General features: G+C 35.3%; 1 protein-coding gene and 1 non-coding gene across 13 annotated transcripts; both read right to left on the bottom strand.

The window, feature by feature from the left end:
* Positions 1-21,788: 21,788 nt before the first annotated feature.
* On the bottom strand, positions 21,789-21,895 carry LOC112534018. Its single transcript, XR_003078348.1, has one exon. It is a non-coding gene; the product is annotated as a small nucleolar RNA R71 (small nucleolar RNA).
* A 12,335-nt stretch (positions 21,896-34,230) lies between these two features.
* Positions 34,231-54,729, bottom strand: LOC8285404 (ubiquitin C-terminal hydrolase 12). Of its 12 annotated transcripts, none has more exons than XM_015716403.3 (32): positions 54,487-54,729; positions 54,138-54,204; positions 53,572-53,719; positions 53,338-53,495; positions 51,058-51,323; positions 50,763-50,981; positions 50,573-50,681; positions 50,376-50,491; positions 49,950-50,048; positions 47,839-47,948; positions 46,894-46,968; positions 46,384-46,462; positions 46,158-46,307; positions 45,983-46,063; positions 45,629-45,748; positions 43,002-43,124; positions 39,980-40,057; positions 39,779-39,867; positions 39,594-39,702; positions 39,415-39,483; positions 39,198-39,308; positions 38,766-38,821; positions 38,490-38,667; positions 38,298-38,399; positions 38,130-38,201; positions 37,832-37,897; positions 36,576-36,641; positions 36,097-36,180; positions 35,538-35,654; positions 35,328-35,402; positions 35,142-35,228; positions 34,231-34,953 (listed from the first exon to the last, which is right to left on the bottom strand). In XM_015716403.3, the coding sequence occupies exons 1-32, from the start codon at positions 54,514-54,516 to the stop codon at positions 34,912-34,914; spliced, it is 3,351 nt and encodes a 1,116-aa protein (XP_015571889.1). In that variant the 5' UTR covers positions 54,517-54,729; the 3' UTR covers positions 34,231-34,911. The 12 variants fall into 12 exon arrangements, with proteins under 12 accessions (XP_015571889.1, XP_015571891.1, XP_015571893.1 ...); XM_015716405.3 differs by having other exon boundaries at positions 35,538-35,651; positions 54,487-54,683; XM_015716407.3 differs by having other exon boundaries at positions 53,572-53,716; positions 54,487-54,683.
* Positions 54,730-72,089: the final 17,360 nt, after the last annotated feature.

The following is a 72,089-nucleotide window of genomic DNA, read 5'->3' as shown; positions in this document are numbered from 1 at the left end:
GACATGGCCAAGCTTAAAGATGGACTTGATGGAGAGGACAACAAGAAAATCAAAGATAAAGCTAAGGATCCATTGAGCATGCTACAAGGCCCAATTACAAGGTCAAGGTCCAAGAAGCTACAAGAAGCCTTAATTGGCTATATAAAAGATTGGGCTAGTCAAGGAAGCCCAATTGGTCATGCTAGGATAGGCCCAAGTAAAGACACATCTGAATGGGCTTTATTTAATGTTTTGCAAGTCCAAATACATGAAGACTAATGTGGGCTAATATTTGGGCTGAAATCTCTTCTTTAAGTTCGAACAATGTTATTGCCTATTTTTCTTATGTGGCGTGCCTAGGGTTAATAGTTTTACTAGGGTTTATTATGTTAGGTGGCTATAAAAACGCCCCTTAAGTTGTGTTTTAAAAATTCAAATTTTGATAAAATTATAGTAGTTGTTTCCTTTGCATATTTGCTTGAATTCTTGAATTCTTGTTGAATGCATAAACCACTTATCAAGGAATTGATCTATCCTTGTGGCGTGTTAAGGGTTAGGGTTTAAAGAACTTAGTTTTCTTTAGGTTCCGATCTTGATCAACCATACCTTGCAATCCCGATTTAAGCGGTTCTTGGGTTTTGAAACTCAATTTGTTCTTGGGTTTCTAAGATAGTAATTCACGGGTTCATAATCATTAGGGTTCGTGGTTCTAATCCTTGGAGGTTCTTAACATTTGGTATCGGAGCTTTGGCTCTTAAATCAGTTATTTATCCCTTTTCTTTAAGTTATTGTTTGTTTTCCTTGAGTTCTTGATATTGTTCTTGAAGTATTCTTGGTATTCTTGAGATCTACATTGTTTAGTTCTTGATTCTTGTAGTTTTTGATTCCGATTCAAAAAAAAAAAAAACGAAACAAGAAAAGAAAAATATCGGATCCGAATTAGCAAAAAAAAAAAAAAAGGAATAGGTCCGATTGGTTTGATTGTCTTTGTTAGTGGAAAAAAAACGTATTTGGTGTTGGAAATCATTGTTCTTGGGGTGATTACATAGATATTAGGGTTGTTAAAAGGTTTAGGGAGATTTTCACAATCCTACATAAATAAGGATTTGGTGGGCTGTTTGGGAAGATTCAAAGGGACATTAAATTCCAATGACTGAGCCCTATACATACCATCTTATTTGAATTGATTCAGCTCTAAATTCGTTTTTGTCCTTCATTTATTCTCCTCTTTGTGTGTCTTTTGAGTTTGGGCAGATTTGACACATTTAAAGCATAAAGAGGTAACCTTCTTTCTTGATCAACCTTCTTTGTGATTTTTGCTTCCTAAATCCGTTCCTTCTTTTCCTATTTCAAGATTTGACGCATCTTTCTTGTTTCTTACATCTAGATTGTTTCTTCATATGTCATTTGCATCCGTTTGAAGTTTTCGCTTGTTTGTAGTCCTAATTTTATTAAAAGCGTGACTAATTGTTTAATTTTCTTGACTTTTGCGTTTTGCCTCAACTAAGCTTTTTAGATCATAATTCTTGGTGCATTGCAAGCATAGTAAAATAACTTGATGTGTGGTTATTGATTCACATAAGAATCCTTGAAAACAAGCTGAGTGGTGTGAGTTTTCAGCCTTATGTGATCATTCTTGATTGTGCGAAACATGAGTGACCATCCCCATTAATTGAGAGTAAACACGTGAGGGAGTGTTGGTGAGGTCCTTAATTTCCTTCGATTTTTTTTTTCTTTATTGCATACTAACTCTTATTGCAGCATGTCAAGTGGTTCTAGTGGAGGTAATAATGTGCCAACTAATGCATACCCACAAAGCACAAATGCATGAAAATGAGAGGGTGCAACGAAGCATAAGAAATATGAATGAGCAAATGGAGAGGTTGCAACTTGACATGGCAGCCCAACGAAGGGAAATGACAACCAATCAACAAGCCATTATGGACCAAATTAATGCACTTGCCCGAGGTCTAGGAAATAGGCTTAATGAAGGGGGGAATGTGCAAGGTGATCATGGGCAGCCAATTGGGGTGAATGAGGATGATTTTGATGAGGGTTTTGAGAAGTATGATAATGCAGCCTATGGTGGGGTTGGTAGAGGCATGGGTAGAGGAGCTAGGAGATACCAAAATCTTAGTAGAGTTAGAGGACACTTTGGTGGTGAGTTTGGTGGTTATGGGAACTATGATGATGTTGATAGGAACTTGGGTAGTATCAAACTTAGTATTCCTACCTTCTTGGGGAAAACTGATCCGGAGGCATATTTGGAGTGGGAAAAGCGAGTTGACCTTATCTTTGATTGCCATAACTTTTCAGAGGAGAAAAAGGTGAAATTGGTGGTTACCCAATTTAGTGATTATGCTATAGTTTGGTGGGATCAGTTGGTGGTTAGTAGGAGGAGGAACATGGAAGAGCCTATTGGTAGTTGGATTGCACTCAAAACTATCATGAGAAGGCGTTTTATACCCAGACATTACCATAGGGAGTTACATCAAAGACTCCAATCTTTGAGGCAAGGTACAAGGAGTGTTGAGGATTTTTATAAGGAGATGGAAATGCTCATGACTAGGGCTGATTTGGATGAGGATAGAGAAGCTACCATGGCACGATTCATTGGTGGGCTTAATAAGGAGATTGCTGATAGGGTAGAGTTGCAACATTATGTGGAGCTTGAGGAGTTAGTTCACCTCGCAATTAAGGTGGAAAAGCAACTAAAACCTAGAGGGACAACAAGGTTTGAATATAAGGGCACTTCGAGTGGGAGGCCACATTGGTCTAATTCTTGGAAAGGAGGTAAGAAAGGTGATGATAAGGTTATTCCCAATGACAACAAAGGGAAAAGCATTTCAGGCAACAAAGACACATCTAAACCAGAAATTAACATAGAAAAGAATAGAGACATCAAGTGTTTCAAATGCTTAGGGCGTGGCCATATTGCTTCACAATGTCCAAACAAGCAGGCAATGGTGGCTAGAGACCATGGGGAGATTGAAACAACAAGTGAAGAGAGTGATAATGATGATGAGATACCACAATTGGAAGACGGCAGCGATGATTGCATTGAGGGTCCTATGGGAGGTGAGCTCTTGGTGGCTAGGCGCACACTAAGTGTTCAAATGAAGGAAGATGATACCTTGGAGCAGCAAAGAGACAACATTTTCCACACAAGATGCCATGTACAAGGTAAGACTTGTCTTGTTATTATTGATGGTGGTAGTTGTACAAACGTTGCTAGCACTTTAATGGTTGAAAAATTGGGTTTAAATCTAATTCCACATCCTAGACCTTATAAATTGTTATGGTTAAATAATTGTGGTGAGATCAAAGTGAATAAGCAAGTTGTTGTACCTTTCACAATTGGTAGATATTCAGATGAGGTGCTATGTGATGTAGTGCCAATACATGCTAGCCATATCTTGTTAGGTAGGCCATGGGAATTTGATACGAGGGCCTTCTATGATGGCTTTCTAAATAGGTACTCATTTGTGAAGGATGGGAGAAAAGTTACTTTGACACCTCTTTCTCCTAAGGAAGTGTATGATGACCAATGTAAGTTGGAAAGAGAGAGGCGTGAGGCTGAAAATAACAAAAAGGAACATGAAAACCCAAAGGGTGAGATTCAGCCTAAAGAGAAAACAAAGGCAAAGGGTAGTTTTTTGGCTAGGGAAAGTGAAGTTAGGCATGCATTTTATTCAAGTCGGATGTTATTTGTTGTTACTTATAAAGATGTATATTTGAACACTACTGAACTTGATCTTTCCTGCCGAGTGTGTTTGCTAATCTTTTGCAGGAATTTGCTGATGTCTTTCCCAAGGAAATGCCAAGTCGATTACCTCCACAAAGAGGGATAGAACATCAAATAGACTTCATACCCGGGGCTTCCATACCAAATAGACCAGCCTATAGAAGTAATCCAGAGGAGACAAAGGAGCTTCAAAGGCAAGTGGAAGAACTGATGTCAAAGGGGTATGTGCGTGAGAGCTTAAGTCCTTGTGCGGTTCCAGTGATTTTGGTTCCAAAGAATGATGGCACATGGAGAATGTGTGTGGACTGTCGTGCAATCAATAAAATAACGGTAAAGTATCGTCATCCCATTCCTAGGTTAGATGATATGCTTGATGAGTTGCATGGTGCATGTTTGTTTACTAAGATTGATTTGCGTTCAGTTATTATCAAATTTGCATGAAAACCGGTGATGAGTGGAAAACGGCTTTTAAGACTAAATACGGTCTATATGAGTGGTTAGTTATGCCGTTTGGGCTTACAAATGCACCTAGTACTTTTATGAGATTGATGAACCATGTCTTGCGTAAGTGTCTTGGTAAATTTGTGGTTGTGTATTTTGATGATATCTTAGTTTATTCCAAGTCCATTAATGATCATGTCATGCGTATGCGTAGGGTTCTAGACATTCTTAGGGTAGAAAAATTGTATGCCAATTTGAAAAAGTGTGCTTTTGCATGGATAAAGTTAATTTCCTTGGTTTCGTTGTTAGTTCAAAGGGGCTCCGAGGTTGATGTGGAGAAAGTGAAAGCAATTAGGGAGTGGCCAACACCTAAAAACATTAGCCAAGTTAGGAGTTTTCATGGCTTGGCTAGTTTCTATAGGAGGTTCATTAAGGACTTTAGTAGTATAGCTCGCACCTTTGAATGAAATTGTCAAGAAAAACGTTGGGTTTACTTGGGGTGATGCACAAGAACATGCTTTTAATATGCTTAAAGATAAGTTGTGTCGCTCCTTTGTTGGTTTTACCTAACTTTGACAAAACCTTTGAGATTGAGTGTGATGCTAGTGGCATTGGGATTGGTGCTTGTTTTGATGCAAGAAGGCGGACCTATATGCTATTTTAGTGAAAAACTAAATGGAGCGGCCCACCAACCTATGACAAAGAACTCTATGCTTTGGTTCGGGCCTTGCAAACATGGCAACACTATTTATGGCCCAAAGAATTTGTCATCCACATGGATCATGAGAGTTTGGAAGCATCTCAAGGGCAAGACAAACTGAACCGAAGACATGCTAAGTGGATGGAGTTCATTGAGACATTCCCATATGTAATCAAATACAAGAAAGGTAAGGAGAATGTGGTTGCTTTGATGCACTATCTCGAAGGTATGCTTTACTTACTACTCTTGATTCTAAATTCTTTGGGCTTCCGAGTTCATAAAAGAGTTGTATGTGAGTGATAATGATTTCAGCGGCATGTTTACAACTTGTGCTAATGGGAAATTTCTGCTGATTTTTATGTGTTTGAGGGATTTCTTTTCAAGAAAAATCGCCTTTGTATTCCTAATTGTTCTTTACTGTATTGGTTAGGGAAGCACATGGGGGCGGTTTATCGGGTCATTTTGGGGTGCAAAAGACTTATGATATTCTGATTGAGCATTTTTATTGGCCATGCATGAAACATGATGTGCATAAAATTTGTGGTCAATGCATTGTGTGTTTGAAAGCTAAGTCCAAACTGCAACCCCATGGGTTATATACACCTTTACCTATTCCTGATGTTCCTTGGACAGATTTGTCTATGGACTTTGTGCTTGGTTTGCCGAGATCTAGGAAAGGTAGAGATAGTATATTTGTTGTTGTGGATAGGTTTAGTAAAATGGCTCACTTTATCCCTTGCCATAAAAGTGATGATGCTGTCCATATTGCTGATTTGTTTCTTAGAGAAGTTGTGCGTTTGCATGGAGTACCTAAGACCACTGTTAGTGATAGAGATGTTAAATTTCTAAGTCACTTTTAGCGTGTGCTATGGGGTAAGTTAGGAACTAAATTGCTTTATTCTACTACTTGCCATCCACAGACAGATGGACAAACTGAAGTTGTGAATAGGACTTTGATTCAATTGCTTCGTGCTTTGATTTCTAGGAATTTAAAATCTTGGGAGGATTTGTTGCCATATGTTGAATTTGCATATAATAGAGTTGTTCATAGCACTACACACACTTCACCATTTGAAATTGTATATGGTTTTAATCCTTTAACTCCTATTGATTTGATTCCTTTACCTCTTAACAAGCTTGTTAGTGTTGAAGGTTCTTCAAGGCGATTTGGTTAAAAAGCTACACAAAAAAGTTAAAGAGAGAATTGAGAAGCAAAATGCAAAAGTGGCCGAGAGGGTTAATAAAGGACGAATTCCAATGGTATTCCAACCTGGAGATTGGGTTTGGGTGCATTTTCACAAAGAAAGGTTCCCAAATCAAAGAAAGTCTAAACTAAGTCCGAGGGGTGATGGTCCATTTCAAGTCCTTGAGAGGATCAATGACAATGCCTACAAGATTGATTTGAAAGGTGAGTATAATGTGAGTGGTACATTTAATGTAGCTGATTTGAGTCCTTTTGATGTAGGTGATGAACTTGATTCGAGGACGAATCATCCTAAAGAAGGAGGGAATGATATGGACATGGCCAAGCTTAAAGATGGACTTGATGGAGAGGACAACAAGAAAATCAAAGATAAAGCTAAGGATCCATTGAGCATGCTACAAGGCCCAATTACAAGGTCAAGGTCCAAGAAGCTACAAGAAGCCTTAATTGGCTATATGCAAGATTGGGCTAGTCAAGGAAGCCCAATTGGTCATGCTAGGATAGGCCCAAGTAAAGACACATCTGAATGGGCTTTATTTAATGTTTTGCAAGTCTAAATACATAAAGACTAATGTGGGCTAATATTTGAATAAATCTCTTCTTTAAGTTCGAACAATGTTATTGCCTATTTTTCTTATGTGGCGGTAGGGTTAATAGTTTTACTAGGGTTTATTATGTTAGGTGGCTATAAAAACGCCCCTTAAGTTGTGTTTTAAAAATTCGAATTTTGATAAAATTATAGTAGTTGTTTCCTTTGCATATTTGCTTGAATTCTTGAATTCTTGTTGAATGCATAAACCACTTATCAAGGAATTGATCTATCCTTGTGGCGTGTTAAGGGTTAGGGTTTAAAGAACTTAGTTTTCTTTAGGTTCTGATCTTGATCAACCATACCTTGCAATCTGATTTAAGCGGTTCTTGGGTTTTGAAACTCAATTTGTTCTTGGGTTTCTAAGATAGTAATTCACGGGTTCATAATCATTAGGGTTCGTGGTTCTAATCCTTGGAGGTTCTTAACACTTTATGTCTTCTCTTCCTCTCTATCTCCCCTTGTCTTTCCCTTCCCATTGCCCCTCACCATTCCCCAGCGTCGTCGCGGCTGCCGCTGCCATCGTCCAAGTATGACCGGTTTCTTTTTTTTTTTTCTATGTGTTTATTTTTTTAAAATTTTGGCATCCGCCGCTACTGCCATTGTACTCCCTCCAGCATCTTCTCCCCTCTATCCCCGATGACAAGTATGGTTTTACTTATGTTTATTAAATTTTTATATTTTTTATTATTTTAATTATGTAATTTAGTTTATATATTAATTATTTAATTATATATAATTTCTATTTTTATATTTACTGTAAAGTTAAAAAAGAAATATAAAAATTTATATTTAATTTCTATATAATTTAATTTAAATTAAAAATTTAAATATTAGGTGAAAAAATATTAGGTAAAAACTAGTAGGTAAAAAGTTCCTATTATATTGTACAATATTAGGTGAAAAAAATTAAGTATTGAAAATTAGGTAAAATTTGATAATTAAAATTTATGTCATATTGAATTTAATTAAATTTTGTTAAGTTATATTTTAAAAAATTAGGTTAAGAAATTAAGCAAAAAAAAATTAGGTTAAATTTATTAAATAAACTTTTTTTATATTTGCTTTAATTTAAATATATTTGATTAAGTTACATTCTACAAATTATGTTAAAAATTAACTAGGTAACAAAAGTAGGTTAAAAAATTAAGAACATTATAAAATTTATATTATATTTTATTAAAACTTAAAGAAAAAATTATGTTATTTTATTTTATATTGTGTAATTTAATTTATATTTAAAAATATGTAATATTTCGGTTGCTGTAGTAATGATAATTTCTGTTAATTATGTATTATTAGTTTAATTATTTAATTATAATTTTTAATTTTTCCTTTTTATTTAAAAAAAATGCATACATGGATTAGCAAATGGTAATGTATAATTTTTTTTAATTTATAGAATAAGTTAATAAATATATTATTAAGCAACATGAATTTAATAATTATTTATGTGACTATGTAGTTTTTAGGTGGCATGTTGAATAAAATAGTATTTTTAGATGACATTGTTAAATAACACTATATATTTAGGTGGCATGTTAAATAAGACTGTGTTTGATGTACATGATATGTGTTGTGGATGTAGATGATCTTGGTAACTAGGTTTGTGTATATATATTTGAAATTATATTTTCTTGTAAATAGTTTCATCTGTATAAAATAATTTAGATGGCAGATAGACGTCCTCGTAAGGACTGTCACAGACAGCCTACTCCACCACTCTTACATCCTATAATAGAGACATCCCAAACACATTCTTCTACACCTACCTCTACACCCTCATTAAGGCCACTGTTGCATTTACCACCCTCCACTGCATCTACCTTGAGACCTTCTACTATTATTTCACCACCCGCCACCAATTCAACACCCACTACTGCTCCACCTCCCACTACACCCATGCCAACATCTGAAAGGACTTCACTTATCGAATCATCATCGGAGAGTTTGAAGCTCCATATATGGATTGAGAATGATAGATAAAAAAATTTATTATTTTTTTATATTGATAATTATTGTAACTACATTCAAATTTCTGTCTAAACTAACTGCACTAAATTCCTTGTAAACAGGTCGGTACCCTCTCATCTCTACTCGGCAAGGGCCATAAAGATCTTCAAGAACGCTATAGAGCGAGAGGGGTATGCATGGTGATTCATACCTTAGGAGATGAAGAACTCGTACTTCACGGAGTGGAAGGTAATAAGTATTATGATTATTCAATATTTTTTTTTATTTACGAGTAATATTAATATTTTTGTTTTGTTTGTTTTTGCAGAATTTTTACCTGGGACCTGAGGTACAAGGACCAGCTCCGACCTGCATGGGATAGGCATAGAATCGAGAGATATCGCGACATGGTATCCGGTTGGAAGAGGAGCGGAAAACGGCCTCGATGTGTCGCAGAGGACACTTGGGCCCACTAGACAGACCACTAGAAGAGGGCTGAGGTGAAGGTAGCCGCTGAGACACACAGTAAGAACCGTCTCGGCGAGGTTGTCGGTTGGAGTACAGGCCATGCTCGTCACACTACTGGATCGAGGTCAGCCATTGACCACTGGCGGGCACTGATAAGAATGAAAATTATATACTTTACAAGAATTAATTAAATTTATAATAGATAATAATAATCTTTAACCTAATCATCTTCTTTTGTTCAGGCCAGGGAGTTGGGTCGCGAGCTTACCTCCTTTAAGCTGTTCCACCGGTTGCACAGCAAGAGTGACGATTAGTTCATCGACAGCAAGTCCTAGCATATCATTGTAAGTTACTTATAACGTATTAAAAAATTTCAATTAATATTCCTACTGTTTCAATTTAATATGATAATTAATTTTAATTTCTGTCTATTACAGGATACTATTGAGGCACGGGCAGCTGCTGCATCTCAGCCGGCGAGGATTCTTTTAATCCTCCACCGGTTGACATGTCGCAACTGTTCATTCGATATCGTCGGCCGGTAGAAGAAGGAGCATATATACGAACTGGACTTAGAGGCTCCCACCTTTACCCAGCTTCGGCAGTTCCGGCAGCTCCAATAGCACTGCCTCTGATCGCTCGCTGGAAGAGCTCAGAAGTGAGATATGAGTAGAGCTGGATCAGGAGTACGGCGACCGCATAACAAATCTCGAGCGGACGATACAACACATGCTTCGTATGTTTAGTGCTGGCTTCATTTCATCACCTACGCCTTGATAAGCATCATACTACACATGTTTTCATGCCCGATTGTTTACATTTTTATGCATGATTATCCCGTTTTATGCTAGAATCACCTGTCTTTTGTTTCCTTTCTCGTTTCAGGTCATTTTCGAAGGACACCATCAATAATCGAGGGAAATACGTGTGATTACGGACCAAAATCCATCAAATTGGGTGAGAACTAGCACCTCGAGGGTTGAGCACGGCCTGGACTCCGGCCGTGCTGAATTACCAAGAGGATATCCCCAATTGTGCCATTTCGACGACTTGGTAGCCACCACGGCCTCCGTACGGCCTGTGGTGGCTCAAAGACCGGCTTAGGCGGCTTAGAAGGAGTCAAGGACTCCGCAGTTCAGCCTTGCTGGACTCGGCCGTCTTGAATCATCACAACTGGACTCGGCCATGCTGAATCAACTATATAGGCAATTTTGAGTTCTTTTGGAGGGGGACGAATTTTGGACTCAATTCCAAGACACACATTTAATCAATTGTTTTCCTATACCTCAATTGTAGACCTTGAGAGATCAAAAATTCATCAATTGAAGGAGGGATTTCACTTGTTCCAACATCGAATTGAAGATCAAGACAAACTTTGGGAGCATTCAAGAGGCAACTAGGGTTTGAGAATTCGAATTTGCAATTTTAGGGTTTCTCATTCAGCTTGAAAGAGAAGCGTGTACATGCCTTTAATTTGTTTTTCCTTATTTTGTTCCCTAATTACTTTAACCATGAACATGAGTAGCTAGATCTTTTGAATCCATTAGGGTTCACCTTTGTTGATGGATTATGCTTAATTGTTAGTTTTATAATTGTCATTCTTGCAATCTTCTTGCTATTTAGTAATAAAAGTTTGATTCAGTTAGTTTGAGACGTTGAATTAATTGTTTATTGGGTTGTTTCTTGACATTGAGAAATGCTTGTTACAACTGGACATTGAATAGTAAGGACTGGTAGTTAACACTTAGAGATAAGGTTGATTTACTCGCCGGATTAAGAATTAATAACTCTTAATAGTTTTAAATCATACTTAATACTAATCTCTAGTAATCCGATAGGAAGAGATTCCATTAGGTTAGTGCAGGTTTAGGAATCCGGTAAGCTCGAGAGAGGAACCGGGATTCAATTCAGAATTTAGGCACGGGTAAGCAAGATCGGCAATCCATAAAATCCATCTTTAGAATTCCATCACTTAGGCTCCCTTTTGGGTTTGTTTCTCTCTTTGTAATTGTCTTTTGATTGTACGTTGTTCTTCATTTACTTATTTGCACTCATAACCATTAGCTGGTACGTTAGAACTTTCACACCCTATTTCAGACTAGATAACATAGCAAACAGTAGTAACTCTAGGTTCACCCGATCTCCAGGGATACGACCTTGATACTCACTAGTGCTAGGCTGCATCGGTAGGTTCACTGCCTTAGGTGTAGGTTGCATAAAGAGCCCATCACGCGTACTCCAGCCGGTGCACCTGCGACTGCTATCCCGGATCCTCCGGCTCAAGACCACGGTGACTTCTCCTCGTCAACTGCCTCCGATTAGAGACTATTCTGTTTATACTTTATTTTATTATTTTTTTGTACAGTATTTTGACTTTGCATTTTTTGTATATAATTATTTTTATTTTTTAATTTTTGAAATATGCTAATTAATTTATAAATTTAAAAATACTAATTAATTTTTTAAAAATATTTCGTGCATTTAGCGATAGATTAGCAACAGCTATAAATGAATATCTTAAATAATAAAAATACTGGGACGGGTTAGTGACGACCCTTAATATAAAAAATAAAATATGACAAAGTTTACCGACGGATTAGTGACGGGTATTAGAATATACCGACGGTAAAATCCGTGAGTAAAATAATGCAACGATGCCTTTTTGCCTATGCTTTTAGCAACACCTGACTTCGACTATGCTAAACCGGACTTCTCACCTGCTAAGGTGGTCCACCTATGAGCTATCAGGCTACACACATTCGTCGGAAAAGCACTTCGGTCGGAAACTCAATCAAAATCAAAAGGCGAACATTCTATGGCTTCATTTGAAGATTAGACTTTCTTTTTTATTTTCGAGTCAAGCTTGGAGTCGCCACATACACCGATAGGCATTTGTAGGCATCGTTAGAGATGTAACGACGCCTCTTTTAGTGACGAGCATCAGCCGTTGAAAAATCATCGGTAGAACTTTTTAGCGACGATTTTAACACTTATACCGACATATTTGTCCGTCGCTAATCACTGTTTTTTTGTAGTGAAATAAAGTAAACACGCAAGATGATGTTGAAAATCAATACGGGCAGAGCCGATTGGCTCAAGCACCAAAAAGTTTTGAACTTTTTATGTTTTAGTCCCTGCACTTTTAAAATTTGCAATTTCACCCCTCAAACTTAATTCTTTCTATCAATTTAGTCCAAATTGATTCCAGAAAATAATTTTGGTTCGATCACAACTCTAATTGGGATTAGACCGTCCTTAACCTCTTGAAACTCGAAAGAAGTAGTAACTTTTATCATTAGATTTTCATATTTCCCTCGATATCTAGATCTAGAAAAAGGGTGTTGACAGTTTGCCCCCCGGTTTATCGAGATTTATAAACACAAAAATACTTAAATAAATTGAGACAAATTATAAAAATTAAGAATACTATAAAAGGATATGATTTTGAGCTGTAGAAGCTACGCTTCATAAGCCTGAGCTGGTGCATAATTTTCTATCTGACTTTGATTTAGGGACTATGCCTGTTGAATTATTAGGGATCATACCCATTTGGATTGAAGGACCATGCCTATTTAACTAAAGGACTAGGCCTGTTTGAGTGAAAGGCTATGCCTGCTTGATTGGAGGACTACGCTTGCATGATTGGAGGACTACGCCTGCTTGATTGGAGCACTAAAGCCTGCTTGATTGAGTGATTTCCCACTTTCGGGTGGTGAATTTAATTTTGGATTGATAAATTCCACTTTAGGATGTAATTTGATTGATCATTTCCTTTAGGGATTGAGCCGGTAATTTTCCCATATGGGGACTTAAATATACTTTAGGAGGTCAGGGACCAAAATGACTCATTTTGCCTTCTTCAGGACATATATATTCCGTTATCCATTCTTTCCTACTTTCTCTCTAAACCCTTTATGCTCTTTCTTTGATTTCTTCTTCAATTCTCAGCCAAATTCTGTAAGATTTGTCCTGAAATGGCCAATTCTTTTTCGAGATTTGCAAGGCACACCCCAATCGCACCGAATTGAGACTTTTCATCCAATTTTATGCCAAAACGATCTTAGTCGTATGAAAGGATAGGAAATCCCTATTTTAGCCAAATTGAGCACCCACATGGCATTTTCGATCGCTGATGAGGTATTTTCTTCTGCTAAACTCCTTTATCTGTCATTTTTACACTTAATAAACACATAATTTTATCAGAAATAGCAAAAGAATTTGAAAAAAATAGACTAGCTTAACCTGTAGAGTTGATCGGACATGCACAGGCTGAAAATTGATTATTCGCATGGTTTTTCTATGAAAAGCTTGAATATAATTAGGGTACTTACCTATTTTTGACTTTGATATGTATGTATTGTGTGTTTATACCTATTTCTGCACTTTTTAGAGTAACACTTGTCGATTCGGCTCGCCGAAAACTTCTATGGTGCTTGGGAGTTGTTTGACAAGCTGTCGAGCTCTGCCCAGACTCAGATTGGTGACACTCAATTCCGCCAGTTCATTGCCACCTTACCTTCTACGACTAGGAGGACCAATCATAACTCGGTCTACGCGCTGCTCGAGAGGTGGATGGACACCATCCATACTTTTCACACACATGTCGAGGAGCTGACCCTGTCCCTGTACCTTTTGACGATGCCATCCATAATCAGGGGTCCGATGCTCGGGACCAGTTCATTGTTGACTTGTTAGGGTTCTTGTCCACGCGTAAGAACACTCAGTGCCTAGCTTATCATAGTATTCCCTTCACTATAGGGGATTCACCCCTCGGTCTGCACGGGAGGTGGAACAGATGGCTTACTCATTTTTAGTTAATCTATTCGGAACCACTTTATTCAATGACTCGAGGAATTCATTGAACCTCCACTACTTAGCCCCCTAAGAGACTTGGACCGAGTCTATTTCTATAATTAGAGAGTCGCTACTCTTGCATATCTGTATCAATAAATGGACATCGCAATCCGCCAAAGTAAGAGGCTCTATGGTTTTTGGCATGCCATACACGTAAGTTCTGCTTTTTGTTGCTCATTCTTGCTCTTTCATTTATACATCAGTTACTGACTGTTTGAATGCAGGTATGGGCCCTAGAGATCGGTCTTCTAGTAGGCTCTCAGCCTATTAGCACTTCTCAAGTTTTTCCTCGCTCAAGTCGTTGGGGCTCGAGTAGGAGCATCCAGCTGGAATTGGCGCAGGTCCATGTACATCATATGTGGATCAACTCCATATCCTGCAATCAAATAAAAGAAAAATTCATCAATTAAATTTATAATTTTGAGAGTTTGAATTACTTACCATCGCATTTCTAGATTTGCGGTGACTTGCTCGAGGATCTCCGCCACTGGGATCCTTATATGCTATTCCTTGTGGATATGGAGCACAGGAGGATACCTCTATCTAGCCTTGATTACCGAGCATGGTACTTGGGCGAGCGGATTTATGGTTGTAAGAGGGGCCCAACTGATAGTGAGTACCTATATTCCTTTCCTTGTCAATGTTCTAGATGACTAATATTGCCGATGATGAGCTAGCGATGAGTCTCAAGGGGTATGATGACCTTAAGGATCTTACACATCCTTCATAACTCAGCTGCTAGGGTCTGTACCCTTATATCACGACACTATAGCTCAGGTACTTTCTCACCCTGGTCACTTTACTGAATCATTGTTGCATTGTCATTCGATCATCACTCCTTGATTATAGTTCTCATGCCTCGTATCTAGGCCCATTCGCATCTCGGGCTCATCTACCGTCGTTGCTTTAGAGGCACCTCCCACGGTGGTGTCAGATGTGATTCTAAGGAGTATCCCATTTCTTCCATACCCTACAGTGTCTTACTGGAGTCCTTCTTGCATTTTAGATCATCGACTAGCCTTAGAGTCGAGCCTTCACCTGAAGTTTACTTTGAGTAGTTGTTCATAGGTAAATGGTCTTTCCTTTTGATATTTTATATTTCTTTAATTTTCTTGAAATGTAGCAACACAAATACATATAATTATACAGATTCAGAGAGATTAGTTTGAGCACGTACATTGGCTTGCCATAGCTATAAGGAGACAGTTCTTCGTCATCTGCAAAGACTGGAGGGTAAGAAACAAATAAAAAATAAAAAAAATGCAAAATGTATGCATGAATATGATGAAATACAATAACCAATTCCTTTGGGTTTTGCCTTTATTGTAGAGGGACCACAAAGGCTTATAAGGGCAGGTGGATGCCACCAACGTTGGATCAAGACCCTGACACTTCAATTATCCACTCTCCGGACCTAGGATATAGAGGCTAATTCTGACGAAGGGATGGATGACTCAAAAGAGAGCCCTGATGGCTTTTGATTAGATTAGCTGCTTTTTGCATTTCTTTCCATTTTGCTACTTCGTATGACACAAACTTAGTTCTGTTATAAAATTTTGCATTTGTGACCATTGAAGCATATGCTCAGTATATATTATCATTGAATATTATACATACGGCCCGGGCTACTGAAATGAAGCAAAAGCTGTTGACTCCAAAGACCGAGGTTTGGTTTGGATTCCTGAAGAGCACCCTGCACTCTAGCTCAAAAAGGTGACAAAGCTTAATCTTAGTGGTTGGGTGGGTTGAGAAGACGACCTAGTACTACTTTTCTCGAAGGACACAAGGAAAGCCTCTCCTTACCTGGGCAGTTTGAATGGACAGAAGACAGAACTCCTTAAAGCTGACTAAGAGGGAGGTCCTTCTTTTCTTTGAACTAGAACCTGAAAATACTTGGAAATTCCAAAATTCCAACCGATGACATCATAGAGCTGATCGGTTGTCGAGCTTAGCTGATTAGCTCTGCACACAGCTGATCGGCTCTATAGTTGCAGAGTCCTATTCCAACATTGAGTTGGCCTATAAATAGATGCATAACCCTCTAGACTCTCCATATACGATTTAGCTTTTTCATAACCTAAAAAGTGACACAAGAAGTGCCAAAACCCTCAAAACTCTACTCAAAACCCTTACTAGTGATGAGGAATCAAACTTGAAAATTCCACCTTTCCTCCTTCAAAGCGATGCAACATACCAAGCTAGACTATAACTTTCTTCACTCGGCTGTTAACTTATGGTGCCTAAAAGACCATGTCTTTCGCTTTAATGGGTGAGAGTTATGCCTGATTGAAGAGTTTTCTACTATCCTTTAAGGTCCTAATGATTTTGCATCTCTTATTGCTTTGCCAAAGCTAGATGACACTTTTCTTGGATAATTGGTAGAGTTATTCAATATGCTCCATGATAGCACCCATTTTTGGGATCTAAATATTGAGAGAATTATGAAAAACTCAATGATAAAAGTTACTGCCTTTCTCGAGTCTCGGGAGATTGAGGGTAAGCAAACTTCAGTAAGGTTTAAGTGTAGAATCAATTTAGACTCAATTGTCGAAGAAAATTAACTTTGAGGGGTAAAACAATAGTTTTTGCAAGTTTAGAGACTAAAGTGCAAATTTTTTCAAGATTTTTGCTTCTTAAAGCCAATCAGCTCTACCTACAGCCAAAACAGCTCGACATAGAGCTGCTTGAGTTAGTATAGAGCCGATCGCCTCTACATAATGCCGATTAATTGATTTTCATATTTCAACACCGTTTTACTCATATTTTGACTTAAAGGACGCCAAAAGAACAATGGAAAGAAGATTCTACAAAGTATTTAATGATAATCGATATATTTTATTGATATTTATTTGAGTTTTAAAGACTTGATTTATTTATTTATTTAATATCGACAAATAATTACTTGATAAAAGAAAAAAATCAGTTCTTTAAAAATTTTAAAAGAGATTGAAGTTTTTCTGCTGCTCTAGGGTTGTCTAAAACCTACCTCTACAAATAAAAACTTATTACCTAGGATTAGGGTTAGCTAGAGATAGCTACATTGTTTATAGGCTACTAAAAATACTAAAAAGTAGATGTCTAATTAAATAGAGAGAATTTTTTATAACTACAGGGGAGGTCATGAAGAAAGAATCCAAGATTAGGAAAGTATTTTTGGAACGACATGAACTTTTATCAAAGAACATTGGACTCTAATATGATCTTTAATTCAACAGCCTCATCATCTCCAAAGACTCATAGATTAGAAATCTACGGTGAAAACCTGAAGGTTCCCCCACATTCAGCATCATCAACATCTCTTTTCCTTACTGGTTCTTTAGTTTTTTATGATTCTAGAAACATGATTAGAATGGTATTTAAATATTTTTTTATTTGCATGTTAAATTAGGGTTTCTCATAATTAACATGTTTATGATTTTATTAGATATTGAATATGATAATATGATCTGTGTAGGATTTTAATCTGATAACATGTTTTCATTAGATTTGAATTTGATTAGTAAAATGATTAAGGTAACATGTTAGATTCATTTTTCCTCTAAATGACTATATGATTATATCATATTTCTAAGGCTGCATGTTTGAATTTAGAATCTGCCATGTGAGTTTTTTTTTTATTTTCTATTTGATTATTTTCTTTATGTTCATATTACTTTTTGTGTGTTTTCGTATTTAATTTTTTTTATGCTTTTATTTCATTATTTTGTGTTTTTAATTACTTTTTTACCTTCGGCGTAGAGCCCATTCTGCTTTGTGCTGAGCTGATCGGCTCTGTGACCTAAGTCGATATGCTCTACACCAATATTTGCCTAGTTTTGAATTTTTACACAATTTTTAGTCTATTTTGTATATTGTAACTTAGTTTTAGGTATTTTTCTTTCAATTTCCTAGTTGTAGGACGGTTGCAATAGCTAGATTTAATTTTCTGCACTTTAATTCATGTATTGTATTGATGGATGCCAAATATATGTTGTGTGATTGCTTAATTAAAAATTTGACACATAGACTTTAGGTTTAAGATTGGACCTTAACATGAAAAAGTAGTTCATTAGGTTAAAAGATGGCAAAATGGGCTTAAATTAAAATCTCTATAGACTTAGTGAGTTTTGCCATGCTTTAAATAATTAATTAGGCCACACTAGATTAAGGATCATCCAATTGAGCCTCGGCATAAAAGATAGTCCATTCAGATGTAAAGGTCAAAATTGAATGCATAATCTTTAATTGGACTAGACTAAGTGGGCCTTTATACATAATCAAATAGTTAAGTAGGCTAATCAATTAAACCTGGGTTAGCTTAATAAAATGGGTTAGACTTAAGAGGACCTCACATCCTATAATGAATGCTTATAGAAATATAACTGTGGCATTTATAGGGAATAGCCTATTAAATAATAAATTAAAGACTACGATACACAAATAAGGAACTTGTCTTTCGGATCCATCTCTATATATGGTGAAGCTTTCTTATGGAATCGAGGAACGCCAATCAATTAGTAAAGTGTCCTGGAGAGTTACCCGGGTGGCGACTCCCTTTCTTCGCGCTAGTCTCTATGACTAGTTAGCGTGTTCCCAATTGGGTTGAAAAGCTTGCAATGCCGTAGTCGCTAGAGACACTTAGGTGCACGCCCGAAACTGGCGCCCACAATGCTGACTTGGGGATAAGAGAAGCTCATTCTAGTGTATTTTTATCTTTAATTTTATTATTTAACATGTGATTCTTGCATCATTTGCATGGTTACTGTTTAGTCCTAATAGCCCCGATGTTGTCGTTAATGGTTCCTTGGTTCCACTTCAACCTTGGAATTGCAACACTGGCTAACCATCACTCACACGTAATGAGTGAATTTTCTTTATCACATGGACCCTTGAGTGAAAAGACGAGCTAAAGAAGAACCCCTTTTGCTATTTGAGGTTCCTTATGAGTACTTAAAGCACACATATTGGAAAGCCTTGGCCCAAAAACATGTAGAATTAGGCTTTATGCTTATATTGATAACCATCACCTTGTTTACTTTAATCATTTTTGAGAGCTTATGGCCTGCACATCGGGCCTATTATCCCTTGGGAGAGAAAGACTCACCATGAACCTTGTGTGAGAGCAATAAGGTTGGAAGGATGTTTTGTATAGTAACATGTAAAATATTTCGTGTTTGCTAACTTTTTTCTTTGTCCTTGTGCATTACATGGGCATCATGCATACCATGCATTGCATAAATCATACTAACACCTTATTTTTTAGCCATATAGACTCTCATTTAAGTTGGAAGAGATGAGATAGTGGAAGGCTGGAGAGGGTTCCTATTTTGCCAAATATCCGAACTATGCTAGGGTTTCTCGAAAGACTAAGGCGTCAAGCTACTATAACTGACATCGAAGTCACATCAGAAATGGCCAACAAAAGAGCTAATGAACATGATATTGAGATCCTCAAGAATGTCATAAATGATTTGAGGGATGAGATCCATGAGGAGCTCCAATAACTTTTGTCTAAAATGGTTGTGAATCAAGCCCCGCCTGCCTCCCTAGTTGCATCGGTAGCTCCTGCAATAGCTAATCCTCCTATTACTATCGACCCGGCTATAATAGCCATTAAAACTGCTGCTACTAATGCTAATGGTAAAGACCTTGCTAGAAGAGGAGTGCCTTGGAACTTCTAAAATTTTGATGAATTCATGTTAGATCAGTCCAAAAAAGAGATTGCGCTTGCCATTAATGAATCTATGGATGGCTTGAGCGCTAAGCTTAACAAGATGTAGGGCATGCGTGAAATCAAAAGATTGGATCTGACCTATGATTTCAGAGAGCTACTTTTGACGGGTGAAGATAAGCTGCCTATGAAATTCAGGATGCCCGAGATGAACAAGTTTAATGCGACTAGTGATCCAGAAGTTCATTTGAAGCAGTATGTCACAATCATAAGAACTACTCAGTTGACCCAACTTATTAAGCTATTTGTATTGTCCTTAGAAGGATCTACTATAAATTGGTATCATGGATTGGAAAAATCCACCAAAGCTAAATGGTGTAATTTATGTAATTCTTTTATCAAGTAATATGACTACACATTCATTTGAAAGTGTCGATTAGGGACTTGAGTCCATCAAGCAAAAACCAAATGAGTCCTCTAATTTCTTGACCAAGTGGAGGAATAAGGCTAGCTTAATGAAGAACAAGCCCTCAGAAAAGGACTAAGTTCATATGGTGGTCTAAAATGTCTCTCGAGAATAGCTGAAAAGGTTACAGATGATGAACCAAAAGACCTTTATGGATCTATATGATGACGACCTTCAGATCAAAGAAATTGAGAATGACAAAGAAAGACGGTGCGAACCGGCGGAATGCCGAATTATCAAGCTGGAGGGAGCAGAACCCTAGACGTGAAGGCTGCCAACAACCGAGAAAGTTTTGAAACTTCAAGCAGCCTCTCTCGAAGATTTTTAAGAGGTTAGTGCAAAATGGCTTACTCTAACCAACTACCCTAAAAAATCCCACCGTACCCTAATGATGTAGATGATTCTATGCATGTTTATTGACTGTTTATCAGTCGTTTATTCGCGTATTTGAGTCATATTTATTCCTGTTTGATCGCACTGTGGTATGTTTATGAATTTTTCAGGCTTTCAGACTCCTCGATAGAGATTGATTGATTTACGGGCCAAAACCAAGCTATTTGGATGATTTACGCGTATTAGATGCTTATCGGAGTCGATTCCTTGTTCGCGCGCTTAATGCTGATCTGTAATAATTTGATAAGAAGAGATTCCATTAGGTTAGTGCAGATTTAGGAACTCAGTGAGCTCGAGAGAGGAGCAAAGTTTGATTCAGGATTTAGGCACGGGTAGCAAGATTGGCAGTTTATAAAATCAACCTTAGAATTCCATCACTTAGGTCCCCTTTGGGTTTGCTTCTTTGTTACGGTTGTTTTTCGATTATCAGTTGCTGTTGTTCCTTTATTTGCATTCATAAGCATTAGTTAATTAATTTAGACTTCTCACACCTTATTTCAGATTAAATAACATAACGAACAGTAGTAACTTTAGGTTTACCCGATCTCCAGGGATACAACCTTGATACTCACTAGTGCTAGACCGCATCGATAGGTTCACTGCCTTAAGTGTAGGTTGCATAAGTAGCCCATCAAGTTTTTGGCGCCGTTGTCGGGGAACAGTAACGGTAAACTAGAGTGAATTGTTTATGTGTTAATTTAGTTATTATTTGTTTATTCATTTATTCTTTATTTTTGTTTGTTTCTTTTATTTATTTTATTATTTTTTGATTGATTGGTGGTTGTTTGGTTGTCGGTTTCAGGTAGTATATCACCAGGAGCTCTAACCCTGATCCCATAGCACCCTTATCTGACCCGGAGCGCTCTCTCAGATTATTGAGACGACGTTTGTAGGCAGTTGAAGAGGAGGACGGAGTTACAGTTCAGGTTCAAGGAACTGACGCGATGGAGAACCTCAACCCCCAGGCCGATGAGGATCAGAGGACGATGTACGAGTTTGCTCGACCATCTTTGGATGGGACGAAAACTAGTATAGTCAGACCTGCTATAGCGGCCAACAATTTTGAAATAAAAGCCAACGTGATCCAGATGATCCAGCAGAGCATGCAGTTTGGAGGATTGCCCAGCGAGGATCCCAATGCACATATCTCTAATTTTTTAGAGATTTGTGACACATTCAAGATAAACGGAACAACCGATGACGCCATTCGACTGAGATTGTTTCCATTTTCCTTAAGGGACAGAGCTAAGAGATGGTTGTAATCCCTTCCACAACAAACGATTACTACCTGGAGGGCATTGGCTGAAAAAAATTTATATAAGTATTTTCCTCCCGCTAAAACTGCTGAACTTAGAAATGACATATCTTCTTTTGTACAGTTTGATGATGAAAGGATGTATGATGCATGGGAGAGGTTTAAAGATCTTTTGAGATGCTACCCACATCACGAATTGCCAGTGTGGATGCAGGTTCAAACCTTCTATAGCGAGTTGAACCTTGCAACGAGGCAAATGGTGGATCTTCGCGGCGCAGTGGGGCGCTAAAGCAAGAAGACGCCCGAAAGGGCTCGAACCGATAGAGGAAATGGCCATGAACAACTATCGTTGGCAATCCTCTAGGAGCCGACCAGGAAGGCGAGGAGTGGTCAACCAAGTGGACTCTATAGCGGCCTTGGCGAGCTCGGTGGAGCTTCTAGCCAAGAAGATTGACCAACTCCAGATGCCGGTTCATGCAGTGAACGTTGGCTGCGAGTTTTGTGGTGGCCCACATTACAGTGCGAACTGTACTGCAGGAGGTATGTTTGCTTCATCCTCTACTACTTTTCCATCTAATTCTGCTATGTCTTCCGATGTTAAGCAGGGTTGACTATATGGGGAATGCCCCAAGGCAGCAGAAGGATCCTTACGATGAATACATACAACCGGGCTGGCGCAATCATCCCAACTTCGGTTGGAGGAACAATAACGCTCGGGGTCCACATGGTTTTCGGAGACTTCATCAGTAGCAGCAGTCACTGGGCTCGCACAAGCTCCTCCTCTACCAGAAAAGAAGTCAAATTTAGAGGAGCTTATGATGAAGTTTGTGACGTCTACAGAGATGAGGTTCCAGCAAACTGATAGTGCACTTAGGAACCAGCAGGCCTCGATTCAGAACTTGGAGACCCAGATTGGCCAAATCTCTAAGATGTTGTCTGAGAGGCAGCAAGGAGCGCTCCCGAGAACCACTGAGTCTAACCCGAGGGAGCACGTGAACGCCATCACTTTGCGTTCAGGTAAGTTAGTTTCAGCTCCTTCTAAGCCTATTTTTTATAACACCACTATTGATGTGCAGGTTGAGGCGAGCAGTAAGGTTAGGGAACCTGAGGGACAGAAGGTGAAATCAATTCCAGTCAGGGAATATCAACCTAAGATTCCTTATCCTACTAGAGCTAAACCAGTAGAGGCGAAAGAGCAGTTCAGTAAGTTCTTAGATATTTTTAGACAACTGCATATTAACTTGCCTTTTATTGATGCATTAGAGCAGATGTCGAAGTATGCTAAGTTCTTAAAGGACATACTTAGCAGAAAAAGGAAGTTGGAGGAGGTCGCCTATGTTCAGCTTAACGAGGAGTGCTCAGCGGTGTTTCAGAGCAAGTTGCCAGAGAAACGTCACGATCCAGGGAGTTTCACTATTCCCTGCACTTTAGGTAATTTGTGTGTTGATGATGCATTAGCCAATTTGGGGGCTAGCATAAATGTCATGCCCACTAGTTTGTTCAATAAGCTAGGTTTGGGGGAGGCAAAATCCACTAGGATGTGCATTCAATTAGTCAATTACATTAAGCTTCCTAGGAGAATTGTGGAAAATGTGCTAGTTAAAGTAGATAAGTTCATATTTCCTGTGGACTTTGTGGTTTTGGATATGGACAATGAGCATTGTGTACCATTAATTTTGAGGAGACCTTTCCTTGCCACAGCTAGAGCTAAAATAGACGTATTTGAGGGGAAGTTAGAACTTAATATAGGGGATGACTGTGTCACTTTTAGTTTACCCTCATTTGATAGTTCTTCCACCGACCATGTTCATGCCATTTGTAGTATTGATAGAATTGATCTTGCATGTAATACACAACCACAAGATGTACAAATGGATGATGCTATACATGTTTCTTCCCCTATTAGTATGTGTTATTCATCTGAAAAAAAAACAACTTGTATCAATATGAGATTTTGTGCTATGATAGACCCGAGAAGTACATTACTAACCTCACCCAATTGCACATCATCACAATCCTCCAACTCAGGCATGTCTAGGTAATCCTCCTCACCAGGTTCGGATTCTTCATCACTCTCAAAGACCACTTCACCACCTCGAATTGCCATGGTTCGCTTGTTTGGACATTGGGAAGATATATGCCCATACCCCAAACACTTGAAGCATTGCACTTTCTTTGATTTGAGGTCACTTTGCGTCGTTGGCTTAGTGTTAACATCAAATTTAGGGGCTGCCTTGATGTCCTTTGATGCCTCACGACCCTTGTTAGGGGGTTGGTTGCTCTCTTTCCATGTGTTACTCCATTTTGAGCTAGGGGCAGCACTTCTGCTCTTGGTTTTTAATTGCTTTTCCACCTTTACGTCCATGTGCAACATGTCCTCCATCTCTATATAATGTTGCAATTCAATTATGTTAGCAATATCACGATTCAAACCATACAGAAATCTTGCCATTGTGGCTTCCCTATCCTCATCTATATTGGCTCTAATCATAGCTATCTCCATAGATTGCCAATACTCCTCAACACTCTTACTACCTTGTACTAAATTTTGTAACTTGTTGTACAAATCCCTTTGGTAGTGCGATGGCACAAACCTTTTATGCATAATGCGTTTAACCTCATCCCATGAACCAACTTCGGGTTCCCCATAACGCCTACGACCATTCACCAATTGATCCCACCAAATGGCAGCATAATCACAAAATTCAACAACAACAAGTTTAACCTTTTTAGACTCACTATAGTTATGACATTCAAAAACCCTTTCAACCTTCTTTTCCCACTCCAAATAAACTTCAGGGTCACTCTTACCATGAAAAGATGGTATTTTCATCTTAATGCTACCCAAATTAATGTCAATTTTGGGTTGGAGATTATGTCTAGACCCTTTAGACTCACTTTCTTGGTCATTATCAGAACCATCCCCTTTAGACGTTTTAGGCATATCATTCAATAACCTAGTTAATTTCTCATCTTGTTTTTGAAATTGTTTTTGCATATGTTCTACCACATCTCTCAATGTATAAGCTAAATTTTCCAAAGTCAATGGTTGTTCAGATGACATGGTTAAACCAAAAGACTAGAAAAGAAAAAAAAAGACGTGATCAAGTGTTATACTCTGTAGGCCTCTTACAGTCAAAGGCAAAACAAGAAAAGATCACTCCCTCACGTGTTTCACTCACAAAGAATTGAATTCCTTATAGAAATTAAATCAAATTGTTCTAGTAATCACAAGAACAAGTTTTTCACAACCTCTTAACGTTTATTAATTCTGAAGTTCAATAGAACACTCGTGAATCAATAAAATGAATTATAAGCATGTGAGCAAAACAAGCTTACAACTAATCGAACAAGACTCAATTAGCCCAAAAGAAAAGCTTTTTAAGAGAAAACAAACAAAATTACCCAAATCAAAATTTTAAGAATGAAGAACAGCTCCAATCAATTAAAAAGGATTGCAGAATGAATCAATCAAGAATCAATTCTTCAAGCACTACCCAACACAAATGGTTAGGGTTAGTTTTCCGTTCCTTTCTTTTTTCTTTTCTTTTTTTGAAATCTGCCTTGGTATGCGGGCAACAATGAAAATAGTATACCTTTTTTTTTATAATGATGCGAACAGAAATTGAGATGAAATAGAAGACAGACTCTTAATTGAAAAGAAAGTAAACCAACTTACAAGTTTGGCTCTGATACCAAATGATACAAACTCGAACCGGGTACATTCAAACACGAAGATAAGTAATGGTGAGAAAGTCAAACTGATAAACGCTCTCCCTATTTAAAAGGAAGCAACCTTACCAATAAGTTCAAATTTGTCGCCCCAAAATCTAACTTGAAAGTTTGCAATTGATTATGGAACTAACAAACTTAGCAATAGAACTACTAAGCCCTTTAGTTATAAATAGATGAAGAATGTTCAAACAACCCAAGAAACTAATAAAAAGTTAATTGATTGATCAAACATGTAGATGTGAAACTAAATCAAACAAGTTAATTTAATCTCAAGAAATTCAATAAGGAGCACCTTAAGGAATAAGAGTTAACAACTCAAATAAAACTTCATTTAGAAATATATATTGATCTTATTGCTTTAGCCGAAATACATAGCTCTATTTATAGGGCTTTGAAGTGATTCTAAACCCTAAAAGGACTAAGAGATAAGGAATCAAAATTAAAACCTTAAAAGACTCCTAATATATGGCCAATCTTATCCCTATAAGGAAAGATAAGATAAAGAGTAACTTAACCCACATTAAAATTCTAAATTCATGGGAGGAAGTTCTCTTTATCCAATACTTCCAAAAATAGAGGAAATTAACTAAAAATGGATCCATTACGAATGTTTTCTTGAAAAATTCGAAGCTCTTTTTGTAGGCAGCTTATATACTGTAAGGCATGGTCACGCCTTATGGAAGTTAAGCTTCTGCCCCCTTTCTGCACAGCTCACAGGTTGTAAGGCGTGGTCACGCCTTATGGAAGTTGAGCTTCTGCCCCCTTTGCTCATTAATAGCAATTAATGTCACTATCTTCAAGGCATTGTTATCATCACCAAAAGCATCAAAAGCACTATCATTAGCCATCTTCAAAACATGCTCCAAGTAAGAATTTAAGGCTTGCTTGAACTTCTTACTCCTTGCTCGTGTCATTGGTCCTCCATAGGCTAGTGGATCCATGCTAGTTGACTTAGATGCATCCTTGGTTTCATCAATGGACTCCCATAATTAGCTTCATTTTACGTATTTTATTCCTTTTATTTTGGAGTGCCTACCTTGTTCACACTGAGGACAGTGTTTTTCACAAGTGTGGGGTAGTTACCGTAGATTTGTACAGGTACCAATTTTGTCTTTGTTGTTTTTATCTTGTTTTAATTTCCCTTATTGATTGAGTCCATTCATTATTACTGTCCTTATCTTGAGTTTTGTTTTAATCAAGTAGTTAATGATTCTCTTTCTTTTGAATGGACCCTTATTGCTTGTATTGAATCTTTGTGGGAAGAAGGCAATGAACGAATCTCTTAGTTTCAATCAAGCCAGGTAAAACTGGTGTTTTTCCTTAATCCTTTCATTTCACTTTATCTTGAATATAGAACACTGTTAATTTTGATGCTTATTAGATTGTTTAATTGTTTAAACTCTGGTTTGAGAATTCATGCAATTTTATCCCACTCAATGGTGAGGCTTTATGCTCCATTCTGTTTTTTATTAGTGAGCATTGTGCAGAATTTTTGTTTCGAAAACTTGCTTTGTGATGACTTTTAAGATTACATGAATTGTTGATAGTCATGAGATGATTTGGGCACTTAGGTATTACACAATTTGGTCAAAAGCCTAACCCGGTTTTTTCCCTTAGTGAACCCATTTTGAGCCTTAGCCTTTTTCTTTCATTATAAATTACATCTGACACTCATTTTACCACTTTTATTCATTCTACCATTCTTTCTACCATTATTGCTGGAAATAATGTACGTTTATGCTGCATTTTATTTTGGATCAATTTGCATATATTCACTAAGTTCCTTGATTTTTCATAGATGCTCCCTTCAATCCAAATGATACATATCATTTTACTACTTTCATTGAGCATTGTATTACTTCATCCTGCGTTTTGTTGTTGCAGGAGAAAAAATAAAAAACAATTTTAAGAATAAGGGTTTAGTTCGAGCATCATCTTATTATTAGAACAACTTAGTGTTTAATTTTGGTACAGTGTTTGATCCTTGGCCATATTCTTGCATTACCTGCATAATTTTCCAGCAACTTTCAGCTTACTTTCCATAATTCTTCGTACCCTACCATTAACCCTATTACAACCTGGCTTAAGACCCTTTGATCATGTTTATTGACTATTTCACAGTAGTGGAGATCGGATCTATAAGCAAGCCTATGGTAAGCACTTTGTTCTCAGACTTTTACCGAGAGCTTGGCAATATTCTTCTCACCTATATACACTTGTGTGTTTGAGTGACATCTTGTAAGGCATGGTTCTCAAATTCTCGGTTTAGATAGTTTATCATTTTAATTTTAGCAGCTTTATTAACTTTGTTCTTTGTCTCAAGGATTTAGTGATTTGGGGGTTTTAAGGAAATTCGTCACGGAGTTTCGAGACTTATTTTGAGTTAACCTTCTGCAATGTATTTGATTGAGTCATTTGGTTTCTGTTTGAGGAGAGAGTTGTTGAATGCTTGAGGACAAGCAAACTCTCAAGTCTGGGGCAGTTTGATGTAGATGATTCTATGCATGTTTATTGACTATTTATCAGTCGTTTATTTGCGTATTTGAGTCATATTTATTCCTGTTTGATCGCACTGTGGTATGTTTATGAATTTTTCAGGTTTTCAGACTCCTCGATAGAGATTGATTGATTTACGGGCAGAAACCAAGCTATTTGGATGATTTACGCGTATTAGATGCTTATCGGAGTCGATTCCTTGTTAGCGCGCAGTTTTGAGGCTTTTGCACGACCTCCTCTGAACAATTTCGGAAATTTTGCATTTCATGGAGGTTGGTGCCCGTTGCATGGGCCGTGCATATTTGCACGGCCCATGGCACGGGCCATGCATATTTGCACGAACCGTGGCACGGGCGGTGGCATGGCGAAGGCAGTTCTGTCTATAAATAGGCGCACATAAAATGAGACGGGGTTCCGCTTCTGATTTCTGGACTTCTTTACGCGCGCGACCCCTTACTTCTACACCTTTGTTCTTGACATTTTAGGAGACCAACGTCAGTTCAAAGGATTGATTTGGAGGATTCAAGCAAAGATTGAAGTTTCTAGATGATTAACCGAGACATCCGAGGTCCATACTGAGGCTGGTTTCAAAATTGACACTTGCGAAATTCCCACTCTGATTCGATAGAAGAGCGGTTATATGTTTCATTTTCTTTTCTGTTATTTATTTCCTTTTGTATTTGTTCATTATGAGTAGCTAGGATTGCCGAACCCATTGGGGTTCATCTTTGTTGATGGTTTGTGTTTAAATGGATCATCAAGTGCACAAAGGGATCTTCATATGGTAACACTAAATTTACTGGTCAATATTGTGCCTAAAAATGTTCGCTAAATTTTAGGTATTACATGGATATTATTTATTTTTATTATATGCTTATATAGACTCTTCCCTCTTCATTAAGAGCTACTTTAAAAATTTCTTTTCTTCTCATAGCTTTTAATAATCATGAACTCTAGGCAAGAAAGTGTCAAGGAGGAGGTAATTTTCCACCACCTTCACCACAACTAAATCACTCTACACTAAAATCCAAGCCACTAAGCTCAAGAATCGCCTCTAGAAAATCTAAACAACTTAGGAGGGCACCTATACCATTCTCTTCACTATCAATTTTATCTAGTTGAAGAATAACTTCAATATTTGTGGAAAGAGCTAGAAGGACCACACTTACACCATTCCCTCCACCTGGATTTTTTGAAAATTGGCGCCTAAGGAAAAGGCTTAGGATGGAGTATGACCTTAGGCTTAAAGAGATCACCGCCTTTTTTATGCCCATCGTAGAGCTTACCTAAGATCAATGGAGAGGCCACTCACTCTTGAGAAAATTATGAAAATTGAAAATTCTAAAGAAAATATTAAAAGAGGTATCTAATTGATGAAATCTCTTCGTGGGGAGAAGATTCAAAGGAGCATAATGACAGTGAGTATGGAAGTAAGTGTGAAATAACTATCTACCTAAAAAGGGGTCAGGGCGTCCAAGGAAATATGATTATGTCACTCCCAAGCTAATCACACCTCAAAGAGGTCGTGGATGCCCAAGGAAGGATGGCACGCCACCAACAACAAAAAGAGGCAAAGGACGCCCAAGAAAATACAACTAGTTTAGGACTTAGTAATTTCCTTTAGTTTGCTTGTCTTTAATTACGAATTAGCTTTAATTTTTAGTCATCTTAGTTAGGATTTAGATTTTTTAATTTTTTAATTTTATTTTTTGTTTAAGTTATTAATAATTTTAATTTTTAGTTAAATTTGTCTAATTCCTTTAGTTTAGGATTCATGATTGATTTTAAATGTTTTATGTGATTTGTATGTTCAGATCTAGGGTCTTTAGTAATCTAATATGCTTCTGCAATATATATGCCTGTTGGATTTTAAATATGATAATGTATTCTTTATTGGGCTTTGAGTTTGATAAATTACATGAGTAGGCCAGTATGTTATATCTATTTTACTTTTATGATAATCCATATGTTTGTATGATTAGATCTATTTCAAGATTCCATGATTAGTCTTAGGAATTTTTCATGAAAAGTTTCTGTCTTTTGTAAGTTTATCTTTTTTTAGTAATTTTATATGTTCTGGCTTTTTAATTCGATTCTTATGTCTTTTATTTCATGATTTCCACATATTAATCATATCTTATGTGTTTTGTGCATGTAAATTGACTTCTGGGCAAAGGAGGATTAAAAATCAAGCAAAACCAGCCTGAGCAGGAGTCTAGAGCCGATCGGCTTAGTGACATCATCCGGTCAGTTGTTCTCAAATTTTGCCCTAATTTTTAGATTTTTTTACCGTATTTTGGCGATTTTTGTACTTTGTAATCTAAATTAGTTTTTTTTTTTAGTTTATTAGTTGTAGGAAGGGTTGTAGTACTTATATTTACTTTCTGCTTTATTTCTTGCTTTATTTTTACTTATTTTGGATGTATGGAAAAAATATATGATTACCTGATGTTAATAAAAATTGGACATATAGACTTACGCCTTAAAAAAATGAATCTTGGTATAAAAATTATAGTCCATTAGGTTAAAAAGATAATAAATTGAGCTTAAGTTAAAATTCATATAGATTTAGTGGGATTTTGCCATGTTTTAAATTAATTAATGGACTCACTTAGAATAAGATCACCCAATTGGTCCTTAGCACGTAAAAGAATAGTCCATTTAGGTTAAAAATTTGGTAATCAAAAGCATAACTTATAATTGGGCTAGACTAAGTGGGCCTCTATATACATAATTGGATAGTTAATTAGGTTAACAATTTAAATAGGGACTCGACCTAACTGAAATGGACAAAGGGTCCCAAGAATTTGAAATCTCATAAAGAGAAGTCAAATAAAATCTACGGTTCCTAATGGAATCGGTAACAAAGCAACCTTGCCACCCACTGCCACTATTTCTACTTATAGAATCGAGAAACTCACTCAATTACTAAAAGTGTCATTGAAAACTACCCAGGTGGTGACTCCCTATCTCCATACTAGTCTCTATGACTAATTAGCGTGTTTCTTATCAGGTTGAAAAATCTTGCAGTGCCGTAGTTGCTAGAGACACTTAGGTGGATGCTCGAAACCGCCGCCCATATAGCAATATTATTTTTGTTATTTTTTATTAAAAATATTAACATGATTTTCTAATTCAAAAATTAATTTAATTTTAAAAAATTATTTTTTTTATCTTTTTATCCACTCTTATTTTAAAAAGTGCATAATTCACTTGTATTTTTATTCAAAAATGAGTTAAATATATAAATTTTTGGGTTAAAATATCGATAAATTTAAAAAAGAGCTAAAATTGAACCCGAGCGACTAAATCAGTGGCCATGTTGGCCATGTTGGAGTTTACTTTTTAAAATTTTTTGGAGAAAATATAAAATTTGATATAGTGGTTTAATCTTTTAAAGAGGTTTTGTGATTTTTTAATTACACTTTACTATTATGAGAACTGCACTATTAGTAATATGTATCCAAATTCATTAACATCGTTAATAGTTTTGACAATTGAATTTTACAAAGTCTGATCGCTGTAAAATTAGTCTTCTTGAACAAATAACAAAGTGTAAAATTTTCTAGTCTTATTAGAGCATCCAAAACTCATTCGAGTTGACTACAAGTAAAGAAAAATTGAATTGTGGGGACTATTTTTTCTCTTTTTTATTTTTTGCTCTGAATTTTATGAAAAATGACATAGTCAGTCTTAGATAAAAACTAAATTGGTCAGAAGTGGAATAGTGGTAAAATTATAAGCAATTGACACCAAATGAATGAACTAGAACCATTAAATTGATGGTGTTGGTGAATTTAAATACAATTGTGAACTTTTAATTTTTAGTATACTAAAGTATTACAAAAATAAAAATTCAAACACGCTTTGTATCCAAAGGTTGGACCACAAAATCAAGGAGAACAGTAAGAAAATAATGGTGGCTGCAACAGATGAGGATGGATTTGGAATTATCCTTAAGTGGGGGTGGTTTTCTCAGTAACCGTTGATGACCATAAGATCAGTCGGGATTTAAGGAAATTTTAGTTATTTTTTTCAAAAAACAATTCTTTCTCTTTGGTATAAACTAGTCGTTTATTTTTGCATTGCAGTACTATTAATTATTATTTTGATTATAAAATAAAATTGATAGTATAATTTAATAAAATTTCTAATGTTTAATATTAACTTGTAAAATTTTTAAAAAAAAATAGCAAATTAACTATTTTTAAACATACTCATTTTTAAAACAAATTAAAATTTTATTAATACAATAATTTAAAAATTATTTATTAATTAATTTTAATATTATATAAATTAATATATTACTAATTTTTAGAATTGAAAATTTATTACATAATTAATTTATTATTGAATATAATATTAGAAATATAATTTAAGATGTCATTTTCTATAATTAGAATTATTATCTAATTACAAAACTAATTTATTAGTTAATATAATATTAAAATATAATTAATATATTATTTTTTAGGATAAAATTAGTGTTATTATCTTATTAGAAAACTATTTATTAGCAGATATAATATTAAAATATAATTAATATGTATCTCTAGTAGAGTTAATGTCATTATCTGATGAGGAAACTATTTATTAGTTGATATAATATTAAAATATAATCAATATGTTATTTCTTGGGAGTAGAGTCAATGGTTAATTAGAAATATAATTTATGAATCAATAAATTAATAGAAAAAACTATAAAATTATATATAAACTTGAATCTCATGTGTTAATTACACATGTTAAAACAAAAATCTTATGTGTTAGAAATTAAGCATACATATCAAAAAAGTTTTAGATCTCAAAAATTAATATATATAGAGTATGGATCGTACATGAACGATAGTTGGAGTCGGCGGCTCTCCTAGGGTTCCCTCATCTAGGATCCCTGGGGAAGAGGATCAAGTTGGCCCTTACGAACAGCTTGATGCACTATCTCCCTTCAACCCTTTAGCGAAATGCGGCAAAAGGAAGGAAAATCCATGGACCGACCCCATCATCTCCACCCCGTAGGAACTACGAGATCACCCCAAGGACGCCTTCGACATCCAAGGGTCGCGGACCGACCATAGAATCATGTTCAATAAGTGGAACGCATTAGTTGTCCACTCTCAGGTTGGGCAGTAAAGGTCGGAGAAGGGCAATCACTCATTCAGCATTCTTAAGACCAAAGAGTGGGCGAAAAGGGGGGGTAAGCTCTCCGTTCCTAGTTTTCCTGTAGCTGGATCCTCCAGAACCACAAGAATCCTTAGTTAGAATGGGATTCCAACTCAGCACCTTTTGAAATTTTGAGAAGAGTTGCTCTTTGGAGAGCACAATACGATGAAAGTTGTATATATATATATTAATTCAATTCTTATGATTATTAAACTATTTCAAATTGAACAAAGAACCAATTTGGTTTCTAAATTTACGTGTAAGGTTAAGTACATTTAATTTAAATTTTTAATAAATAATTTCCTAAATTTATGTTTAATGATCAGATACATCTAATTTAAACTTTTCAGGAAATAGTCTTCTAAACTTATGTTTAAAAATCAAATACATTCAGTTTAAACTTTTAAAAAAGTGAAATAACATTGAATTTTTAAATTTTAATTGAATTATAAAAATTAAAAATAATAATTATTTCATTAATAATCTTTAGAATTTTAAATTTTGCTAAACATAATTTTATATAACGCGTCACTAGAAATTATTTTAATAAATTAATAAAATAAATATTTTATTTTATTTTTATAATTTAATTAAAATCTAAAAATATAATGTTATTTCACTTTTAAAAAGTTTAAATTAAATATATTTAACCTTTAAAAAGTTTAAATTAAATAAGTTTAAAACAAATTAAATATATTTAGCCTTTGACATAATTTCAGAAGTTTATTTAAAAATTTTAATCGAATATATTTGAGCAAAATAATTTTGACTCTTTATCCATTTCAATCTTAATAAATCTAACCTAATTTAAGAAAAAAGTCTCATTTTTATTCTGACTAATTTATTAAAATTTCCAATTGCTTAATTAATTTAATCTTGACATCCTAATTTTAACAATTAGCCTTAGTTCAAACCGAAAGATTTATAGGCGCATCATAACAGAAAATTCTCAATTTTATCATTCGATTAACAAAATTCGAAACCATTAAAATTGCCAAAATTCAGAATATTTACAATGAATTTTGAATTTTCTAGTATTACGCCTTTTATAAAGTAAAGATGATCCTTTTTCCTGTCCGTGTCTTAGTTGATAGTAAAGCATGAGAAACTAAGAAAAAAATTAGATATACAAAAGAAAAACAAAAACTAACGATTCTTTTTTCTATTATTATTTTAGAAATTAAAATTATTTATTACAGAACAAGGACTGACTTCTGATATTTCGTGACAAGAGACCACCCAAGTGTTTATTAGGACAAACCTCAGAAGGTATTTTCCAGTAATTTTCTCAAGTAGTACGGTTTCCACCACTCGCAGAATTGTCAAATGACATTCAAAATAGCCGATAGAAAAGCTGGACGTCAGAGCAAATCTGTTTCTGTAATTGCACAAATCCAGGAAGCTCCAGAATGAGTACACCAAATACCACATTATACAGTCTCCTCTTACCATTCTCTAATACAACTGATAAAAATCCACAAAGGGATGATTGAAAAGAGCGAAATTAATAGGAAAAATGTAAAAAAAAAAAATCAAGTACACACCCTATACTCTCTATACATTCCCCACAACAAAATCTTATGTACTAAATTACAGTAGGAATATAAGGATTGAATGTCATCTATTTCGCCTGAGACGCAGGCAAAAGAGAGAGTCAAAACTATCGAGGTCTTAAGACAGTCCTCCCTGCCCTACATGAAAGAATTACACATCTAACACAACTAAGAACTCACTCTTGACTGCATTCTTCTCCTTTTGCAACAGCGCAAATGCCTTTGGGATACCAGATGAATCCAACATATTAGTTTCAACTAATCATTCTCCTAATTGTAGATTTTTACTGGCTTCTCAAACGTGTGCCGATTCTGCAAAATCAAGATGACATCAGGGAAAAGCTTTTTGAAGGAACAATAGTTGTCCCATCATTCAGCATCGTTAGTGCATGTCTGCACATGATGACTTGCACCATCAGTATCTTAAATTATTGTTTAGCTATTCCATAATCATTACACGTAGGTTCGATGCTTATTATACTTCCAAGAAAATTACGTACCTGATTAGCTGAATATGACCTTTTAGGAGCATTGTCAGAGTGCTCCAGTCCGAGATACTGCTCCCAAGCACCATAGACATCCCTTCTCTGAACCATAAAGAAACATCTTAATATGCCATGAAACTGACAGGTAAATAAACTGAGTGAGCTGTTTCTCTTGTGTGACGGAGAGAGAAGCATACACACCTGAAACCTACTCGATACAATGTCCGAGTCTTGGAGATATTCAGGTCGACCAAGTGACAGAAAAGCAAACTTCCACTGAGCACAAAAGATAATTTGTGGCAAAAGTTTATTAAATAGATGTCCAAGAACTATATATACAGAGACATAACAGTTTGAACATTGAGAACCAATATAAAGAAAAACATAGAGAATAAAAGAACGTCCAATTACCTTAGCAAACTCCTCATCAGGAACCTGCAATTTTTTTTGTACTCGCACTTTTACTTCCGACAATGTCTCACCCTCATGAATGACCAGGAAAAATGGTTCGCCAAAATTCTGAACCTGCTGTTAAATATCGAAAGGAATCATAAGTATGAATAACATTCAACTAACCAAACATCACTGATGTGTTTCATCCAAGATCAAATAAATGGGAGTTGAACTGCAAATGTTACAGGAGTAATGGTTAAAAAGGCTAATAAGGACATTTTAAAAGTAAGTGGAGGCTGCTAGTTATAGTTCTGGTGTAAAATTCCTATTAGATATTTTCGATTAGAACAGGTTAAATGCTAAACTTATTTATTAACTTCCACTCCTTGCCAAACATAATTATAAGCAGATAAATGTTATGCACAGTTCTGAGTCTTTAGCAAACACAACTAATGGAGCTTAATTGGCAGGCTACAACAATTAACCCCGTCATAAAATGTAGTATTAAAGTAAGAGTCACAAGAATAGGAAAGAATTAACAAAATATCAGCCAAAACACGATATAAAAGCACACCACCTGATTTTGAGTTGGGTCCTTCATAAAATGATAAACATGAATCAAGCGATCATTAGGACCAAGGTTTTTCTCCTCTTCTGGAATCTGAGGCAAGAAGTAATATTTGTCAAATCCCATGCATGCAAGGGGAAAGTAAATACTAAATAAGCAAAACAACTGAAGAAAGTAGCTTAAAAATAGGGATGAAGACACAGCACACATCACTCTGAAGCTTGAGCATACTGCAATATATGTTAGGTGATCAATATTAAAATTTTTAATCTTATCAATAACATGGAAAGGTTATAATGGTCTGTGGTTGAAGAGAATCAAGATATGTGCATGTTGCACATTAGTGTATGTCAAACAAATGGGATACATTTCTAATTATAAACCTTGCCATTTAAATATCAAGTTGAGAGGGTTTTCACAATTCATCCGAAGACTGCATGGAGTTCATGGACGCAAAACTGAATAGATAGAGATGGAAAGAAACTAACCTCCTCAGCACGTAACGTCCAGTACTGATCATTAATATTCTCAATCTTTTCATTGTGGGGAAAGATCTGAAAATATAGAGTTGCTTAAACACAAGATACCAAAAGTATACTAATGAATAATAAACAGAGGCATAATATATATATATACTATCATGCACTACCACGTACAATGAGCAACAATTCCAACCAGCGTACTGCAAACCAAACGAGCATGTAATGCCCATCAAGCATTGCCGAAACGCCAAATGGAACTGCTGCCCTGACCCCTGGATGCGAAGAGAACTTATATTTTATGTTGAAAAAGCTATGATATTAGCAAATGTTAATTTGATTATTGATTAAATTAAAAGCCGTCCCATCTGATGTGCATGTTCAATTCGTAGCATAATCCAAATCTGTCTTTGTTGCTACATTGGACTAACTATAAAGAAAAAGTTTTCAACAATATTGTCCTACAATTCCTAATTTAACTAGTTTCATTAAATAAATCACTTTAGAGAAAAGCATGCCAATAAGGCCTTAATGCAAAAAGTAGGCAGAGTTTTAATATCAAGGGAAAATGTGGAAAATAAAATACTGGGCAAAAGTAATAAAAGGGTCATTGACCTTTACCTTAAAGTACAGCTAACTACCAAACATTCGAAGTGTCTCACTTAAGCCTTAAAAGTTTTTAGAACGGTTTAATTAAAACCATAAATGTTTTTGAAAAGGTTTCGACTAAGCCCTAAAATTTCAACCCCATTCTCGCCCATAGTCCGTGGGGTCTAAGTGCCGCCTTCGCTGAGAAGTTAGCGATCATTCTTCTCCAGATCGATTTTTCTCATCATGGGTTGTCAAATGGTAGCCTCACTTCCCCCAAACACCTCAATCGCCAAAATAGAAGCCTTGAAGTTGCTGCATCCTCTCCTCTGTTCACACTGTATGCCAGCTAGTTCGCATGCATCACCAGTCTTCCCAAGTCATTGGTAAACTGCTCATCCTGCATGCGCCATCCGTGCACTTCAATGATGCTTAGATCGCCAAGAATAACAGTTACAAGTTTCGAAGTTGACTTTATGGTTTAATTGAACCAGTTTAAGACATTTGGGGCTTAAGTGAGACAAAGTGAATGTTGGACAGTTAACGTACTTTTCCATAAAGGCCAAGGACTAATCTGTACCTTTTGCCATAAAACGATTAACTCCCTCATGTTAATTTGAAGTAATATTTTATTTTATTTTATAATGGAACAGGTGAATCGGAAAAGTGCATAATACCTTGTAAATCTTGTGGTAGAAAACCTCAAGCAATCTAAGTTCTGCACTGAGATGGGACAACTCAACCTGTTCCAAATCAAGGCACAAAGTGACAGTTATAATACAATTAATGAAGCAATCATATAAAGCACTTGGGAATTAGAAATATGAGGTGCATATTCTGAGACTGGTACCCATAATTTACACTGAAAAATAAGACGGGTCATTGGCAATTTATAGATATCAAGGCAGTACATAAATTGTCCAATGAATTAGGCAGGAAAAGGAAATGAAGGGAACACAAAGTTACAACCATTACCTTTATCTTAAGGTCATTAATAACATCACCTACAGTGCTCTGTTTAGGCAATCTAATTGTATGAATCACCACCTGAGAGCATCAAAATTATCCAATGAATCAAAATAGCTTTAATCATGACCAATATGATATTCGAAAAGTTACTTTTTTTCGGTGATCTGCACTAACCTCATCCTTTGTGGCATGATGAAAAGCAACTTTCAAGGTTTTCAAGCCTTGCAGTTCTGGCAGAGGGATATCCAGCACTTCATAGTAAAGGATGTCAGATGTCTATTGAGCAACAAAAGAAACCAATTTATTCCAATCACCAGATCAAAAAACAAATAAACAACAATTGGTACAGACTACACTTTGGTATACCTGGTTGTAGTGAGCCAGCATGTCAGACAAATGATCCACCCCTCGGTACTTGATAGGTTGTGGCTTAGGTTGTTGAGAATAACAGTTATGAGATGTAAGCCTAATTTTGGAAGGGTCATCCAAGCCAAGATGCGTAGCTACTCTTTCAACAACATCATCATAATTGTGAAGCTTTGATCTGAAGTTTGATTGAACATCAAACAAATAGCAAACAAAATATTGGGTAATAATCAATCGCGAGCCATATATATATATATATATAAAGAATTAACTTACAGCTCAAGACAAAATTCATCCTCCTTTGGTTTCTCCAAAGATCGAAAGCGAACAACCTACAAATCAAAAAAAGTAAAAACAACTTTAAATACAAAAACCATCAAGCCAAACTTCAAAATGACAATGGTATTTCTAATTCACTAACATACCTATTAGTGCAATCCATCTTTTAAAGTAAATCATCAAACAGCAGGCTTAAAAAAGGTAGAGTGTTCCTAAAACTTGTAAGGGCAGATATATGGATTCATTTTTGTTTTGATACACTTCATAGAATAGTTTCAGTCATTATAAATATCAAGTCAAACACAATGTTGCAACAAGACAGATGAGAACTACCATTCACAACCACATAGCAAACCAAACTCTGGGTAGCAGCTTGTACAAGAAAGTAAATATTAGATGTCATTCTTATTGGAATATTTCATAGCATACCTGACGGTTATGTACATATTCAAGAAATGAAGGTACATCTGGGTAACGGCATTGTTCACCACCTCCATCTTGAGCGGACTTTTGAAAGCAAACAATATCCCCATCTTCAAGCTACATAAAACCAAGGAGAATGAAAACAAAGATAAATAAAAGGTAACTGCAACACCAACTAAATAAAAATAAAAAAGAATTCGCATTAGAACTTGATTTTACATGCCTGACTAGCACGAAACGTGAGCTTCTTGTCAATGTGTTCACACATGACATTAGGTTCGAATTTTATTTCCTGCGCCCAATGGCAATAGTAAGATAATTGATGGGCCAAAAAATTGTTGTAACTAGTTGATGCATCTATTGTGCTATACCATAACTATAAAATAAATCTGGATTGCACACCTCATATAGTTCAATCTCTTGATCAGAAGCAAAGCCAGCCATTTCATTTAGCTTTGTCAATATCTCTAATGGCTTTCCAGCCCCCTTTACAAATAGCCTCCCGACATATCTGTCATCAGAGAAGATGAGCTTAACTAACCATATTTGTACATAAGCGAATAATAACACCCAGAAACTGTGATTACCGGAGCTCCTCTTTCGACGGATCATAAAGTTTAAAAAAGAGGAGAATATCCTCTTTAGTCTTCTCAGGAGGAGGAATAGGCCGCAAATCCTAGAATACCATAATGATCAGAGATGATGAAGGCCGGCCAAAGTTAATATTCATATACTCATCCAAAAATTATATATAAAGAAAAAAGGATGTTGGAAGTCAGTAATAATACTTGTCCAAATTCTACTTCCAGAAACAACTTCAGCTCGGCATTATTTGCTTTATTGGAAACCTCTCTTAATTGTCCAACCTGCAAATAGTTTTTACTGTTACAAATAAAAAAGAATGGGCATATAGAAAATTTAGAAGCCAAAGACGCTCAACAACCAGAACATGCATGTGATGTAAAGCATCACATAAAAAATCTACCTTCATGTTCAGGCTCATGTAGTGCACATAAAAATAAAAATTGTTTCCGTGTACAAACAGTCCTCAAGAAGCATTTCATAAAACAAGTGAAAATTCTTTAACTTCACTGATTGAATAACCATATTTTGCTTTTAAAGGAAAGCAAACATAATAAACTATCATTAATGTGAGAGAGATACCAAACAATCAGAATTTAACAAGAGAAATAAAAGATAGAATTGGAAAGACACAATTACATTTTTAGGTCAGCTTTGCATGGACAGGTTGGGGCTCCCATGAACAACAGCAGAGTATCGCATGCGTGCACCGTGTGTGTTTAATGGTGAGGATTGGAAGCTTTTGTTGTTAAACATTCAACAAACAAATGTACTTAATTAAATTTTCTCATTTATAAGGAATCATGATTGCACAAGCCAATACTATTACGGTTTGGCCACACACAACTTTAGTAGATACACAAATAGGTTCCCACAACTGATACAAACTTAACCTATAACAAAGAGTTAAACCCATAGCACGATTGATGTCATTGCCAAGAATCTAATCTAGAATCAAGTTTAGGTTGCAAACCTTAGACCTTTCAAGTATATCAAACTATCAAATCTAAGGTATTAAAGATAGAAGACGCCATGATTTAGTGATGTGAAACTAAATTGATAAGTCGAAGATTGAATGCCACCAAACAAGGAATTGTTTGATAAGTTTGAAATAGCTCTTCAGAAGAACTAACAAAAGAGTGAAAACTCACAAGTCTATTAATAACTGAATTCATACATATGCTTAGCCAACATGGGTATTTATAGGCCTATAAAACCCTAATTCAAATGAAGTTCTAATTTAATAGTACAATAATATAAGAACTTCCTAAATGAAATAAATATCCTGAACACTATTCTAATAGAACAGCAAAATAATAAATTACTTTGACTAGTCAAAATCCTTGTTTTAAGAGTTTCTGACTATTCAAAGTTTTACATATAACAGATTTGACTTAGTCAAATAACAATCCACATATCAAGAGAATTGACTAATCAGCTCCGAATTGAGATCCGTCTTTGAATCTGTAGATGGCAGAGGTAGCTGAAACCCGAAATATGAAAATTATAGCCCTTTTGTTAGCTTTCCAATCCCTTTTTGGATCGCCTCAATCCGAGTTCTATAGAGTAAATTATGCCTAAAGCAACATATAGTGCTCCATGATTGAGAAAATGAAATATAAGTTGTACTTTGACTTGATTCTTGCATCTTTACACTTGTGCTACTTGGATTCTCATCAACAACCTAAATGTTTCAGTTTTTCTATTTATTCCATAAATATCTTTGAAATCCACCGATTTGATTCACATACCAAACAAGAGAGTGAATAAATCCATGGAATTAAATGTTTCAGTTTTTTATGGATTCCATAAATACCCTTGAAAACCACTGATTTGATTCACATACCAAACAAGAGAGTATGAATAAATCTATGGAATTAAATGTTATAAGATTTCAGGTTCTCACAATCCATTGATTTTGACAAAATTTTTAGATTTTAAAGACCTCATTCCAATCAAGGCCTAAATGCTTTATGTGACAACTGCATTGGTGCTTCAGAAATTGTATAGACTATTCCAGTTGGAAGGAAAATTCTTTGCGTGTATCTTACGTTAGAAATCCATTAAGTCCTCTACCCACCCCTCCATACACAAATACAAATCAATTTAGTTTTCAATGCATATTCCAAGTTCTAGTTGTGACCCAAGTCCATCTTGTGGGAAAGGCCCGCCCTAAGAGCGATTATCCTCTAAGCATTGTAGTAGAGGAAAGCTAAAATAAGTAATATTCTATGTTTCTTTCACTTTATAGGACTCATAATGCCAAATCCTACATATAACATTTTTCTTTTTGCGGATTAACATATCTTGTAAACCTCATATTTAAGGGACTTGCATGCGACTGTAGCATTAGAAATTAGAGAAACAGGAAAAGAGATTAACTATGCTAGGCATACCAGTATCAGTTTGAGAAGATATTAAAATAAAGGTCACATGAATATTGATACAGAATCATAGAATACATTCTTTTAAAACTTCAAGCTAAGTTCTGCAAATAAATAACAGAAATGGCTTTTATTGAATACAACTTCTCCAGACAAGGACAAGGAATAAAATTACTGAGCTATAGATATATGGCCATTTTCACATAGACTAAAAGAGGATTCCTACAAGCTTAGGGAACCATGTAGTGAAGGCCATCCATAGTGCCTTGCTCAGCAGCCTAAATTTCAAGTTACAAAACAATTGTATTCTTATATCTAAACACCCAATTATTTACCAGCCATTGTCATATTTCCATCATACCATGTAACCAAAGTCCAAATTTCAGAATCCATATAATATCACATAGAATTTCCCCCCAGCAGAACCTTATAAGCGCACATATAAAGTTGTGCCACACTTTGTATCATACATATGTTTTCAAACTGACAATTGGATTTACATTTACTATACTGTTGGATCATGCTCACTAAATAAAAGTTTGTGCCTTAATACTGGATATATTTTACCATGTCAACCAAGTCATTTTGCATGGTGATTGACTACTCTACCCTAAAGTACCCATGTCAAAAGAAGATACCTAATACCATAGAACGTGTGTGTATACATATATTAATATGTATGTGCATGTGCCCATGTGTGTGTAATTGCAAAGAAGAAAAAGTAGGCAAGCCCCACTCACAAATATTTACATTGAATACCTGCACCCAAATAACATAATACAATAGTATTCTATAACTCACCAACTACCAAGGCAAAAGAGGCGAAACATAGATATGTACTCACAGATTGTGCTTCTTCCTGAGGAGTCAATGGTCGATTTGGACGATATGTATGGTTTTGCCGCTTCGCCCATAACCAAAAACGTTGAAATTGAACTGGTATACCAAACTCTTTGACAACTTCTTCCTGCAGAGGCCTTGACAATCAGAATACCATGTATGCGTACAAAATCTACACGTAGAGATGTTGCAGGGAAAATCGAAAAGTGTGGAAGAATATCATACAATATAGTGCTTTTTGCTTAGGTCTTATCTTTTTCTTTTCCTATGATTTTGCCATATGTAGTTTCATTTCATATATTTTGACCAACATCATCAAAATTCTAGTTTTCTAGTACCTGTGTTATGTAAAAAGAACATCACAAAGGGCATCACCAATCCAAGAGCCCTTTGCAAGAGTCAAAGGAAAGGCAACTATTAAGACCTTCTGGTCACAAAAGAGCAATGAGCCCTCAACAATAATCACTCAATACTTAAAACCAATATTCAAATATTTGCATCCTCCATGTGCCTAGAAAGGAAAAAGAATTGTGCATGTGATGTTTGATTTCACAGTGAACTTCAAACAAAAGGAAATGAACAGTATATGATGTCATGAGTCTACTAATGCAGACGCCACACGGATAGCAGTCAAACGTAATTGTTTCTTGGCACATTAAGATGTATGATTTTATTGGCAATAGCCAAAAATGATATGAAAGTGATAATAGATTAAACAGCAAGATCTAATAAACTAAAATAAAACACACAGCGACCTAAAATGCTAAACCACAAAGCCAGGTTGCACGGAAGCTTCAAAATGGGCTACGTTTCAGTGTCAGGCACGTTTCGGACACTGAGATTCTTTGAAAACCTTCAGACATGTCTTGGAATTCAAAAGATGTTTCCTATTATTTTTTATTTTTTTTATTTATTTTTGGAAACTCTGAGAAACTTTTTAAGGAAAATACTTCTATTTAATTGAATTTCCTACTTTTGAGAAGGATTTTTAATTTTTATTATTTATTTCTATTTCTATTTAGAGATGAAATTTTTTCTATTTAATTGGATTTCCTACTTTAAGAAGGATTTTTAATTTCTTTTCCTATTTATTTGGCTTCTCAACTTTTTCCTATCATTTAATTTTTTTAATTATATTAAAATTCATAATTTTAAATTCTTTTACATTTAAAATTCTCTATATACATATATTCTATTCATACATTGTTCTTCTCTTTGTCTATAGGAAATAGCTATTTTTAAAAAAATCTAGCAAATATTAGTTAGCATTTTGGTGATATTAACTATATAACTCACTTTTCATATAATAATTATTATATGCTAACATGACCAATTATATTAATTGTATCTAATTTCTACTTCATTCAATTATTAATATATATGAATTATTTCATATCTAATTTTTACGGATGATATTGATGATAACAAAGATGATGATGCAGCAGAAAATCTAGAATAGCCATTTATTTTTTTTTATATTTAAATTTTTCATAAATAATTATTGCTTATTTAAATTTTATTTAAAAATATTGGCATAACTTATAAATATTTTATTTATCACATATTTTATTTTATTTTAATAAAGTTTTGATATTGAATTACTAATATTAATATTTTTAAAGTGTATAAATAAATGTGTGTATATATATATATATATATATATATATATATATAACGTTTTTCTAGCGTTTTGTTTTCTAGTTTTTTTAGAAAGTCTTGCATCCCCATATTGTGTCTTGTTGTGTCACGTTCCCATGCAACCTAGATGTCAGGCGAGTACACGTTACACCGTGAATTTGTATCAAAAGAGAGATTTCGAAAAATGGCAGATCTATTCACTCTATCAATAACCAAGCCAAATCTGGTGTATCACAAGGGATTTGCCTTTTCTATTGATTCCTAGGGATTGGATCAAAAACAATTCTTGAATGAGGTATTCTAAAACTTTTTTACTTCTAAATTTCCCAAAGTTTTATTTAGATATTTAATGTATGTACTACAAGTTGGTTCAAGCTATTAACGTGATATGAAATAAGAGCAGCTTTTCTATCATTAAGTGTACGAGTAGAAGGATGAACCAAAATTAGATTTGACATTTACTAATTCAAAATTGGTTGAGTAGTTCGTTTGGAATGCCCTACAATGTAAAAGCATTTGCGCTTTAATTTAAACTTTTAGGATAAAGGCTACAACATTGAGCTGAAGCCTGCATAATTGTCATGTTGTATTAAACAACTTCCCTCAAGATTTAAGTCACACAACTAGATTATCTGCATAAGAATATTTTATAAAACAAATATGTTGTAGAACAAGCAATTGAATCTGTTTGATTAGGTATCCCACAAACTAGTAAGTAATAAACTACATATACTGCATGCATGACAAAGGAATCAAACTTCAGGATTTCATTTAGTCCATCTATCTATAGGACATCAACTAAAGCTACTAGTTATCAGCTTACTGAAAATTTAGGACGTTTAGAAATGTTCCTAATTAAGACTTGCGATATGTAAGTTAGCCACAAACACTGGTTCAGCAGTTCTTAGATACAAACAGGCAGGCATCACCAAGTTGTATATGCTAAAGAGAAAAGAGACCTCAAAGGAGTGAAAGAGCAAAGCAGAAAGGTACCTTGAAAAGATTAAAGGGCATTTGTTTCTGAATGCGGAAACTACGAACTTTGTCATGATCTACAAGATCAAAATATATATCCTTCCCAATCTGTTCAAGCAGATCCTCACTACGAGCAACCTAAAGGCACAGAATAACTAAATCATGACTGATGTTCCATTAGATAAATCAGCATTTTATTAATAAGAAGTAGGGGTATGCCAGTGCATGTAAATGAAACATTTCTCTCTGTGCATGTGGGATGATGATTCATGCAGGACAAGCATATGCTCCCATATTCTTGTCATGCTTTGAATGGGAAGGCCCTAGGGGACCATGGGAAAACTAAAAAGATAAAATATGGAAATTTCTTACCTTTATGATAGTATACAAGTGGGCCTCAGCTTTTTCCTTTCTCTTTTGTTCCTTTTCTTCCTGTTCTTTCTTCAACCTTATCTGGAATGATTTAATTTGATATGCATATAAGAAATTATTCAACAACCAAAAAAGCAGAAATACAAAGAGGGAAAAATTAATATCAACATCTCACCCTCAGGTGTTCGGCAATGTCCTTCTCATCCACATTACAAATTATCTTTTCTTTGTCACTTTCGCGTATATACACAAGCATATAAGCATTTGAATATTTTGTAAACTTGAAGGGAGAGTTGTTGAAGCCAGGATTTGCCTGTGGTAACTGCTACAAGATAATTTAAGGAAAATAAAAGCTCAACTAAAATACGTAAAAATTGACAAAAAATGTCAGAAATAGTTACCTCTTCTTCCCCACCATACTGCTCCTCTAGCGCCCTTTTTATATCCTCTTTAGTTACCCGCTCATCATCGAATTTAAACCTATATGCCAAAAGTCAAAATAATCAGGAAGTTCCCAAATAAGATAACCAAGTTAAATAATGCATTAACATTATAAGGGAACTGAAAGAGAAAGCAAGAGCTATTTGAACAAGTTGAAAAGAGCATGTGCAAATTTCAAAGTCTAAGCACACTTGTTATAGAAAATGCCTAGTTAAAACCATCCAAATCCAGAATGACATACGCTAACAAGAAACCCTTTTAACATGGATAACCTCTCCCTGTAGAGTCCAGAAAATTTGAATAAAACAAATGTGATACAAAAAAAAAATGGCATAGCTTACAAACTCCCTCAAATTAACTGCACAATTAGACAATTTAGGATTACAACTTGGTAAGTGAATTAGACAAGTACTCTAACATAGATGGTTCAAAATATTCAAAGAAAACAGCTTCTGGGACATAATGCATACCATTGATCTGAGAGGGTTGGCCGGATGTAAGCATAGTAGTGCCCACCATGCACACCACCACTATGAACTAAAACACTGAAAAACAAACAAAAGACCATAATTATCATTTCAGTATACATATCAGAAGAATAAAATTTATATTCATCAGTTAAAGTACAACCAACAAAAGCGAACCAGTACTTCAAATCAGAAATGCAATTACATTATTCAATGACAAGTCTAACCAAGAAGTACAACAAAGAAACCCCATCACACAAATGGAAAGCAACCAAATAAATACCATTTGTATCAATATAACAGCATATCTTAAGCAGTCATGGTGAAAGAGAAAGTAATCAGGATGAGGGAAAAAACCATGACAGGATAAATAAGAATACGAACAGAGAAAAGGAACAATAAGATGTCAATGGCCGTACAAGGTTGTAAATGTAAGTAAGCATTCATTTTGGATATTACTAAGAGGAGAAATAAACATATGACAAGTGAAGGTATTGAATGATTGCAGACAGCATTCAACAGTTGCACTACTAGAATATTTACACTAAATGATAAAATCAAGACATAACACATATTTCTTGAGCCTGATTTCGGCCCCTCTAGTGCAAGGAAATTGATCCATTGTTCAAAAATGGTTAGCCACCTATGCAAATGTTCAACATTGTCCAAGAGTGGTCTTCATATCCATAGCTTTCTGACTCATTCAAGCTAATCAATTTTATATGTCTTCATCATATAATTATTAAATTATATTTTCCATCACTAGAGATCTTTCCTTTAAAAAGTTGGCGCAGCTTAGTTACTAATTCCCCCATTTCCAGTGATTAACCCAAGGACCAAACCATCAGTTTCTCTCAAATGCATGATGTCCGCAAGGTTTCACAAGTAAATGATCTACTTTTAGAGATATAATTTTGTTCTCAAATTCTTTTGTAACAAAAATTTTACCTGTGAAGAGTATACAGGTTTCGGACACTTCTGTCTGCCTCAGGAGACAAATATTTACCATCTTCTCTATCAAGATCAAGTTGCAAAGGGAACTCATAGCGATCATTTATCTGCAGGCATCATCAGTGAAATAGATGAAGCAATACAGCTGAGAGCAAAAAGCCAATCTAGAAGGAGGAACCCATGAAAATGCATAACTAAGAAGGCATATGTATCTTAATAACAAGTTGCAAGTTAAGCAACCCTATTAAAGAAAAATAGGCAAACAATTTAACAAAATGACAGCACCCCTCTGGGAAGAGAAATTTAACAAACGGATAAAACATGTTTTCTATTGCTTTCTAACTGATAATTTCACAATTATATATTTTGCAATGCACTACTATCACCACATCACCATTTACAAAACCATCAACACCTGCACCAAATTGTTGCGCCCAACACAAGCACATCATTAGAGGCTACAATCATATCATCACCACCGCCTCTGCCGCAATGGCTATGAGCACTCTACCACCATCAAGAACATCATTGGCACCACTTCTCCACCAGCACTGGGCATCATAATCACAACCACAAACTTGACATCAGTACTATCATCATCACCACCACGAGCACTCATGCTCCCAGCCCTTTACCATGACACTACCATCATTAGTACCACAACTAGGCTGCCAACTTTGAGCTTTGATGCTATCATCACAGTACTAATACCACCAAGAAATTAGCCCACTGATGTCATTTCTATCAGCATCAATCATCTCAAATGCCACTAACCACCTACCACCATGGCAACATCACTTGAACATGGCCACTACCACAATGTTTAAATAAAAGCACCTAACACAATGTATCTTCCAATATAATTGCTATTATAATGAAATGTTAATAAGAGAGCATGTTTTCCAATTTTTTCACAAGAAAATGACATTGGAAATGGAAAATCAACTGAAATAGGAGAAGAGACAGTTATATCTTTTTTGTAATAAATAATGCCTTTGAAACCCTGATCTTTAAGAAGTTCACTTTCTTGAATGCTCAAAATTATTTGATCGCAGCACTCTCCTTGACATCCCCATAAGATTATATAACCCCAAATAATTCAACTTTAACATCTTATACCTCTCACATTCTCTGATATAACTGCTCCATAAACAAAATCCTCTCTCATTAGATGTTTAAACATATTAATCAGCTAAAATCTCTCCTCAAGGGTTATACTAGTATTAGTGGCCATTACCAAAGCAGTTTTCAACGTATCTAATCAAACACGACAGCAGTGCAGTACATCCTAAGTAGTCTTGCAGTAAATAAAGAAGTAAAAGTCAGTAGTGAATGACAATCTCAAAAGGTGCACTCTAAGGGACAAACGTGAAGGCCAACTTTGAACAAACGAAGAAAGCAAGAAATTTAAAAAGAAAAATAGAAGATAAAGATTTGAAACATCAAAATAAGCATTTAGATTGAACCCTACTAATAGACTTCAACTGAGGCAAAGCGTGTTATCCTAGTCTTGAGTGTTAGGTTCCTATGGGACATTATCCTAGTCTTGAGTGTTAGGTTCCTATGGAACAAAAGCATGACATTAAGCTCAAAAACACCTTGCCAAAGCTAGGAACTCAAAAGGCCTACACCAAATATAGCATATGGAGAAAGCACTTTGAAATTACCTCATGGAGAGCTGTCTTTCCTTGTCATTACATGACATACATACCAAGCATGATATTTTGATTTTTTATTATTTACAAGATGAAAGCCAAACTTGAGACAATCTCATCATTGACTCATCAAGGTGAAAGTAACATAAAGGTGCGAGCATGCAGAGCAAGTAGAACAGTGGGAACACAGAGCACTAAAACAATAAAATCCTCATTTTTCTTCTATTTTTACGTGAAAGCTGCTGTTAATCTAAAACTTCCCCACCTTCATGTTAAAATTGAAATGTATAAAGTTAACCAATATTTGTCATCATAAACAAATTCCCTATTCCCAAGAAATTCTAGGAAAAGAAAAAGTTCTGGGATCTCAATTTGGAGGCCTCATGTTTGAATCCGGCGGCTGGGGTAGGAAATTTGTAATCTATGAAACATAGAATATAGTCAACAACTAACCTTTACCATAGTATCCCGCATGAAATCATATTCGAACCGTTTCAATTGAAGTTGAAGAACAGGGGGAAAGTCAATAAATAGGACACCCTTCCTAGCATCCTGGAAAAGTCAAATATCAAGCATATTAGATAAAAAATTCAGAAAGAACAGAATTTAAGAAAAAACTAGAAAGTAATTGCCAAATAAATATTAGAATAGAATAAGAACCACCAGAAAAGTAGAAAGACATGGATAAATAAATTATTTCATAATGCTTATTCACTTCAAAATTAAATGATAGGTCAAGGTTTGAACTAAAGTGTTAGTTATGAGGCAAGGTGCTCAAATGCAAATAATCATTCAAACAAAGTCTTAATATTTGACTAGTCCCAAAAGCACCTTTACATGTATAAAAGCTAAAGTACCCATCTCCCAAAAGCATCTCACCTGCAAGCCATGTTGCTCAGCGTGATATTTATTATCACCCTCAAGACGCTCCACCTCCACATATTTGTCAAAAGAAGCATAAACATCCCGACAGCCTTTGACATCAAGCTGAAGATCTACAATTATTTATAAAATCCTGTGAGGCCCAAAAGATGAATCTTGATAATCTAGTTACTCAGTGCAACCCAAATGTGTACCATAAAAAGATTCCTTTCTCGTTGACTTATAGTCTACATTGATGCACTCAATATAATTCATATGGTGCCCTTCAAATAACTGTTGTATTGTGCCCTCCACAACTGTTCCCTGAGCAGTAAAACAACAATACAAACTTACTAGTCCTCCATAAATTAGCAATGAAAGCCTGATATTATGAAACCTTTATACCTTCATTTTATCTTCAAGCTTTTCACAAAGAACCCTATTAAGTTCTTGCACATCATGCTGCATGAAAGAATCATATGTGTCCCAGCCAAAAGATTTTGTTAACTCTTTTGTTGCTACACTGGTGTCACTATATTGAAGCTTATAGAATAAACTCTGCAAAGCCAGAGGAATGCTCCCCGATGGCATATCATTCTCGGTTGTTGGCATATGATACACAGCCTGCAAATAACGTTTCCAGACATGGGCTTGCAATAAATCACAAAACTTCCAAGTTACTGAAACTAAGCACACTAACCTTTCTGAAATAAGGAATATGATACAGTGTTTGAAGGAGAGAGTTCATATAGCAGGTAGCTCCTTGGTTCTTAAGTCCAACATAACCAGTCTCCTTTTTGGAATCATGAGACCAGTAATCAATGACCCTACGGACAGCAACATCAGCTTCAACTACACATGTATCATTGACAAGATAACCTCTACCAGGGTCATACAATTCTCCAAGGGGCATGAATGAAGTGAAGCCCCAATCACTCTCACGTGCATTGAATTGGTGCTGTGTGTCTGCAGCAAGCAGGAAAAGAAAAAAAAAAAAAAGAAACCTTAACCATTGGTCATTGCCAAAGATTTAACATAACTAGACTACATATAAAAGTACAATAAAGAGGAAAAGTTTGAATGGATAAACAAAAATATACATGGTTAATAAATAATATCAACCTAAAAGGGCTATCTAACAATTTACTACCAAGAAAAAAAGTAAGGGAGCTCAATAATACCACTGCAGTCAGCTGAAATAGACAGTTCAGCTGAAAAACTTTCTTTTAATAAATAGATAAGTCACTTGTTTTCTCCCCCTCCCATAATTATAGACGCAATGTTTCGCGCCAAGACAGATTTTAATGAGGACAAAAATCAGGTTTAAGAAATTTAGTGTACTATGTTTATGCAAAAAAAACTTCTTACACTTTATCTAATTTATTTTTGAAGCTTAACAATATTTTCCCTTTTTTCTTTTACTATGGAAATTATTCTTTCACGATATTATTACTTATGAATAATTTCACAACATTTCTGATGTTAATAAGTTGTTCAACAACGCTTGTGGCCACGTTAATAATATACCATTGTTTGGAAGAACTGTTATAGCTAAGATTCAAACCAGTTTTACCTCAAATTACTTCAGATATAGCAATTTGATAGATGATTGGCCACAGATTGAAATCTATGTTCCAAAATACAGGATATGAAGACCCATATATGAACGTGAATTTTCACAATTCAAAACACTAGGAAAATCTAAAGAAACTTTTGGAAAATATAGAATATAATACTACCCAGATTCAGATAAACTAGATCTTAGCTAAAAATAACTCTGCAAAAATGTAATGTGAACATATTAAAGGTTTTCTCAGAAATGTTATGTCAACATATGAAAGCAAATCCTATTAGTCCATATAATAAGAAAAATAATTGAAATAAATACAAAAAAAGCAAAAATAAAGAAATAACTGAGTGAAGTCAGTTACTTTTACAACAAACTTATTTACTATAACCAAGATCCATTTCAACAACTACAATCTGTAAATAGGCAGTACAAGCACTAAATTAACAAAATAGCAGTTGCCACTCTCATTACCGCTTGAGGAAATCCAGACCATCATTCTTCACGCACTCATAACCTCAAATGATAAATTATCCCCAAACCAAAAACTCAGTATGACCTACTGAAATCATTATTTACAGAGACTCTAAGGAGAACTTTCAAGATTCGAGAGCAAGATTAAACCCAAAATTATAACTCACCACTGGATGAATCCAAAAATGATTCATACTTGATACCATATGTGTGTTTTGAGTTTTACACATGTACCTGAGATAATTCATTAACCATATACATGTTTAATGTAGAGAATCTTTTTCCTATTCTGAACATAAGTATTCTACAGTCATTTTAGTCCCACAAGAATTGCACTGTAAGAGGAAAGAATTGAAAAAGACAAAATTCTTTTAATCTAGCAGTCCTTGAAGAAATACTTAATGCAATAAATAATTTATAGAATGACATGAATGACATGGATATAGTAAAAGGATAAAAATTAAACTCAAGGAAATCTTTTAATCTAGCAGTCGTCCAAGAAGTATCCAGTGAAATTGAAGAAGAATTTACAGATTAACATGAAAGACATAGATATATGATATGGGCACATTCACGTATACACCAATCACTTTGAAATCAAGCAAAGTTTACCAATGATACAAGCAGAGCAAATTTCCCAAGAAAAATTTAAAACTAGACAAAATAATGAAATTGACAGGAAAGGAAAAACATAACCCAAATCACACCAGAGATAGCAATTTCTTCAGAACAGACTCAAATTATAGTGAAAACCAGCTATGCTGAAAAAATAAAATTGACTTCCCAATTAGTAGGTAAAAAGAAGAAGGTAACTTGCATGTCTAAATCAAACGAAGCTCTGAATCAGTAAAGATTCTGGCAAAAATGTCTGGACATCTATCAGAGACACCTAATGATAAGATAGATAGGGCATGCCATGCCACCAGTACAATATAATACCTTTCCGAATAGAGTATTTTTGATGAATTTGATTGACAACGCATAAACTAAATTGAGCATATCTGCTCCACCCATATGGCAAAGTTGCAGAGTCTGCGACATCTAAATACATTGACAAATGATCCACGTTGTTCCCCTTTGGAAAAATTAGAATCCGCCTGCCAATGCAAATTTTAAAAGTCAGAAAAAGATTAACTAAATCAGGTAAGCAGTGGTAGTAAGAGATCAAATTACCATTTATAGCCTCCAACAATGAAAACATCAGAGTAGAGCTTCTTGGTATTGAGCCTCGAGAAATTATCAATTGTCCATGTGAACCTTGCTGATGGTGGATCATCAGCTGACTGCGCATCAACTGCACTTGCTGTTTCTGCAGGTGCTACTAAAAATAATAATAGCCACATAATCAGCAAGCAGACATCAAAAAGAGAATGAAATAGCATAAGTACAAGAAATAAATATTATCCAACTTCACAAAGTTTCTCTTGAGGCTCAGTAATAAAGGATAACTCAATTTAAGTAATAAATAAAAATCTAAACTCCAGAAAAGGATTAACCAAGAATAAGACATTAGAAACCAATATTACACTCAATCTCTAGCTGTGCATAACCAACTGGAAAACTCAAAACCAACATTTTAAACAAATTTCATAATTCTAGCTTCCAGAGTCGAACAATGCAAAATTGAACAATAATCAGTTGAACTCAATTAAACTATAAACATAACAGTAATTATAATAACAACAACAATTACATCAAAATGCTACATAGTAGAAACAATAAAAATGAAGTCAGTGTACCTTCCATAGGCTGAGGACCTTCAGTGAACTCAGTGTGAGGGACTAACATTTCATCGTCCTCTTGCTGCTATAATTATTTCAAATCAACAACAGAAAAACAAAAACACAGTCAATGCGAGAGCTTGGATCTGCTGATCGAAACCCTAAGAGCTAACCACAAATTTAACGAATTCATTACTATTATAAGGTTAACTTAATTAATCAAACATTAAGAATACTTGAAGCTATTCATTTTTCATTTCGTAATCGAAATTGAATTGAAGTACGCGAGAGAGAGATCGAGAGAGAGAAAGAAGAAGTGGTCAGCGAGTGTGTAATCAGAGACGAAGGGTTTTATGGAGATTATTACATCTAATGGTGGAGGAGTCATCAGAGTCATGGGTAGTTATGGTGAACGTCCGATCGAGGAATCGGAGAAACTGCGAAGTAGAAATTTGAGAGAGAGACGGAGAGAGAAAGAGAGAGTTCTGCAACGTAAGCTGAGTGTAGAAAAAGGGAAGGGGTTTCGTTACAAGGAAGGGGGCAATTTGGGCATTTCAGGATATGTTAAGAGTAGAAGGACTGGATGAAAAGTAAAGAGGTGGAAAAGAACGGCTAATTACCTTTTAGCCTGAATATTTTATATTATGTTACTTGCTCCTTTAACATTTAAATATTATAATTTTTATTTTTTGTCATCTAACTAAAAATATTTCCTTTTAATATTAATTTTTATCTTTTAATATAAAAATAATTACATTTTTAGTATATAAATTTATCAAAAAAAGATAATCAAGTCATTAAATTTTTAAAATTAATAATTGTTGTGTTAATCTATAAAAGAATAATAAAATAGTATTTTTAATAGATGATTTTCAGATTTTTCTTAAATTTTTATAGAGAGTAAAAATTATTGACTCAAAAACTAAAAATAAATTTATTAGTAATATAGATTAGAATAAATTTTACCTTATATAATTTTCTTTCTCTAACCTCTATTAATTCTTAATTTAATAGTTTTAATCCTTAATTTTCAATTCATGAATCCTAATATTTATTGTGCTATAAAACTATAATAACTTGGTAAAAACACGTTTACATATGATGGATAGATTTATCATTTTATTGTTTTTACCTTATATTTCTTATTTTTCATCTCTTTTAACATACGAAAAAAATCAACATCGGTGTTTATAATGTATGACCTACTAAAAATATTATTTTATTATTTTCTTACAAACTGTCACTAAGAGTTTAATCACTCAATTATTATTTTTTGACAAATTTAGACACCAAAAATATATTTGTCCCTTTAATATATTTATCAGTCAAAATTTTATATTTTATTTTTAATTTTATAATTAGTTAAATATTATTAATTACATAATAACATTAGTAATTAAGTTTTATCTTCAAAAATTAATAATTAAAAAATAAAAATAAAATAGCTTTCCAATGTTCCATTATAAAAGTGTTGCACAAATTACATAATAATAACATTCTAGGCACGCATCTAAGTGTATTTAGCATTCACAGTACTATAAGGCTTAACCTAATCAGGAATACGTTAACCAGTTGCAGAAACTAGCACGAGAAAGGGAGTCGTCACCTGGGTAATTACAGCAACATGCAAATATTGTTCACTATTTTTACAAAGTACAAGTAAAGAAATAAAAATGAAGAAAAATAATAAAAATAATTAATATAACTACTTAACATAAAATAAATAAAAATCAGTGAAAACGGGCAAAAAGTGGTAAAAAAATAGGCAAAACTGCAAAATCCGGTGGGGTTGGAAGATGAACAGCCGATTAGCTATAGAGCATAGTCGATCGGCTATATGCTGAGCCGATTAACTTTGTTGCTGCTTGAGCGACATGTCGATCAATTTTTGGCTTTTATCAAGGTTTTTGATGAATCCAGGTTCCCAAACCCCCCAAAAATCATATGCATGCATAAAAGATATTAAAATTAATTATTAAAACATGAATATTGATCAAAATATAGGAAGAAATAATTAGAACTGAAGATTCAAACCCTAGCATGTGAAAATTGACAATTTTGATATTACTGTGATTTTAGCCAAATAAGAACATATATGAGATTTGGTCAATTATCATGTCAAATTGATTATTATTCATAGAAATAACAAGAAATAAAGGAATAAGTAAATCCTAAACATACTGATGATTTAATAAATGGGATATCTAAAACATAAAAACTTATTAGATGACATATGTATATAAGGAAACTATCTTAAAATATAATTGAATGACAGTTTTCATTAAAAAGCATATAAGAATATCAGTAGATCTCAATTATGGCAAAAACCAATTGAAAACCCTAAACATGCTCATCTAATTAATTCTCATGAAAACTAATAGATCTAAACCCTAATCATATGAAAATCATCAGAATTATACTCATATGGTCAATATCATGGCAAATCTAAATCTAATCAAGGAAATCAAACAGACATAATCATGTTAATAAATTAAAGAAATGAAGCAGTAATTATAAAAGAAGAAAATAAAGCATGATGAGATAATCGATAGAGGATCCCTCATGTTGTCACCGTATTACGTAGTTTCTTAAGCCTCAAGAGGAGGAGAAGTCGTATTGGAAATATGACAGAAATCCATAATGTTTAGTGTTTCTCTAAAACTCATAGTACACTTTTTTTATTTTGTCAAAAACTTACTAGCGTTCGGTTATCAATTGCCAACTCGGCCTAAGGTTTCCCTCTAGCTTTAATTTAGGAACTTCGCTCATTTCTTCAAAATCTTAGTTGATGGCCATCTTTACCGCTGATTCACTGAAATTTTCTAAATATTTTCCACTTCAGGAAGCAAAAGCTGTAATTTGCACTTCGAGATCTTTTGCTTCAGGAAGTAAATTGGTGTTCTTCCGCTTTGGGATGTGTGATGATTCTTCAAAACTTAACTGATTCTTTACTTTGAAAAATAGGTTGGTGAACTTTTACTTCGGAAAGTAAACTGATAAGATATTCCGCTTCAGGACATATGTTGATTCTCCATTTTAGGAGGTAAACTTATGAGCTTGTGCTTCAGGGAGTAAATTGGTGAAATTCTGCTTTAGGATGTAAGATGATGATATTCTACTTTCGGATGTAAACTGACGATCTTCCACTTTGAAAAGTAAACTTGACAATCTCCGCTTTAGGAAGTAAGTTGGCAATATTCCGCTTCAAGAAATAAACTTAAGTGTACATCGAGCATTTTCTTTCTTTTAAATTTGTCTTCATTTTCTTGTTACAAGTTAGTGACATATAAAATTACATAGATTTCATATATAGTGAAGATATATGATATGCATGTTATGTATGTAATGCATTCCCAAAAATCATCCTTTAATTTAGATAGAGGCACTCTAGTGCTCATCATTAAGAGATCGATGCTTTGACAAGTCAGTTGTTTATTTTTTAGTCATAGGACATAGAGTATAATAGCTCAGAAAAAGAGATGGAGACGATCATGTTGTCATTAATGCATATCATAGATTTGAAAGTCATAGTGACAACAAGAAGCATATATCTAGAGATAACTCAAGCACATAAGGATTGAATAGCTTGCCTTGAGCATATACTTGTGCAGTGACAATTATATTTTTCCATAATCTCATGTAGATAGCAACCAAATGTTTTATTTTCTTATAGTTTGACTTTTGTTTAAGCCATCTTTTCATGTTGTCAACTTAGCAAATTTTTCTTTTTTTCTTTCTTTCTTTAATTTTTGCCTAAGCCGCGCTTTTAGGTTTTCAATTTAATAAGCTTTTCTTTCTTCTTTCTTTTTATTTTTTATTTTTTTAGATCCGGTTGTGTGAGAAGTGTGAATTAAAGTACTCGCAGTCCCTTTTGTCGAGCTTACAGATAATTCTACCGATTTTCAAGATTTCTCCTGGGACAAGATTTTCTGAATTAAAGTAGAAAGACTCTAGTTCTGCCGATTATTGAGCATGATGTCAAGATTGATGAAGACTTCAATGCTACAAATTCTTGAATTTTCCTACAAAGAACATAAGAGAGCTAAAGGAAATGATATTGTTTCTATTAAATCTCACTAGATTCTGCTTCTTATTTTTTTCTGCTAGTACACAAGCAATGAATACTGATGTACAAGTTTAACAAAAATTCTAATCAAATTTTGATTATTTAATAAGGGCACAAATGAGTAAATTGTCTATTTGATATAATACCACTCTTGTTATCAACTAGTCCTCTCGAATTTTCTAGTTGGATTTTTTTCACCTTATTTCCTTACTTTTTGCCTGACTAGCCTATATGGGTCTTCTAATCAGTAGGATTTATTTTTCTATTTTTTTCTATTTTTTATTTTTCTTCTTTTTTTTCTTTCTTTCTTTTCCTTAGATAGTATCTAGAATGATCTAGATTGATTTGTGAACTTACTACCCATGAGATTTGGACTCCTTTCAGTATCTTTAGACATAAAAGTTTTCAACTTGATTTAAATTTCTTTTTAAAGTCAAGTATAACGGGCCTTGCATGTTTCAAGACTAGAGTGTCAATCTTTAATCTCTTCTATCTTCGGGGATCCTTGCCTTAAAGTTGTTATGTAATTAAAAATGAACTCGACCTTCTTGTTTTGCCCCTAGTATGTTGAATGATTCCATTACCTTGAATACTATCTCCTTTTTTTTCCTTCTTTTTATTTTTTCTATTTTTTTCTTTCTCATTCTCTTAATTTTTTTCTTTCTCCAAGAGTTATATTATATGTAATAAAAATGTACCTATGATTATCATTTATGCTCAAATTAAATAAATTAATTCAAATATAATTAATGTCAAACATACTCATATAATAATCATTGTAATGCAAAACACCATTGAGATCAACATTATAAAATAAGCAAAACTAGAGTTTATATCATCGATCCTAGAAGCAAAATCATGTCATTGTCTTAAAACAATTCAACAGCTGATTCTTGTGAAGTTTCATCATCTTCAGATGGTAGGTTTTTAGTCTTTCTATCTTCATAGTTTCCCATATAGCTCTAGCATTTTCAATTTTCTCTACTTGTAAGCCATTATCATATAAGCCTGGAAAGGTCTTGGAATTCATCATTTATAGCTTCTCCATTCAGATGAAAGAACATCTTAAATTACCATTCGGACTTTATCCTTTTCAGAAGGCTTAATCATGCTTTGTTTCTTCATCTAGTCAAGAATCGGAAAAAGACTCATTGAGCTTTTGTTTTGTCAATTTCAGATTCCTTATAAAGACTTCTAGATAAGCATTATAATCATATTGATGCACAAGAGCATCACATGATTTTTTCCAATCAGACTTGATGGGTCTGTCTAACCCATGCTACCAATTTACTGCTAGTCCTTCTAATGAAAGTATAAACAGTTTAATAATTTGGATCCTAGCCAAATGAGTAGTACTTATGATAGTAGCATATTACTTCAAGTGCACCTTTGGATCTCAAGGTCTATTAAACTTTTGCATTTCATGCATGTGAAATTTCGGAGATAACTTATCCTCTCCAATCAGGACTAGTTCATAAGAAATCATAGGTTGAATCTAAAACTTGATTTTTCAGTCAAGATATCTTGTATCTTGTCGAGTGTTTCAATCAAACTATGTATAACCTCAGATTTCACAATAACTTTATAGTAAGAGTAGACTCTTTCTTAGCTTCTTCCAGTATGCAATTATCTAGATTCCAGAGGTGCTCACCATGTGCTACCTTCTTTTTCACATCATGAGTAGTAATAGTAGTAGTAGTAGTTGCAGGGTAATAATAGTTCTTCGGATAGTTTGTTTTCTAAAAATCTCAATCAAAACTTGTTGGGGTTCCTCTCGAATCATAGTCCTTAGGTTAGCCATGATTATAGTCTTGATAGCTTTAATGTCTCGCTTGGGCCATCTTTATTTTAGACTCTGAATTACTACTTGAAAGTAGTGGACTTCTTGGGCTCTCGTCTAGCTTCTCTATTACTGCCTTGATTGCTGGTGAAATTGAGTCTTTTTAGCTTGCCACCTCTTGTCTCTTTTAAACCAAAGGTGATGAATCTATATGGCTTCAAAATAAAGGGTTAGTATGATGCATGAGATGCATAATGTACAGGTTATAAGTTAAGCAAACAAAGCAAGTTTAAGTAGGACAATCATTCCTTCCAACCTTATTTCTTATACACATGATTCATGGCAAGTATCTTTTCCTAGGATTTTTGGTCTAGGCTTTATTACCAATATAGGATAGTAAAAACCGGCATGCAGGCCAAAGTTCTGAAAACGGTAAGTAAACAAGGTGGTATTTTCAAGTATAAGAGAAAGCCTACATGTTATGGGCCAATGCCTTCCAAGATGTGGGCTTCAAACTCTTATAAAGGAAAATACCTCAAGTAACAAGTAATTAGGTACCTAGTAGAGACTACTACTGTCATTACTGTGGGTTGAGTCTTAGGTAAGGAAAAAGGCTCCCACAATAAATATCCTTCCTTGACTCGTCTCCCCACTCAAGGGTCCATACGATGAAGGAAATTTACTTGATCGTGAGTGATGGTTAGCCAGTGTCGTAATTCTAAGGTTCAAAATAGAGCCAAAGAACTACTAGCTAACAATATTGGGGCTACAAGGACCAGGGTGCATAGTGTATGAAAATGGTGATGCAAGAATAGACTATTAAGTGATAAAATTAAGGGTAAAAATACACTAGAATTAGTTTCTCTTATCCCTAGTGGAGTCGCCACTGTAGGTGCAGGTTTAGGCGCACACCCAAGTGTATTTAGCGACCACGACACTAGAATATTTTCAACCTAATCAGGAACAATGATAAATAGTCATAAAGACTAGCGTAGATAAAGGAGTCGCCACCTAGGTAATCACTAGGACACTTTTTCTAAATTTGTGGCATAATTAGATCCCTTAAGGAAGCATTGCCACATCTAGAGATGGATTTAGAAACCAAATTCCTTAATCATATATTGCTATCTTTAATTTTATCAGTTAATAGCCTATTTGCTATATATACAACAAAATGTTTTCTATACATAACAATATAACATGACATGGATTCGCCTAATTCTAGCTTAGTTTTATTAAGTCTAGCCTAACCTTATTTGTTATTACTCTAATTGACTATTCATATTTCATAAAATAAGCCTACTTAGTCTAGCCCAATTTCATTGATCAAGTCCAAGCTTACCATTCCTTATAATCTAGTTGAGTTACTTTTTTACATGCTAGAAGCCTATTTTAATTTCCTAGTCTAAATGGGTAGGATTTCAATTAATCATGGCAAAGCTTACCTAAGTTTAATTCAATTTTATACAATAGGCTCAGTTACCATCTTTTTAGCCTAATGAACTACTAATAACATGCAAAGATCCAGTTTAAGCCTATGTTTATATGCATTGGTTTTAATTAGCAATGACTACAACATGCAAATATTGTTCAGTATTTTACAAAGTATAAATAAAGCAATAAATAAATAAATAAATCAAGAAAAATAATAAAACACCATCCCTCCTATAACTACTTGACTTAAAATAAATGAAAATCAGTAAAAATGGCGAAAATTGGTCAAAACGGGTGAAAACTGCAAAATCGGGCGGGCTGGAATATGAATAGTCGATTAGCTGTAGGGCAAAACTGATCGACTTTATGGCTCCTTGGGTGACAGGTCGATCAATTTTTGGCTTTTCTTGAGGTTCTCAGCGAATCCGGGTTCCAAAACCCCCAAAAATCGTATGCATGCATATATTAAAATTAATTATTAAAACATGAAAATTGATCAAAATAAAGCAAGAAACATCTAGAACTGAAGATTCAAACCCTAGCATGTGAAAATGGACAATTTTGATAAACTTATTGTGATTTTAGCCAAATAATAACATATATAAAATTTGGTCAATTATCATGTCAAATTGATTACTATTTACAAAAATACAAGAAATAAAGGTACTAATAAATCCTAAACATATTAATGATTTAATAAGTTGGTTATCTAAAACATGCAAACTTATCTTATGGTAGATGCAAATAAGAAAACTATCTTGAAACATAACAGAACGACGGTTTTTATAAAAAAGTAGATAAGAATATCAGTAGATCTCAATCATGGCAAAACCCAATTAAAAATCTTAAACATGTCAATCTAATTAATTCTTATGAAAACTAACACATCTAAACCCTAATCATATGAAAATCATCAGAATGACACTCATATGGTCAATATCTGATGGTTGCTATCTATGCAGCTACAATCTAAGGCAGTGTACCTATCGATGCAGTCTAGCACTAATGGCGAGTATCAAGGTCGTATTCCTCGGGAAAGTGAAAGCCCAGAGTTACTTCTTTGTTCTTTGTTATATTAACCTAAAATGAGTGATGAATAATTTCTAAACTAACTAATAGCTACAAGCTAAGTTCTAAGGGAGATGCAGGAATGAATGGATAAATGAAATAACCAAGACAAGAAAGCAAACCCAAAGGGAACCTAAACTAGTTGGTAATCAAACAAAAGATAAAGGATTGATGAATCCAATTATGCTACTCGTAGACAAATTCTTAACTGAATTCGATTTCTCTCTCGAGATAACCGAATTCCTAAACCTAATAACCTAAAGTTGGAATCTCTTCCTAACGATTGATTCTTAAATTAGCATTAAGCTTTAATCCGCCTCTATTAAGCTTTGTTAATTCTCAATCCGGCTAGTTAAATATCCTTATCTCTAAATAATTATTAACCAGTTCTTGCTATTCAAAATTCCAATTGCCAAATGGACTTCTCAATCACACAAAGCAATCTAAACACTACAATTCACAACGTCTCATGAATAATGCTATCTTATTAATACTGAAAGCAAGAAGAATACAAAACCAACTCAAACAATCCAACAATATAATATTAAGCCAACATAGTAAAGAAATTCTAATGGATTTAATCAGTCTAGCTAAACATGTTCATATTTAAAACAATCTAGGAAATCAATTACAATGAAAGAATAATGAAAATGAAACATGTATACCATTTTCTCTCGAATTGGATGAACAGCTCCAAATCTGGATCTACACTTTGATTAATCTCCCAAATTGCCTCTTGAATTGCTCCACTACTGTTTTGCACTTCGAACCTTGCGATTTCGGGGTTCTTCCTCCTTGCAATTCTCTCTCGCACTCAATACTGTGCAGAAACTGAACCAGCCGCCAGGGCTCTATGTCACTCCTTCCCCCTCTTTCTAACCCTAAAAAATTCGTTTTCCTTATATATTTTGTTTGAGCACGACCGTGGTCAAGGCTTAGGCCATGCTGAAACTGTGGATCTCACCAAGTAGGTTTTCACCATGGCCGTGCCCCCGCCGATGCTGGCTACCACGGCCCGTGGTGGAGGCCGTGGTGGCCTCGAAAACTGTGCCCAAACCATTATTTTGAAGACCAAGTTTCGATGGTTGGTCACGGCCAGAGTCCAGGCTGTGATGGTCAGCATGGCCTTGACTCAGGCCGTGCTCAATGTGTGCAACGCAAGTCTTGTCCGATCTTGATGAATTCTCATCCATTTCCACACGTATTGATCTATAATTGCTTAAACACCGATGACGGTCCTATAAATGCTCCTGAAATGCAAAAGAAGATAAAACACGGGTGATCTGGGAAAAAAAGCACAATAATTGCTAAGAACATACGCAATAATATGCAAGCAAATATGTGTAAAACTATGCACATCAAATTACCCCACACTTAAGCTATTGCTTGTCCTCAAGCAATTAACAACTCACCTCATAAAACTGCAGTTAGCAATTCCTTACAGTTTATGCCCCTAGTCCACAATAGATAGTATCCGACACATCTCAAAGGATACTCAATCGTAAAGCAAATTGTAAATCATTAACAGAGAATGGAAATAATATTAATGCATGAATAACTTAAATGACAACTCAATACAAACATCACGAACCAGTGCCTCACCGGGATCACTTAAGTCGCTCAAAGTGTATATTAGGTGAATAACAAATCCCTCAAAACAAATGCACAAGACCCGCTCACCATAAGCTTGCTCATAAATCATATCTTCGCTACTGTGAACAAGTAAATACCAAAATCAAAGGGTCTTTACCAAGGTTATAATATGGGGCTAAGGTAAAGGTACGGAGATTTGGACAGAAGTGTGAAAATGCTGGAATTCGTGCGATAAACAATAGTATGCTCAAAGGATTAAATGCCTAAGATCACAAAAAGAATCATTCACTAAAATCCCTACTTCATAGAATAATGCTCACAAATGCTCTAAATCCAATAAAGAGATAAATAATTAAAGAATTTTGTTTATTATATTTTTTTTTCTTCTTCTTTTTTTTTCTTTTTTTTTCTTTTTTTTTAATAATGAACTAGCAGCTTATTAGCGACCGCTACATACAACTCGAATAAATATAAAGAATAACAAATACAAATTGGATCAAAGGGAGCATTTAAAATATAAAAAATATTTAGTGAATTTACCAACATAGCAACTGGCATTTTAATCCCACATAAAGTTGAACAAATCACAGAAAGAAATTCCAGCATAAGGGTAAAGGAAAGATAAATGTAAAGAATGGTATAATTGAAGTGTATAGGTATAGATTATGAAGAAAAGGTTAAGGCTCAAAACTGGCTAACTAATGGAAACATAAGGTGATAGGCTTTTGGTCAAATGTGGTGAATCCTAAATCGCCCAAATCATCTCATGGTATTCACAATATTCATGTAACTTCAACACGCATTACAAAGCAAGTTCTAGAAGCAAAGTCAAGTACAATGCATACTCAAACAAGAAATATAAAGAGCATAAGTATAATGAATGCTCAATAGGCTCAAAATCTCACTTTGAGGTGTGGTATTAGGTGCAATTGGTTCACAACATCATTAATTGAATCATTACTTAAGAAACACATGCATATGACATTATCAACGTTCTAAGTTAAAATTCGACAATTCGAAAAATAATTAAATAACACCAGTTTAACCGGCAGGGTTGATGTGTAAAACACCATCAATTATTTTCCAAGGACAATGAACAATAAAGAAAAGTAACTACAATTCTATAAATCAAGTCATCAATCAGCTCAAAAATAGCATACTCAAGTGCATAAAAATACAGTGTTCTAACATCCTAACAATGCACAACACCTAGTGATAGCAATTTCAGATATATCTAAGAATCATATGAGAGAGTAGGATTATAAGGTTTACCCACAACCACCCCACACTTGAAAAACACACAGTCCTTAGTGTAAAATATTATGGATACCCCGCATGGGATGCTCAACTAAGAGAATAAAGGCAATACAGTCCAAGTGCATGACATGTATGAAAAATAAGGTAAATAATTGTAGAAAAATAAAAAGATCTAGGGGACTGCCCTGATCATCCATCGAGGCTGATGTTGTGGAAATTCAGTGCCTCCTTGGTAGAATCTGAAAATAATAAAATAAAAAAATAAAATCGAAACTGAAACGAAAATTAAATAAAATATGAAAACTAAAACTAATAAAATGTTTCAAAACAAAAGGTTAAAATATTAGAAATTAAAGATAAAAATTGGGGTGCCTCCTAAAAGCGCTTCTTTTTGATGTGATGAGTCTTCTTAGCTGGACTCATAGTGAAAGGCAAATGGGCGTGATCGACGACCATCTATCCTTCTTCCAAGCAAATGGCTTCAAGTATCCGCTTAGAGGGATGATGTGCGTAAAATACACACATCTAAATAGGGTTTTTTAAGATTGATTTTATGGACATTTGGATGTGAATTGGTCTCAACACTCACCTTATACATATGTTTGTGTGCATTAGGTCCAAAAGAGGTCAAAGGATGAAAAAGGAAAGAATTAGAGCATAATTGGACGTCAAAGCTGCCGAAACGAGCTAAGTACGAGCATGAGGAAGCTGAACATGGCCGTGTTGATCTCAACACTAGCCGTGTTCTCAACACGGTCACAAACATGGGCCGTGTTACCAACACAGGGATAAACACGGCCGTGTTGGACATCAAAGAAGAAGTAGATTTTAGGGAGCACGGCCACAGAGAGTAACACGGCCAGGAACACCATCCCGTGTTTAGAACACGGCCAGGAACACGGCCGTGTTGGAGGCGACAGGGGGTATTAATTAAAAGAACGAAAAGAAGAGAAGAGGAGGAGCTTAGGGTTAGAACGTCCCAAAACCCTAATTTTTCTCTCCCTAAGGATTTTCTGAGCTGAGACCAAGGGAAAAGGAGACTTGGATCAAGGTTTCAATCGGATTTCCTTGAAGGATCGAAGATTAGGCTAGGTTCATTGATTGATTTTCAAATCGAGCAAGAGGAACAAGAATCGATTCAATTGGAGCAAAAGGATTTGGGGCTGTTTACTCTCATCCAAGGGTGTAATCGGGTTTTCTCTACCTTTGCTTATTGTTGTAATTGAATTCTTGTATATTTTGAGAATGAACATGATTAGCTAGATTGATTTAATCCATTGGGATTTCTTTACTATGCTGGCTTGATATTATATTGTTGGATTGTTCGAGTTGGTTTTGTATTCTTCTTGTTTTCAGTATTAATAAAATAATGCATTATTCATGAGACGTTGTGAATTGTGATGTTTAGATTGCTTTATGAGATTGAGAAATCCGTTTGGCAATTGGAATTTTGAATAGCAAGAACTGGTTAATAATCGCTTAGAGATAAGGATAATTAACTAGCCGGATTAAGAATTAACAAAGCTTAATAGAGGCGGATTAAAGCTTAATGCTAATTTAAGAATCAATCGTTAGGAAGTGATTCCAACTTTAGGTTATTAGGTTTAGGAATTCGGTTATCTCGAGAGAGAAACCGAATTCGGTTAAGAATTCATCCACGGGTAGCATAATTAGACTCACCGATCCTTTATCTTTTGTTCGGATGCCAACTAGTTTAGATTCCCTTTGGGTTTTTCTTCTTGTTTTGATTATTTCGTTTATCAATCACTCTTGCATCTCCCTTAGGACTTAGCTTGTAGTTAATAGTTAGTTTAGAATTTATTCATCATCCATTTTAGGTTAATATAACAAAGAACAAAGGAGTAACTCTGGGCTTTCGCTTTCCCGAGGAATACGACCTTGATACTCGCCATTAGTGCTAGACTGCATCGATAGGTACACTGCCTTAGATTATAGCTAACACGAGTAGCGCCCATCAAGTTTTTGGCACCGTTGCCGGGGAATTATATGAAAACTAGAGTGAAATTTGCTATTTGTTAATTTAGCCATTTTTTTTCTTTCTTATTATTTAATGATTTTTTTTTATTTTATTTTATTTGTACATATTTATTTAGTTTAAGTTTATGATTCAGATAGTGAATGATAAGGAGGTTCAATGCTAAACTCAAACTCTTTGTGTGACGCATTGGAAAATGGGATTAGGAACCAAGAGAGTGCTAAAAATTGGGATACCCGTGCATCTTTAGAAGCTCGAGTGGAATCGTTTTGTAGGGCTACCGATCAACTCTCCAAACCTATCCTTTCATCTCAAGTTTTTTTATGAATTTTGTTGTGGTTTACATTTGAGTAATGATTGTCCATTGTGCAGTGATTTTACTCCTTATTCTTATAATCGTGAGCGAATGTGAATTATACTGCAACTGGCCAAGTGACTCGTATGGAAGCACCTATAATCAAGAGTGGAGTACTCATTCACCCTATGGATGGAGCTTAGATGGCCTAGAACCACTAGAATCTCAGCAACCACATCAGCAGCCTACTCTTGCACCTTCAACTCAAGATAAAGAGTTAGTGTCGGAGGAGCTGATGATGAGGTTCATTACAAGTCTTGATGATAGATTCCAACAAACAGAGAGGATACTTGAAGATCAACAAGCCTCGATTAATAACATAGAGCATCAAGTAGGCTTAATCTTCAAGTTACTAGTCAAGAGCAATCGAGAACTCTATCAAACGCCTCTTGAATCGAGGAACATTCGAGCGCCTGGCCACTTTGCGTTTAGGTGAGAATTTTTCTGGTTTATCTATTATGTTTGACGATGATGCTTTTGTGATTTCTTGAACATGGAGATGGAACCGGAAAGGAAGAGGCAAACATAATCCCTCCGAAAGACTACCAACCTGGAATGTACAATTGATGATGCTGAGTTAGAGGAATTGTTGGTAGATTTTCCACAAGTCCCTTTGATGATGGAAGTTGAGCACGAGTTATCCAATGAAGAAGTCTTGGAGGAGCTCGAGTTTCTTCTAGCAAGTGAACCAAGCCAGGGATTGAAGAAAACCATCGACACTCCTGAAGAGATTGCCCAACCATCGATCCTTCCAATTGGTGAAACTCCAGCTTTCAAATTGGAAGAGCCCCTAGAGCATCATGACTACGTGCAAATATATGAGGAGCGAGTTTTGCCCATCACATCGGCGGCTTGCTTGTCGGGAAGAGGAAGTTGACGATTATCCCTCTAAGCGGATATTTGAAGCCATTTGCTTGGAAGAAGGATGGATGGTCGCCAATCCCCACCGTTTGCTTTTCACCATGAGTCCAACTAAGAAGACTCATCACATCAAAAAGAAGCGCTTTTGGGAGGCACCCCAAATTCTATTTTTCAATTTGAATACTTTACCCTTGCATTGTGAACTTAGTTGATTAGGTTTTATAGTTGGTTTTTGTTAAGTTTTATTTATGTTGAGTGTATGAGTTGAGGATTTATTGGTTTTGCAGGTGAGAAAGAGTGAGAAAGTGCTGAGAATCGCAACTTTTGCATTATCTGGAGATCAACACGGCCCGTGTTCTGATTGAAGAAAATCAAACTAAGATGAACACGTTCACAGAAGCTAACACGGGAATGTATGCCCTGCCGTGTCCACAACATGTTCCCGTGTCAAAGACCGTGTCCGTAACACGGGCGTGTTCGAGAAGTGGTAAGTCGACGCGTTTTATTCGCTTAACACGGCCCGATATCCATACCGTGTTCATGAACACGGCCCATGTTATCGAACACGGGCGTGTTCCGCACACTTGCCTATATATACCACTTCATTTCAAAAAAATTTTTGCTCTCCCCCATCTCTTAATCTCTCACATCTTATTTCTCATTTCGAAGGCTTTGGATATTGCGTTTGTCAAGTAAGTACCCTCCAACTTCATTTTTCATTATTTTATTTTGATACTAGTTCGAATTTATATTTTCTTTGTGTTTTATTTTTTTATTTTTTTTTATTTTTTGTTTATTCCCTTATTTTATTATTTGGTGCATGCATTTACATTCGTGTTTGTGCTTAATTTTCTTTTATTTTCTTTAATATAGTTTATATACTTAACTTGCTCATATTTTCCGTTTTTCTTTTCTACCATTATTTATGATTGTGATTAATTCCTTATTTTTCTCTTTATCATTATTGCCCACGCTAAACAATAGGCTCTGTCATAGATAGTCGACTTTGTTTCATATCTATTTTATATTAGCATGTTGGTTTGCCTTGTGATGGATTATGGCGAAGTAAACTCCATATGGATGAATTGCAAATTTAATTGGTTAGCATTAGTTGGCGGTGTTGTGGATTAAATTTTCTTTCACGGACATTGAGCGGTTTAATTTTATCGAGTTAAATCGTTTGGTTTGTTCATTTTATGCCGTTATCGCCAGAATTTTGTTGATCCTTAGTACTAAAAGTTTCCTTTTCAGGTACCATGTCCACCGAGGGATTAGGAGTTTACAAGAGGAGGCGGACCGATGGTTCCTCTTCCTCTCGATCGTCAGGCCGCACCGACTAGTTCAGGCCAAATTAGACCACCGCGTATCGATTCCTACTTTTCCAAGGGCGGCCCACCTTTGAGCAAAGATATCAATCGATGAGGCACAAAGATTTGGGAAAGGGGCGTAGGATAGATCGGCCAAGATCGAGACCGTCGGACTTGCGGTATCTTGAGACACCCCCATTTCAACATTTCTTTGACATTGTTGAACCAACATATAAGGAGTTGATCATGGAGTTTGCCAAGCACTTTCTTTCCGCAGCTGCCATGGACTTCCAACAACCGGATGCGATCGTTTCGGATTAGCAAGGTAAACTTTCACGATGAGTGTCACAGTTTGGGGTACACTTAGGCTTGTGGAATGAGGAGGATGCAATTTGGAGAGGTTTATAGTCGTTGTATACACACGCTGATGTGTCATATCCGCAGATGTGGCCGAGATTGATGACACCGAGGGTTACAGTTACCACCAAGGCGCCTAACTTGCACGAGGGATCGCGGTACTTGCATGCATTCGGCTAGGACCATCAACGGCAGGGGAGATAGTGGTGGTGTAGTTACCCAGCTGACTGTTTATACTTTACAAGCATGCACCAAACACTAGTCTGGTCGACATGGGGTACTTATTGCCGGACAGACTGCCTTCGCAATAACTCAAAGAAGGTATTTTTCTGTTTTGGGACTTACATTACTCGACTGGCTAGGAGCTTAGGAGTTTTGGAGGAAGCGATACCACATTTGACAGAGCTGGGGGTGATGGAAACGTTGGGACTTCCCCAGATGGTTAGTATGGGGATGGTGACTCGTAGGCAGGGTCCGCTAGGACCAGAGTATAGACTAAGGAATGCTCTCTTGGCAGCACTCAGAGAGGAGCGACCTGCCCCACGAGCCCATGGTACACAGGATGTCCCACCTTCTTATGATATTCCAGAGTCTTCCTCCAAACCGTCTACTTCAGCTCCTTCTGGGTCTTCTTCAACTGTTTTAGGAGTCTCCCCAATTGAGTTTAGAGAGCTGCGGCTTAGAGTGCGAGAGGTTGGCGGAGGAGCAGAGATTTCATTCGACAAGAGGCTTTTCAACAGGGACCTTTTACGGTCGAGTTTGAGCCGGATGATGGCTCGGTTTGAGAGGCGAGGCTATGCTTCAAGCCTTGATTGAAAGCAGGGAGGTAGGTTAGAGGCCTCTATGGCCAATGACATGTTCGATGATATTTTACTACAGACTTTGCACCTCGTCCACAGAGCCGGGTTCCAGAGAGCCATTTGACATCCCTCCAACGGATGATCTAGCCCCCCTCTCCGATTGAGCACCTTTCAACACAGTACTGACGAGCCTCCTATTGCACGTGACACTACTTCCGATCCTCGAGAGAGCCACCTCCACCACTGCATCAAAGAAGCGCCTGATATACTGTTGATGCACCTCTTTTCACTCCCGGAGCCATAATCAGGCGATTAGTTTCTTTTTCCTTTTCATTTCATATATTTTGTACATTGAGGACAGTGTGTCCTTCAAGTGTGGGGTGGTGATATCAATATATACTTACTTTCATGTTCTATTATTTTGTATATGAAATTTAGATCCTTTTCTAGTGTATATATCGCATTTCATTTATTCCATCTCAGTTATTTGTTTATTCTTTGTGCAATTTTTTTTTGTAAAATTTTGAAAATTTTTCACTTTGTTTCGATGCTCTTACTGTTGACTTGATTTTGAAATCCTGTTTATGTCCATGTGATCGGGTAAAACCGATAGTGTTGAGTTTCTTGGGAAGAGTGTAAGATAATTAGTTTGAGTTTTGCACTAAGTTTCTTTGGTTTATTTAATTCGTTTTGATGATTTTTGTTTGGAACCTACTCAAAAGCACACTTGTGAGAAATTGAGCCTAAATTGTAAGCATACACTTTATATGCTTGTATTTATTTCTTCTTGAGAGTGCCAAGTAATCGCTCTTTACTTTTAGAACTTGCTCGGTAATGCTTATGAGGGCCACAAGGAGAGTTTAACACTTTGGTATGATAGAGGCACTTAGGTTTTTCATTCTAGCCAAATAGCCTTCATTCGTTTATTGATTCTGTAGATAACCCCTCTTTCACCATTTTCTATCATATTTCATTTGCCACTTAGTTTTATTCGCTTTGGGTTATGATTTTGCACATGAGTTGTTTTTATTGGGAATTTTTGTCTTGGGAATAGCTTTGGAATCTTGTAGCGGCTTACTTCAATCCAAAAAGAAAT

The sequence above is a fragment of the Ricinus communis genome, chromosome 6 (assembly GCF_019578655.1).
Source record: "Ricinus communis isolate WT05 ecotype wild-type chromosome 6, ASM1957865v1, whole genome shotgun sequence".
Classification (NCBI taxonomy): domain Eukaryota; kingdom Viridiplantae; phylum Streptophyta; class Magnoliopsida; order Malpighiales; family Euphorbiaceae; genus Ricinus; species Ricinus communis.
Note: the sequence above shows the minus strand (reverse complement) of the source record. Positions and strands in the feature narration are given on the sequence as shown.

Excerpts from the sequence above, each read along its gene's own strand:
- LOC8285404 (XM_015716403.3), bottom strand. The coding sequence starts at position 54,516 with ATGACTCTGATGACTCCTCCACCATTAGAT. Across the intron at positions 50,682-50,762 it reads AGCTTGAAGATAAAATGAAG|GGAACAGTTGTGGAGGGCAC; the intron begins GTATAAAGGTTT and ends TTTACTGCTCAG. Across the intron at positions 43,125-45,628 it reads TGCCCTTTAATCTTTTCAAG|GAAGAAGTTGTCAAAGAGTT; the intron begins GTACCTTTCTGC and ends AGGCCTCTGCAG.